The sequence below is a fragment of the Macrobrachium nipponense genome, chromosome 35 (assembly GCF_015104395.2).
Source record: "Macrobrachium nipponense isolate FS-2020 chromosome 35, ASM1510439v2, whole genome shotgun sequence".
Lineage (NCBI taxonomy): Eukaryota > Metazoa > Arthropoda > Malacostraca > Decapoda > Palaemonidae > Macrobrachium > Macrobrachium nipponense.
The window spans coordinates 61,770,767-61,842,855 of NC_061096.1; the positions used below are offsets into that span (position 1 = coordinate 61,770,767).

At 38.0% G+C, this 72,089-nt stretch overlaps 2 protein-coding genes and 1 long non-coding RNA gene across 6 annotated transcripts; all 3 read right to left on the reverse strand.

Annotated features, from left to right (window-relative positions):
- Positions 1–10,469: 10,469 nt before the first annotated feature.
- Positions 10,470–19,858, reverse strand: LOC135208850 (uncharacterized). Of its 4 annotated transcripts, none has more exons than XM_064241427.1 (8): positions 19,675–19,858; positions 18,424–18,516; positions 17,148–17,237; positions 16,772–16,828; positions 16,053–16,136; positions 15,548–15,634; positions 13,572–13,661; positions 10,470–12,975 (listed from the first exon to the last, which is right to left on the reverse strand). In XM_064241427.1, the coding sequence occupies exons 1-8, from the start codon at positions 19,724–19,726 to the stop codon at positions 11,096–11,098; spliced, it is 2,433 nt and encodes an 810-aa protein (XP_064097497.1). In that variant the 5' UTR covers positions 19,727–19,858; the 3' UTR covers positions 10,470–11,095. The 4 variants fall into 4 exon arrangements, with proteins under 4 accessions (XP_064097497.1, XP_064097496.1, XP_064097499.1 ...); XM_064241426.1 differs by having other exon boundaries at positions 15,548–15,637; XM_064241429.1 differs by lacking the exon at positions 16,772–16,828.
- Positions 19,859–22,013: 2,155 nt separating this feature from the next.
- Positions 22,014–24,758, reverse strand: LOC135208260 (uncharacterized). The gene is made up of 3 exons (XM_064240372.1): positions 24,588–24,758; positions 23,482–23,619; positions 22,014–23,092 (listed from the first exon to the last, which is right to left on the reverse strand). The coding sequence occupies exons 1-3, from the start codon at positions 24,646–24,648 to the stop codon at positions 22,566–22,568; spliced, it is 726 nt and encodes a 241-aa protein (XP_064096442.1). The 5' UTR covers positions 24,649–24,758; the 3' UTR covers positions 22,014–22,565.
- A 2,369-nt stretch (positions 24,759–27,127) lies between these two features.
- Positions 27,128–29,788, reverse strand: LOC135208261 (uncharacterized). The gene is made up of 3 exons (XR_010313146.1): positions 29,644–29,788; positions 28,458–28,559; positions 27,128–27,941 (listed from the first exon to the last, which is right to left on the reverse strand). It is a non-coding gene; the product is annotated as an uncharacterized LOC135208261 (long non-coding RNA).
- Positions 29,789–72,089: the final 42,301 nt, after the last annotated feature.

The window sequence follows — 72,089 nt, forward strand, 5'->3', positions numbered from 1 at the left end:
AGCGTCGTAAGAAGGGACTGGCCTAGACATCAGATGCACGGTTGATGTGAATCTACTATAGTACTAAACATGGTGAAACAGGGTAGAAATACGCAAGTAGATCACCAACTATAGTATCGTATTATCGTGGTATGAAAAAACAGCACCAGGAACAATAGTTCTGAAATCAGCATAATAAACACCTAAACATCACTATCGATTTGAAGACAAAATAAAAATAAAAATTACAACCAGTATTTCAGTAGTTCAAATATTGTGGAAGACATGGTATATTGCCCTAAATATAAAATTTTAGTCTAAGTGCCGGGAACTATGAGATCAGTCAGCACTGAAAATGTTGAAGCAATCGTTAGGAGAGGGCGGAAAGTAAGATGGAAGAAAGAGAATATGGAAGGAGGTTTAGTTAAATGAATGAAAGGGGTTGGAGCTGGGGACCGAAGAGACACTACAAAAAAGCTAGAGTAATGCCCACAGTACACCGTGTGAGGTAGACAGCACTAATGATCCCGGGGAAGAGATAATATAAACAATGCTTCCAAAATTGGTGATACTGTCAGGTGGTTGGTGAGCCCTGGAGACGGGCACTACGATAGCTCCTCAGTAACTTCATCAAGAATCAACTGATGGGTCTAACGAATTCAGCTCTTAATTGTTATGCTTTCATCATCGTTAGAGTGATATCGGCAAGCAACTCATGACTTCGTTTCAAGAGGTTCGTAGTGATTAATTCTTCAAAAGCGTACAGTGGATATCCGATTATAGATCTATTTGTTTTTTTTAGATGAAAACAATATCCCCAGATGAAATAATTCTCATCACTATTGAAAAAAAAATAGAAAATAAAAAATAAATTGCCAATGTGAGAGCTAAATAAAAATCAACCCAATGATATTAGTTTGCACAAGCAAGTGCTCTTAATATATGCCTTGATTAGATAAGCTGCTTGATAAAGACAATAAGCAAAATAGATATGCAATGCCATTAGAACTTGAATGTTTAAGGTACCATACAGGATCTTGGACACCACATCTTATGAAGGAAAAAACGAAACGAGAGTGACTTACACAAGTATAGGAAACACATACCAACTGAATCATGATGCAAGGCGCGATTTCAAGCTCGGATCGCTTGAACAAGACTATAATTGTAAACCGACTGGACATGCGAAAGGACTTGTTAAAATCTGGGTCCGATGTGACCAAGAATAACGTGGTGCAGTAACCGGCGCAAACCTGTATAGGTTCGTAGACGCCAATAAAGGAGACGGTTGCATTCGTAAGTAACACAGCAATGGCCGCTATGTTGTTTGGAGCAGTTTGGAGTACCACGAGGCTGACTTCTAGACTCATGTAGTTTGGCTTACTTTTAAAATGAATAAAGTTTGGCTTATTTTGAAAATGAATCAAGTTTGGCTTGCTTTTAAAATGAATAAAGTTTGGCTTATTTTGAAAATGAATAAAGTTTGGCTTACCTTTAAAATGAAAAAAGTTTGTCTTACTTTTAAAATTAATAAAATTTGGCTTATTTTGAAAATGAATAAAGTTTGGCTTGATTTTAAAATTAATAAAATTTGGCTTATCTTTAAAATGAATAAAGTTTGGCTTATCTTTAAAATGAATAAAGTTTGTCCTACTTTTAAAATGAATAAAGTTTGGCTTACCTTTAAAATGAATAAAGTTTGGCTTACCTTTAAAATGAATAAAGTTTGGCTTACTTTTAAAATGAATAAAGTTTGGCTTACTTTTAAAATGAATAAAGTTTGGCTTATTTTGAAAATGAATAAAGTTTGGCTTACTTTTAAAATGAATGAAGTTTGTCTTACTTTTAAAATTAATAAAGTTTGTCTTACTTTTAAAATGAATAAAGTTTGGCTTATTTTTAAAATGAATAAAATTTGTCTTACTTTTAAAATGAATAAAGTTTGGCTTACTTTTAAAATGAATAAAGTTTGGCTTACTTTTAAAATGAATAAAGTTTGGCTTACTTTTAAAAATAAAATAAAGTTTGGCTTTCCTTTACTTTAAAATGAATAAAGTTTGTTTTTATTTTAAAATGAATAAATTTTGGTTTTTCTTTTGTTCCTTACTTTTAAAAATGAATAAAGTTTGTTTACTTTTGATTGAATAAAGTTTGGCTTTTACTTTTAAAATGAATTTAATGTTTGGGCTAATTTTAACTAATTTTTAAAGTTTGTCTTACTTTTAAAATGAATTGTTTCCTTGCTTTTAAAATGAATAAAGTTTGTTTTACTTTTAAAATGAATAAAGTTTGGCTTACTTTTAAAATGAATAATGTTTGGCTTACTTTTAAAATGAATAAAGTTTGTCTTACTTTTAAAATGAAAAAAGTTTGTCCTTGCTTTTAAAATGAATAAAGTTTGTCTTACTTTTAAATGAATAAAGTTTGGCTTACTTTTAAAATGAATAATGTTTGGCTTACTTTTAAAATGAATAAAGTTTGGCTTACCTTTAAAATGAATAAAGTTTGGCTTACTTTTAAAATGAATAACGTTTGTCTTACCTTTAAAATGAATAAAGTTTGGCTTACTTTTAAAATGAATAAAGTTTGGCTTACTTTTAAAACGAAATTAGTTTGTGTTAACTTTAAAAGGAATAAAGTTGGGCTACTTTTAAAAATAATAAAGTTTGGCTTACTTTTAAAATGAATAAAGTTTGACTTACTTTTAAAATGAATAAAGTTTGTGTTACCTTTAAAAGGAATAAAGTTTGGCTACTTTTAAAATGAATAAAGTTTGTGTTACCTTTAAAAGGAATAAAGTTTGGCTACTTTTAAAATGAATAAAGTTTGGCTTACTTTTAAAATGAATAAAGTTTGTCCTACTTTTAAAATTGGAAAAGTTTGTCCTTACTTTTAAAATGAATAAAGTTTGGCTTACTTTTAAAATGAATAAAGTTTGGCTTACCTTTAAAATGAATAAAGTTTGGCTTACTTTTAAAATGAATAAAGTTTGGCTTACTTTTAAACAGAATAAAGTTTAGCTTACCTTTAAAATGAATAAAGTTTGTCTTACTTTTAAAATGAATAAAGTTTGGCTTACCTTTAAAATGAATAAAGTTTGACTTACCTTTAAAATGAATAAAGTTTGGCTTACATTTAAAATGAATAACGCAAGGTTATCTTGTGCATTTGCATTACGGTTAGTCTAAGGGAGTCTTTCGTGCATAATATGGGTCAAAATAATGGCTGTCTCAAGAGCCAATATTTCATAGATTATTAAAACTTACATTGCTTTCTAACCGTCATGCACAGCAAGAATGAAACAGGAGCAAACTCGACGATTACATCTTGAATGTAAACATAATTGGATCCCAATTTTCATGTAGACAGTAGCTATAATGTAAATATGATGGGTCGCAGATTAGATATTCAGAAATGATTAAATGCAGTATCTAGGTTGAAAACAGACATTGGGTGGAACTCGAAGACAACGTATGGGTGTGTCTGGTTTTTCTCCCTGGCTTGTAGTACATCTATCTTTACTGTTATCAGTTATTTTCTTTCTACCTATCTCTCGTAGTACCAACCCCTGTTTTCCTCCTCCAGCCTCTCTCTCTCTCTCTCTGTCTCTCTCTCTCTCTCCTCTCTGTTACGGGTAGCGGAGTCTACGGTTAGCCGAGTCTATCATACTTGATCTCATAATACTATCTGACGTGAATTTCTTATCAGTTTAGACATGAATACCATATGAGCTTTAAATACCCCTTCGGTATAGTTAAAGATAAAGACTACTTTCAGAACAAAAGAACCAAGACTTTATAACAACCGCACACTAATGAAGAAAGCAAATCTAGCTGACAGTACTTCGTTCAATGGCCAAATTCGTTTCCTTCACTATCCCTATACACTTTTGGATGGTGAGTGAAGTCAGGCAGTAATTTTGTCTTGGGGCAACCCAAAGTAATTACCCGAATGGGTGGGAGTTTTTTTTTTTCTTTCTTTCTTTTCAAGTAGGACTAAAGCTAAATAGAAAGCTTGGCCATTACCGGTAGTAGGAGAGGTTTATCTCTAACATCAACGGTCAGCTAAAGACGCTCCGTGGAAGCCTGTCTTTTCTTAAATCTCCACTGGCCAATTAGACCATAACGGTAAAAAGCGTTGTCACTTTTGTGAATTTTGATTTTATTGCAAAGTCAATGTAATTACAAGCTTGAATTCTACTTTGTTTCTTCAGCTGTTGTGATCAGCCTTGATCGTAATAATCTCACGGAGGTTACATTAGGCCTATAGTTTTGCTTCCAGAATACCATAACCGAAAACCTCTGCGTAACTTCCACTGGCAACCTTTAGTGGGCGTAGCAATGTTTTAGCAGATTAGAAACCCATTTCCTTCACTGAAAATATCTCCTCTCCCGTTTTGAAATGCTGTTGTATTTTCCCATTCCTAGATCTCGTATTTATGACGTAGTTAACATTGCTGCCGCCAGCTTTTTTTTATTTTTTTGTCACACATGGAAGAAGCAGAACTAGTCTGTAATGTCAAATAATATGGTTGCATGAAAACGACAGCTCACCAGAAGAGAACATCGTGTATCAGGTACCGAGGAAGGCTGACAAGACGAAAAAGACATGCGCAGATAGTCTAGACTCTAGAGACTAGACTATGGCAGAAGTCTGCTTGGGGATTAAACGAGAAAGATGGTTTTATCTTAATGCAGGGAATTCAGCGTTTATTTCTTGAAAGACAAATATAATTTAATAAAGAATGAAATGGCACTCTTCGTCTCCTTTTGTTACGAAAAAAAGATCGTAAGCATTTATATCTTAGGTACTTTTAACTTTTAAGTTCATCTTTATACAGAAGTACTTCAGAATCATCTTCCTGTATAGCTTCACCATTCAATATTTGCTAAGAATAACCTTCTAAGATTTTTTTTATCAAATTCTTCTAAGGCCCTGTCAACTAAATGGACCACTTTCGTCTTCCCAGAATCATGACAGCAACCGCTTCAAAATGGCAAGTATAAAAAAAGATTGCTCGTGCAAGGGCTACACACATTTTTCTCAATTATGTCTCAGATCATCCTTTTTTCTATCTCATGCAACGCGCCCAAACTTTCATGATAAAGTTTTACATATTACATATATATATATTATATATATATATTATATATCATATATATATATATATAAATGAAAGCTATCATTAATTCATTCCCTTTAGATTTCTCGCAACTATCATTACGAACTTTTAAACAGCAACTGCACATCCTTCCCTTTTTTTTCTCGTAGGTTGCAGTGAAAGGCTCATTGTTGTCTGCAGTTGCATGACAGCGTAACGTGAGAGCACTGCCGGCGTACCAGGATCTAATTGAAAAATGCCGAAATCGTCTGATTAAGTAGTAAGGACATTGCTTAGCCGGAGAGGACATTGATCTGCAGATGTAGAAGGGTAGTTTGCTCTTTGCTTCCGTCGAATTTCCAGAACTTGTCTTGAATCAGTATCTTATAAACGGGTTCCTGATCTACGAGGCGCATAATTTTGTGATCCCAAAATAATTGAAAGTAGCCATGATTCTTTTCCTAACTATCAGATTTAATTTGTTTATTTCTGATATTTAGAAGCAGGAAACATCTCACGCTGATTGTCAAGAATAAAAGAGGCTTCATGTAAAAGAATCATCAAGGAAAACAGACACCACTCATAAGAGGTTAAGACTGGCATAACCAGATAACACCGGAAAGTCAAATGAGCTTCCCCTCGGAGTGGCAAGATATGCAAAAAAAAAATGGAGGGCTAGGCTTTGGAATATCAGGATTGGTCAAAATGCATAGAGCATTACCTAAGAGGCCCAGCAACTTTATAATGATAGCCTAGCCCACTCAGCTATTAGTCATTTTCTTCTTAAAAGTACTCGAGTCTAGCAGAACCGAGCCGGTGGTTTCTCCTAAATGCCAGGATGAGGATGGTATTTATCTCATGACCAAAGGTGCTTGATGAAGGTGCTGGTGAGGATTGCCCAGACCCCTTAGTTGTTAACCACTTAATTGTTAAATTACTCAGTCTTGCAGAATCTGAAGGGCGTTTTCTTCCCCAAGGCCGGGAGGGGGATGGTATAGACCCACTGTCCAAAATTATTGAAGAAAGTGTTGGTTGGTATCTTACATTCTGGTGATATCTTGAAAGTCATAGATACGACTATTGTAGTTAAACCAATTTTGTACTATGATAACGGTCACGCTTAGAATCAATATGCTTAGAATCAATATGCTTAGATGTTAACACCAGAACTTGCACTTCTGAGTATATTTAGAATAAATGTACCAACTGCTGATGGATCTAGCGTATTTAATTTAAATATCAATAATTTTTTCATTTTAGGTAACTCAGTACTTCTCTAGTCCTGCGTTTTTAAAAGGATAACTTTGCTGTGTTTCAGCTTATTTTAAAATAAATCAGTCACCGACACAGCTTCTTACTTGATACTACCAGATAAATAGGTTAGGCCTACTTTAGATCAAACACCCCCCCAATCTAATCCAGTCTAATCTAAACTTATCAGAATTTAATCTTATCACAACCTACCACTAAACTGCAGTCCCTCAATAACACTCTGTTCAGTAAAAGTATCTCACTACGCATTCTGTCCATCCTGTCAGGAGACAGCAACAGAATATAAGCCCCCTTTTAGACAGGAACTGAATACGTATTATGACTATGATTCAGATGAACCCTATTCATATGGAACATGCCCACGAGAGCCACTGACTTGAAATTCAAGCTTACAAAGAATGCGGTGTTTATTTGAAAGAAGCAACAGGTCGAGGGATATAAAGAAAGCGCAGTCCAGTTTTTAATAAGATAAAAATATATAATAAAGAAATAGGTACAAATGTAAGTAATTCTGACATCTCTGCGAAGGGACGAATATCCTGGTACGTAACTTCAGTTCCCAAACCAACTTTACATAATAATAAGTCCTAATTTATTTTTAGGTGAATTTAAATTATATATTCGTCGACAGGCAAGACGCTGTTCATTAATAATTGGTTTTGCAAAGCGTAACGCAGTCCATAAAAGCAGACGATTCTCTCATATTATATTTTGAGAATAACAATGAAAATCCTGCATTCATTGTTTACAAACTCATTCCGGCCAAAGAACCGGATAAAAGAGTGAGCTGAGCTTAGGCTGATCTCCCCGACCGACCTCTTAAATATAAAAGCGCTACATGAAAAAAAAGACTGCAAGCATATTATTTTATTAGAAAACCGCGCACTTTATGAAAGGATTACTCAGTCACTGAAAATGACACGACGAGAATTCTACTCACTGTCCTCCCCGCCCTTTTCAAACAATAAGAAAACGTACACACACAAATGGATACTACGCACGCGCACATCTGGCCTCGCGTTGTATCAGTGAACACATACATATGCACAGGAGCAGCGCAGGTGTCTCCGGTCAGTCTCCAACACATAACCAAACACTTCCCCTACTCTCCTCCCCTCCCTTCCCCATACTCTCTTCCTTTCTACCTCATTCTCCTCCGTCCCCTACCCCCAACACCCGATCCCCACCAGTCCCCGTAAACCTCTCCTTATCCTGTTTTTATCCTCACCCTCATCATCGGATTAATGCTCCCGCCCTTTTCATCCTGTGCATCCCTCTGCTCTCTCTCCTGTAGCGGTATAGGACGGGAACACCTGGCGGAGGCAAGGATACTACGACAGCCACCACCAACCTACCTACCCACCGTAGCCTCGTTCAGAACCTCTGTTTCTCATTCATAGATTTTGTCCCCCCCCTCCCTTTTTTTTTTATTTACTCGTGTATATTTTGCACGTCCCACCATTCCCTTTCATCCTGGACTCCGGCACGTGCTCTGGCATCTGCATTCCTCAGTGGCAGGCTCTTTATAATTCTCGGATTCAAGGTCTGGACGTCCGTGAGGCCCTGATCCTCTCGGCGGAAATGGCGGGAACTGACAGTCCGGGACATTATAGTACTATAGTTTTCAGTTTGCGAAAGCGGGTCATTTCCCCGGAATTAATTGTGACGTATATTCGGAGTTTTCGGTTCGGAAAGTGAGGATTCCCTGGGATAAGTTGCGTATTTACAGACTTTTCAGTTTGAAAAAGTGGATAATAGTCTCTACTCCAAGCCCTATGCCAGCCCCTGCTCCGTCCCGCCAAGCAACAACGCGTGACGTCAATGAGATTCCAATTTGCAAAAATGAGAATTAAAAAAAAATTGTTAATGTCAGCGAGTATTTTGTTTATCTCAAATATGCCAGCCAGTTTTCAGTGGTTTTCACGTCAAATAATTCTAATAATTAATTCATGCGAATAGCTACGTATACTTCCTACTGATTTGTGATGGTAGTACATCTCAACCGACATTGAAAGTTTAAATACCCAAGAGGAAATCACCCAATAGCCATCAAAAACAGGGGCACTAAAACCAAACAAGCAGCACATGCATAGTACGTTTTGGGTATATTTCATTAACGTTTCTGGGCATAAGCATATTTTTTTCTCTTCATTAACGAAGAATCTAAGCAAAAGTTAGGCATTTATAAGTCTCATTTATTACCTCACAACATTCGTAGCTTTGTGTTACGGCAGCCTTTCTGAATTTTTCGCAAAAATAGCAAAAACTGCAGTTCCGAAATGTAGGAAGACAGCCATGGGAAAATAAATACAGTAAGACTTTCAATAACCGAAGAAAAACAACTAACCAGAGTTGAATTTCACCCCTTCAAACTAAGAACAAATGACTCAATCATAATCATAGGACTAAAAAGTTAATAGTTCATATATCAGACCAAGAATTCAAATGTTTCTCGGAGAGCAACGTCCATTTATTCTTGTAAGCAAACAGACAAGTAATCAAACTATATATATAAAAAAATGTTTTAACTAAAACCCGACTAACTTGTCCCACGCGATCAAAATAGGAAACTGCCGGCCATGGAACCAGTGGTTATTCAGCAACGGGACCAACGGCTTTACGGGACTTCCGAACCACGCCGAGAGTGAACTGCTATCACCAGGAATACACATCTCTCACATCTCAACGGAATACCCGAGAATCGAAATCGCGACCACCGAGATGGCAAAGCCAAGACCATACCGAACGCACCACTGAGTTATATCTCTGTAAAAAAAAAATGAAATGGGTTACAGCATTGCTAAAAAGTTATTTGGATTAGAACGTGAAGTAAGCGCCGTAAGCCCAAAATCTCCTGTACAGGAAACAGCAGGAACCGAATGCCGAGGACGAGATGCTTCTGTTACGTGCAGTGCCAGAGACGAGGGGCTAATTGAGAACATTGCAGTACAATACCAACGCCAGCAATCCCAAACGCAGTAGAGTGACATTCATTGGCCACTTAGCGCCGAGCGGCTGCGTGGTTAAGCTATTTATACGGTAATTTGAAAGAGAGTGGGTCCCTTGTGAATTCACTAGACCTTAATCAGAGTTTTAAACAATTGGCTAATGGTGGCAGACATGATTATTCTTACATCTCGGAAAATTTACAAGGGGCAAAATAATTCAGTGATGAGCGCCTCAGTGGCGTCGTCGGTGTGGTGTTGGCATGCTACCTCGGTGGCCGCGAGTTCGATTCTCGGACATTCCATTGAGGAGTGAGAGATGTGTATTTCTGGTGATGGAAGTTCACTCTCGACGTGGGTCGGAAGTCACGTAAAGCCGTTGGTCCCGTTGCTGAATAACCACTGGTTCCGTGCAGCGTAAAAACCCCACACAAACAAACAATAATACAGTGATGACACCCACAAGGAATCGTAGTATACAAGTTTCAGGGTTAATACAAATTTAAATTACGCTTTGGTACACCAGTTAAAAGCATTACTCACTGTGAGAGGATACTCAAACGTTGTAAAGATCAAAACGCTATGAGCACGTCACAGTACCAGTTGAAATGTTGGTCAAAACTATATCGTTTGCACACGAAATAACCACTTAGTAAAAATCCATGGACCTTAAAACATACCTCATCCAAGTGTAAAATTAAATTCTAGTTTTCTACTATATCCAATGACCTTAAAGCACAGGACTTTATCATGAAAAAGTACCCAAATGATCAAGCGTTTTGCTTCGCATAACAGCCATAAAGAAGTTAATCCAGAACCGCCAGTAGTTGCCAGACATTGCCAGAAACCTTTGGATTAGTCGAACTTGATTTATTTTTTCTGCAGTAAATCTTTCATCAACAACAATTTAAGATGAATTCGCTTCTGTTCCATTTATATTGCATTTCAGTCGGTCGTTGAAAGCTTCAATAAAAGTAAATTCTCCTGAGAGCTCAAAAGCTAATTCTATACAACTGTCAATTACGAAAAATTCCACCTGAATTTGGCTTCAAGATCGAAAATGAAGCCTTTAAAAAGTGCATATTTAGTTGTATACTTCAAACATAAACTTTGCACTGGCTATCCAAAAAGGTAACCCATAAAATTCAGTAAGTTACAATAAAACCAAAATCTAAGATTCATGATTTCATTTATTTAAACAGTGAAAAATCTATGAAATCGTACAGACGTGGTTCGCTTTATTAATGAATAATGCAATATCCAACCGTCACTATGAGTTCATGCACACGGAACTCGTGCCAAAAAATGGGAAATGCAACATTACATATAGTTCATATACATGTGTAAAAAAATAACGAAGATACGCGAGTTACAAGATTTAAAATCCATAAAACTTTTGATAAAACCTATAGTAATCAAGACAGATGATGCTGCCTAAATCAAAAGTTAATAAATCAAGGTAATAGTCAGCTTAAAAAATGTCCTATACACCTGTAGAGACTACAGATTGCCAGCATACACCTGTAGACTAAAGACTGCCAGTACACACTTGTAGAGAATAACGAATGCCAACGCATACCTGTAGAGACTAAAGACTGCCAACAAACAACTGTAGAAACCAAAGACTGGCAACTTACACCTGCAGAGACTAAAGACTGCCAACGCATACCTGTAGAGAATAAAGACTGCCCACAAACACCTGTAGAGGCTCAAGACTGGCAACTTACAACTGTAGAGACTAAAGATGGCCAATATACACTTGTAGACACTAAAGACTGCTGATATACACTTGTGGAGACTAAAGACTACTACTAATATACATCTGCAGAGACTCAAGATTACCAACATATGACTTGTGATGAGCATGCACTTTGTGTGTAATCAAGTGACTCAGAAGTGGGTATGAGCAAGTGCACTTATCACACTTCATAGGGTAATCACTAATGTGTGCTTGAAGGTGACTCGTGTATTGACCCCGCTTGTTAAATTTCTCACCACAGTCTTTGCACACGAAATAACTTTGGTGCTCATTCAGCTCTGGTCCTTCAGCGAGTTTATGACCATTGATCAAGTGGCGCCGCAGAGTCTCTGCTCTGATATACAATTTGCCACAAAGCTTGCATCGCAGTTTGATTAGGTTTTTGTGCATCTCATAATGGTCTTTCATGGACTGTACGTCAGCCGTTTTCCATTGACAGATCTGACACGTATACTCTGCCTGAGCTGCTTGAGCTGCCTGGACGTCTTCAGCAGGTGGTGCTGGACTATCACAGTTACTTTGAGTGTCATTCTGAGTATTGTGGAGTGCAGGTAAGCTACCTGGAATATCAACCTGAGTCGCCCTGCTAGTGCGACCTGGGACAGAATTTCCCGGTACTATGACGTCATTCTCTGGAAGACTTGATGTTCCAGGCAAGGCTTCAGGAGTCTCATTTGCCGATCTTCCACGTGAGGAATTCCGAGTCGTTCTAGATCTAGACCGATATGACTCAAGAGTTGCTGTCTGATTTGGTTGCTGGGTTTGTGACGAAGAAAGATATGGCACAAGAGTCAAAGTTTGATTTCTTTTATGGGTTTGTGATGAATGATAGGACACATGACCCACTGTTTGATTTGTTTGCTGGGTTTGGGTTGGAGACAGATATGGCACAAGAGTTACCGTTTCATTTCTTTCCTGGGTTTGAGATGAAAGATATGCCACAAGATTTACTGTGTCATTTGTCTGCTGAGTTTGTGAAGAAGGACATGGCACAAGAGTTATCATTTGATTTGTTTGCAGGGTTTGCAATGAAGGATATGGCACAATTTCTACTGTTCGACTTGCTTGTTGGGTTTGTGATGAAGAAGGATATGGCACAAGATCTACTGTTCGACTTATTTGCTGGGTCTGAGGTGATGGATATGGCACAAGAGTTACAGTTTGATCTGTTTCCTGGGTTTCCAATGAATGATGTGACACAAGAGTTACTGTTTCATTGCTTTGTTGGTGTTTTGATGGAGAAAGATACGACACAAGAGTTACAGTTTGACTTGTTTCCTGATTTTGCGATGAAGAAGGATATGACACAAGATCTACTGTTCGATTTGTTTGCTGAGGTTGCAATGAATGATGTGACACAAGAGTTACTGTTTCATTGGTTTGTTGGTCTTTTGATGGAGAAAGATATGGCACAAGAGTTACGGTTTCATTTGTTTGTTGGGTTTCTGATGAAGAAGGATATGGCACAAGATCTACTGTTCGACTTATTTGCTGGGTCTGAGGTGATGGATATGGCACAAGAGTTACAGTTTGATCTGTTTCCTGGGTTTGCGACGAATGATATGACACAAGAGTTAGAGTTTGATTTCGTTGTTGAGTATACGATGAAAAAGAATGAGCTCCTGTCTGATTTATTTCCTGGTCTTGTGGTGGATAATATGGCACAAGACCCACAGCTTCATTTGTTCGTTGGGTTTCTGGTTTTGGTGAAGGAGGACATGGCACAAGAACTACAGCTTCATTTGTTTGTTGGGTTTCTGACGTTGAAGACTGCAAAGAACTAACGCCTGTGGTTCTTTGCTCGTGACAGAAATCCTCATTTATCCGGAGTGACAGATTTTGCAGTTCTGATGTGATATCTCCAACGGAAGTGAAATGACTCTGTGAACCTTCCTGAACACAGTGGGCCACACCTGTGCCTGCAGATAAAAGTTGTGTTGAGTCTTCATTGACCATTTAATCATTCTTGAGAGGTTTATTAATCTGATGCTTTGCAAACTCATTGTGTTTCAAATTCATGTATAAAAAAAACTAGAAAAAATTGTAAATAAATATAAGAACCACCTCCGTTCCAGAGCCAAATGGCCACTAGCTATAGTAGATTCACATCAACTGTGCATCTTATGTCTAGGCCGGTCCCTTACAACACTCCTGATTGGCTGTTGATAAGCCAATCACGCTGGAAACTCTCAGTCTCTCCCGACAGTTCACATAGGCAGGATGTATGTTCTACCTCTCCTGAGGGATACTTTTGAAAGACTTATCCCTCAGGATAGGTGGAACATACATCCTGCCTATGCGAACTCTCGAGAGAGACAGAGTTTCCAGCCCTGTGATTGGCTTATCAACAGCCAATCAGGAGCGTCGTAAAGGACTGACTGGCCTAGACATCAGATGCACGGTTGATGAGAATCTACTATGGTAAAACATGGTTAAAAATATCGTCCAATGAACTTGCTCTTATGCACCAAGAAAGTAATACGAAAAAATTTTAATCTGTATATACGTGACTTACCTTTCCCACCACGCATTCTTGAACGGGAGACCTGTTCAACTTCCTCGAGTAGTGGCACAGAAGAAAGCCCTTCGGTGAAATCGAAGGATTCTGAAAGTAGTCAGTATTTCTTAGATGTTTGGTTGATGAAAGAGGAGAGAGAAGTGGGTGCTACTTTAGTAAGCGGTCTGTCTACCTGCGTGTTTCTACACTGTTTCGCCGTGTTTAGTACTAGTCCTTCGGGGGTCAAATGTCCCTTAAGTAGCACCAAGGTGGCCTTATGCCAGCCTCGGTGATCAAATGTGGTAAAATGCACTTAGGGACATTTGATCTCCGAGGGACTATAGTAGATTCACATCACCCGTGCATCTGATGTCTAGGCCAGTTCCTTACAACGCTCCTGGTTGGCTGTTGATAAGCCAATCACGCTGGAAACTCTCAGTCTCTCCCGACAGTTCACATAGGCAGGATGTATGTTCCATCTCTCCTGAGGGATACTTTTGAAAGACCTATCCCTCAGGAGAGGTGGAGCATATATCCTTGCCTATGTGAACCCTCGAGAGAGACTGAGAGTTTCCAGCCCTGTGATTGGCTTTTCAACAGCCAATCAGGAGCGTCATAAGGGACGGCCTAGACATCAAATGCACGGTTGATGTGAATCTACTCTAGTACTAAACACGGCGAAATAGGGTCGAAACACGCAGCAGGTAGACCGCCTGCTGAAGTTACGACAGTTGTCATGATAGAAACATAACTATAAAAGGATTTAAAAGCCTGTGAGGTCTACAAAAAGCTTCAGTAAACTATGCAATGATGTTCAGGTTTCAAAGAAAATGAAAGAACTGTCTTCAAAGGGAGAAAATTCGCATCGATGATAAACCTGTTCTCAGTGAAACTAGTAAAAATAAAGGGTAAAATCAGGTCGATTCCAGGTGTGAAACTACGCTTATTATTCAGTTTAATTATACTTAGCTCTATACAAAGCGAAAGGCCGCTTTCTTTCTTCCCTTCGTCTTATTTGCATCGGGCCTGCGCTAGAAGTTGAGTCGACTATAGAATTCCGGCCTAAGGCCAAGCACTGGGACCCATGAGGCCATTCAGCGCTAAAATGGAAATTGACAGTGAAACTTGGTGAAACAGGAAACAGGGTAGAAACTTGGTGAAACAGGGTAGAAACACGGTGAAACGTCATGAAAGAAACATAACTATACAGGATTTAAAAGCCTGTGAGGTCTACAAAAGCTTCAGTAAACTATGCAATGATGTTAGGGTTTCAAAGAAAATGAAAGAACTGTCTTCAAAGGGAGAAAATTCGCATCGATGATAACCTGTTCTCACTGAAACTAGTGAAAATAAAAGGGTAAATCAGGTCGTTTCCAGGTGTGAAACTACACTTATTATTCAGTTTAATTATACTTAGCTCTATACAAACCGAAAGGCCGCTTTCTTTCTTCCCTTCGTCTTATTTGCTTCGGGCCTGCGCTAGAAGTTGAGTCGACTATAGAATTCCGGCCTAAGGCCAAGCACTGGGACCCATGAGGCCATTCAGCGCTAAAATGGAAATTGACAGTAAAAGGTTTGAAAGTTGTAACAGGAGGAAAACCTCAAAGCAGTTGCACTATGAATCAAGTGTTAGGAGAGGGTGGAAAGTAAGATGAAAAAAAAAGAGAATATGAAAGGAGGTACAGTAAAAGGAATGAAAGTGGTTACAGCTGGGGGCCGAAAGCACGCTGCAGAGAACCTAAGTAATGCCTACAGTCCACCCCATGAGGTCCACTGACGACACTACCCCCCAGAAGTTAATAAATTGGTACAAGTCCCATTGCCCTAAAATGACCTACAAGTGTTAGAAGGATTTTCTAAACTAAACTGAATATTCAGGTTATGCTCAAGTACGATCACTAAGGGGCAGGAGATTTCATATCAATAAGAGTACAGGGAGTAAAGTTAAAGGGGCAATAAAGAATAATCAGTAACCAATAACTCCAGAAACTTACCCAGATCGTCATAAGAATCATACTGAGAGACCTTTTCTGGCTCTATCATGGTTAGTGCGTAGTGGTCGTCTTCTTGGTCACGCGAACCTGCTGGAGGGAGCACAATTGTTAGATATTTTGAACATGCATCTGAACTAATTTTTTATCTTCTATCTAAAATATCTAATGTACGCAATACATTATTATATTACATATTATGTTGGGGAAGAAATATGCAGTTTTTTTTTTCATATACAGCACTTAACTTAAATGGCTTGTTTTTTTTATGGCCAACTTAATCTCAAACAACAACAACAACAACATAATCTCCAAAAATGCATCTGGATATTTTATTCTTGAGTCAAGCTACACTTGACAAATTTGTCCTCAAGTTATTACAAGGCATTATGTTATTAGCATATAATATTTATGCCCCAAAAATGTATACTGGTATTCTTTTCTTCATTAAAACTGAAATAAAGAAATGGAAATGCAATTGATATCTGTCTTTTCATTTAAGCCTTACCTTCTTTTTCACAGGTTTCAATAAACCCTTGAACAGCTTCTTTTGTTGTGGACATTGGGGGTGGGCGAATTAGGTCAATATTACCTGAAGAAACAAATGATGAACTTGGTTAAGGATAAAATAAGAAAGTCTAGGATCGCCCTTAAAATATTTGTGTAGTTAGGATGGAATAATTGAAATGTACACATACAAAACGTTTCGGTTAGTGACAGCATTAGTATATATAACATTGAAAAGGGGAGAGAGAGAGAGAGAGAGAGAGAGAGAGAGAGAGAGAGAGAGAGAGCTTCTGAGGGCCGATAGAACCTCAAAAATAAGAAATTTTCTTTCGGGTGTCTTGACTAAAAAGGATTTTGACACTAAAGTCATTTGAATCAATTTAACTTGGCTGACATTGATGTAGAACTAAACTAGAACGTAAACTTGGAAATCAAGCTTCCACGGAACAAAATATCTTCGGGTTACGAAAGAAATCACGCAAATAACTCATGAATAGATATGAATGACAAGTGTTATGCATACACAGACACGTAAGTAGTGGTATGACTTAAACGTAGGAATATTTGCAGTAATAACTCCGTCAAGAAGACAAAACAATTAAAATCATATTGTTCTAGGTTGTAGGATACTGGATACCCTCTACCTCGAGAGAACTGATTCTAATCCTTTGCAGAACTGGTAAAACAAATAACGGAAGCCACGGCAGAGCCAGTACTTACATACTTCAGAGAAAGGTTTACTGACCAACAGCTCCTCATCATCTTCGTCAGATTCTCCTGGGAAGATTTTCATAAAAAATAAGATGTAATTAACAATAAAACACTGAGGAGAACGTTAATACTGACTGGAAATCACTGCCTCATTATGTACCTGGATACACGATTTTCGAATTGACAGACTCAACAGAACCTCAGTATTCCTCACACCTTTATAGGTATAGTTTGAAAAGTAGAATATTTTTGACGTACTTTTACAAGATTCCTTAGCGTAAGCCCTCTGCACCCTTTTAAGTTACGAAGGTAAAGAAAATAGCGAATGCATGGTAATGCTGTACAGGGCCATTGGTAATCAAAGCAAAATTCCAGATAGACTTACCAGTATCTTCTCTAGCTCCAAAAAGCACACGGTTTTCTATCTCCTCAAACTCGGATGAAGTTCCAACATACCCGGTTGGATACTGCGCCTCTGACAAAAATAGAATATGGCAGAGTAATATAGTAGAAAAGATGGAAAAATAAATAAACGAAGACAGAAATTTATAGTTTCCACTTCAATTATGGGTAGTAAAGTTGCTACCAAAAGTGGATCAATAATTTTGGGAAGAATATTTTTCTTGGATGGTTAATATCTGTACTGGATAGAAAAGTGTTTATATATATATATACAATACAAATAATAATATAATAGTATATATTATATTATCTATTATTATATAGATTTATGTATTGTATTAATATATATATAAATAACGCTTATGATATTATATATATAATAATATATATATATATATTATATATATATATATATATGTATATATATATCTATATATATCTATATTATATATAATAATTACAACGTAGAAATATATATAGATCATATATATCTAATATCTATAGAATTATCTCTATATATCGATATATATATATATAATAGATCTATAAGCTATATATATAGAATTATATATATTATATTAAATGAATGATATATATCTATATGATATGTATATAATATAATATCTATATCTATCTATCTATAGATATATCAATATTATATATATATAATATATATATTATCAGACTATGATCTATATATATAGATAATATATATATATATGAGATCATATAGAGAGTATAGATATATATATATTATAGATATAGCTATATCTATAGACTATATAGAAATATTATATATATAGATAATTAGATTGAGAGTAGAGATATTGAGATTATTAAATATTATATATAGAGATATATCTACGTAGAGAGATAGATAATCTATATATATCTGTACGTGCTATATATATATATATATATATATATATATATATATTATACCCTATATATATCTATATACATATATCACTATATTTTTTTTTTTGTTTTTTTTTTTTTTTTTTTTTTTTTTTTTTTTTTTTTTTTTATATATAAAAGTAGACGGAGGTCCTAATCTTTACCGATTGACTGATTAAAGTTTTCCAAATATACATTATAAGAACTATACGATATGTAACAGTAATATTCACATCGCAAGGTAGTTATTCTCTAGGGTTAAATCCCTTCTACGTTAAATATCCACACTAATAATAATAATAATAATAATGAACCTTTAAGTACTGATTGAACAAATAAGTTCCGTTTTTAATAAAGATTACCTTCTTCTTCATGCAGCGGTTCGGCAACTGACTGAGGATCACTTTCTCCAAGGACAGATAATGCATCAATTCCCCACTCGTGCTTCAGCAAATCTAGGGGAGAAGAGAAAGTTAATATTCTTTCAGGCTTTGTGAATAGAAATGAACCAGCTCTGATCATTCACGTCAGTTTTGGTATATGCTTTAATTCGCTATCAAGCTACGACTATACAATCTTCATAGGGTAGACCTTGTGATAAACACGGTGATTTATGGTTATTATAAAGTTCTGTGCTAATATTCACTATTACGCTACGACTATACCTTCATAAGGTAGAACTTGTATTGTAGTACAGATAAACGCGGTGTTTTATGGTTATTATAAAGTTGTGTGCTTACGTTCACTATTACGTTACGACTTTACCTTCATAAGGTAGAACTTGTATTGTAGCACTGATAAACACGGTGTTTTATGGTTATTATAAAGTTCTTTGCTTATGTTTACTATTACGATACGACTAGACAATCTTCATAAGGTAATTCTCGTACTGTAGTACAGATAAACACGGTGTTTTATGGTCATTATGATAGCTAATGAAGCACATGGTACATTCGTCAAAGTTTGAAATTAATGTCTTAGTACTTCTGGGAAGGCTTAATACTGCTTTTTTTTTTTTTTTTTTTTTTTTTTAGGTTACTGAGCACGCGCAATCTCATCTATGAGTTCCAATACTACTTAAATTCATTCCGATGTCCTCCACATTTAAGATTAAGAAAAAAATTAAAAACTGTGGAAAAAAAATTGTTAAAAAAATTGAAAACTGCGGGAAAAAAATTGTTAAAAAAAATTGAAAACTGCGGAAAAAAATTGTTAAAAAAAATTGAAAACTGCGGAAATAATTGAAAACTGCGGAAAAAATGGTTAAAAAAATTGAAAACTGCGGAAAAAAATTGTTAAAAAAAATTGAAAACTGCGGAAAAAAATTGTTAAAAAAAAAAACTGTTAAAACTGGAAAAAAAATGTTAAAAAAATTCTGGAAAAAAATTGTTAAAAAAAAATTGAAAACTGCAAAAAGAAAACTGTACTGCGACTTAAAATGATCTTTCCCACTAGGTACCCTACATTTTTATTTATTAGTCAAGACCCGGTTTTTGCAATTCACTAAGGCTACCTGGCATTCCCTTTTTGGGGCATCAGGTAGAGATAGGGTAGTACAATAAATAAGGGAAACACAGTAAAACTGAGATTACAGCAACTAACGTGTAACTTACCCCGAAACAACGTGGTGAACTCACAACTGTCATCGGAAGGATCTTCCGCCATAATTAAAACCAATTAAATCTTGCACTAACAACGATAAAACCTAAAACTCGAAAGCATCAAACAGATGCCGATTAAATATTGCTATTTACAGAGACTTTTTAAAAAACACTCCTACAGGAATCTCGCCTCCTACTGATTTGGGACCTTGAATGGAACTTTGAGCAAATTTTTGTTATTGTTTGTTTGGACCTAACGACTCTCAACGATCATGGAAATATTCACTTCCACAAGAAACAACCATCGCTTTGTTCGTTCTTTGGGTAGAGAATAGAATTACTTAACCATTGTATATATATGTATAAGCAGGTCATATAGCTTTAAGGTTCGTACTAGCTATCAAGGGGACATCCAGGAAAAGGCAGCACGTATTAAAACAACAGTTTATTCTGCCGATGAAGTTCCGCAGTATCTCATTGCATCTTCAAGGCTGCTATTCAACAAAAACACTTAAAATCTCATAAAATTGCGTAAAAAATAATATAAAATTCACTACAATGACGGACATACCCTACCTGAACTGAGTTAACAAAGAAACTAAAACGTGTTAAAAAAGAAAGAGGGCAAGTCAAAGTTGCAGTGTAGACCAAAATATAAACAAACTATACTCTGTTTTTTCCATGTCCATCTGCCTGTGGTGCTTCCGCATGGTAACACTGCGTCTCGGGCTTTAAATACTTACGCTATGTGTAAGTTTTAGGTAAATAAAAGGATATCTGGGTGTACATTTGGAACTGAAAAGTGTTTTAATAATCTACTGCATGCGAATTACACCGTTAATATTCGAAATAATTTGTTATTTAAAGCCCAGGACGCAGTGTTACCACGCGCAAACACCACAGGCTGGACAGACGGAAAAAAACAAGAGTATAGTTATGCTGTGGATAACTGTTAGGATGCCGTTTGGGTGTTTGGACGATGAACAATAATATACCCGGAGTCTAACCAAGCAGTGCATTCCTTAGTGATAGCAACATAATCAGGGTGTCCAAACAAAAAAGCTAGTTATTTCTATGGATAACTGTTAGGATGCCGTTTGGGTGTTTGGACGATGAACAATAATTTACCCGGAGTCTAACCAAGTAGTTTCATTCCTTAGTGATTAGCAACATCTTCAGGGTGTCCAAACAAAAACGCCTATTTCCTATTTGCCATTGTTATTTCATAGACGAACAATCTCATCACACGTACGAGCAACAGCCAAGGTCACGTAAAAGATTTGTTGTTGTAGGACATTCGAAGGCCCTATGCACCGCCCCATGGCTCTCCAGAACGCTACACTACCCTCGAATTGAAAATTTTCGTTACCATCATCATTAGTAGTGACTAAAGGTAAGTCCACACGGTCGAACAATGTCCGACGGACATACATTGTTACCAATTAACAATTGTCTGCCGGTATTTGCCTTGTGAACAGAGTAAAAGCAGTGGTTTACAACCTCATCTGGTACCACTGTTTGTTGCCATATCTACTTCCATCGTTTCCACGCTTATGACGTCATCCTACTTCGCCTATGATGGTAACAATGATTGTCCGTCGGACACTGTTCGATCGTGTGGACGCACCTTGGGGCTCATGGTACTCCCCTAGCAAGGGCATCAACAACCACATCTGCATTGATGCCAAATCACTCAACATCTAGTCCCCAAAGTCATACGCAAATTTAGCGAGGAATCCTACGTCACTAAAATTGATACCGATGTTCAAAGTTGAATAGAGCCTGTTGTATTACTTTTAAGAACTACACGGATTTCTAGACTGTTTTAGCCATATTTGTATTTCAGTAATTTTTTAATATATTTTTTTCCATTTGGCAAATTTTTTTTTGTCCATTATCAACACTTACTGCTTTCAGCAATTCAAACGATTATACTCAAACTTCTTAAGTCCTGCAATGTCTTTATCTCTAAGAAGTCGAAGAATTCTAAATGTTTTTTCTATCCATTATCGACACTTGCTTCTTTCAATAATTCAAACGATTATACTCCAATAAACCTGTTTAGTCTCTAGATATATATCACTAGGAGGTCGAAGCAGCCTTTTCCTCATAAAAAACGATGTCTTTAAAAGCTTCACAATGTAATGAAAGGTCGCCACATACCGCATTTGCCCTTTATCTTTGATATGGTTAAGTTTTGTTTCTAAAAGTATTATCAAAAGGTGATGACACTTTCTGTCTAATGGTATTACTCAAACAACAACCATTACCTTTGAAACAAAGATACTAAAGTACTTTATTGTATCTTTGCTTTGAACACAAATGTCATGCTTAGAATAAAACAAAATACGGTTGAGACACTGGTTATATTCATCAAGGTCATTAATATGTGCAACAGTGCAAAACATCCGAGAGGTCGCCTTCCATTGTTCAAATCGAATACCTACGGTTACCATAAAAAAAATTATTATAACAAAAATATTGTACTTCAAAAAGATTTTAGTCTTTCATGCAAAGGTTAAAACTAATAAATCACAAGAAACGTTTGCCATCTAAAAAGATTATAAAATAAAGGTTACAAATATATATAAGCACCCACGTTTGAAGAAATCGAAAATAGGGCCCTTCTACTTGTCCGATAAGGTAAAAATGCCCTAATAATAACAACATTACGTTGAGCAAACATATACAAATACAAAGCCCAACTTTAAATGTTAACTGTCAAAAACAAATAAAAAAAATGGGTAGAAAATACGTAAACTTGAGAATAAAGTTGACCAAAAATAAAAAAAAAACTAGAATCGACATCTAAAATGTTTCGGACAGCGTAAAATCAGTCGCTGTAGCCAATCTTTGTACTCTGATACGAAGGCAGTGAAATTCACTGCCTCCGAAACGATCACCTAATGCCAAGGCACTGTCATCGACGAGACGCCGCCCCCTTCACTGGAATCAGGATTCAGGTCCTTGTATGGAGAGCTTCCTGGACGGTTCATTTTCCTCTTCTTTTTGGCGCCTTTGGCTCCCTCGCATGCCCGGAGAAGGTCCGTTTCTTCCTCAAGTTCAGAGGACGCGGTCAGTGGCGGATCAACAGGAGGAGGGGTTCGCGATAGCCAGCGGACAGGCCGATCCACGCTCTTATCTTTCTTCGGCGATTCAGATTTTCTGCAGTGCTTGATGAACCGCATCGCCGGAGTAGCATCCGCCGCGGAAAACTGGGAAGACGCAGGTGCGACTAGACCTCCTGCTCCCTGCAGACTCGCTGAAGGGGTTTCGTCAGCAAAAATAGGCCTAGATGCCCCTCTATCAGAATGGAGAGAAGAGTGTCGAGATCTTACCGGTATTGAGGATGCTGCTGAGGGCGAGGTGGACAAGGAGCGTAATCTGCTTTCAGTATCTTGCATCGGGGTATTAGCAGAGCTGTGGCGTGCTGAGAGAGAACAGAAAAAATAAAAACTCTTTATAAAAGTTTGGATGCTTTGACATGGGAGGAGTTATATCTGTTATGAAATAAAAAATTAGCATTTAGGAGACAAAACTAAGTCACAGTAACGAGTTTTGAAGTTTTGACGTCCAAACTTCACAGAAGTTTTTGAACTAAACACGACCATATGGAAGAAAACTAACTTAAATAAGGAAGGGTTGAATCAGTCCACTGCAGAGCCAAAAATGATTTCACCACTGCAACAAAGTGGGCAAGCTAAAGTTGCATTCCCATAAAACCGATAGGCAAATTTTCTAATTTAACTGGATGCCATCCAGTAACACTATGCACCAGAAATGACCTGCTACTACGAATGAAGTATTCGTTTAACTTACTCCTGGATTTTTCCCGAAGAATGACCTTTGGCCTGGCATAGGATCTTGCTTGGCTCCCTGCTGTCTGGTCCTTCCCGTCAGTGCTGCAACTTCGAGTAGACTCTGTAGACTCGGTCGTTTCAGGGGCTAGTGGAGTTCCTGCGAATTAATAGATAAAAGTATTTTCGTAAAATCCCACTAATAATGATTGACAGTTAATTTTTTCTTTGAAAATTGAAAATTACAGTTTCCTATAGTATTTGGGTTGCTTATTAAGAATTTGCAGTTATTTTTAGGGAGTCGACCGTAATTAACCCACAGGGGATGGTACTAAACATTGCGAAGTACATCTGACACCCCAATCCCTAGTGGCTATCGTATTCGCGGGCACAGTGACCGTATTCGCGGGAACGTTCCTTGCAGTCCGTGCGGAGTTATTGCTTAGAATTACCGCGGTTTATTAAAGCCAAGCCCCCTGGAGTATACAAAAAAACATGCTTTCGGCCCTTTATAACTCAAGAAATGAATATTTAACCGACCGGGATGAAACTTTGGCTTTCTAGGTCCCACAGAGATTTTTGGAATAAGAGGCAAGGTAAGGTAAAGGTAAAAGCCCAATAATATTGATACACATTTAAATTCATTATAGATAATGATTTGAAGGAGTAGAATGAAGTTAGTTCTGTGGTTTCATAGGAGGTAAGGTTAGATCAGGCTGGCAGGCGGAAGGTGATGTGTACTGTACAATAAGAGTTCTTCGCTACTGCAAATATAAAAAAATGTGATCTCGGCACTTTGAAAACTACGTCTTTATGCCGGCTCATATAATCAAACTGAATATCCAGTTTAATGAAGGGTAAGGTTAGGATATATATAAAAAACAAATGGAGTAGAACGTGCTGCATATATTTTTTTCTTCAAGGGTCTTCAAAATAAAAAAAAAAGTAATTGTCCCTCCGCTGAGGACTTAAGAGAATTATTAAGTAAAATTCTATCAGAATATAAAATTATGTATACTCTAAAGATGGCGGCAAGCAAAAACTATAAAACACCAACAAAAGAAGAACATCAAACGCAAGAGGCAAGTAAGAGCTATAGACAATAACGAAACTCCAGCAAGAACTCACCTTCAGCTTCACCTGTCTTATCGACAGTACTGACTTTCTGGTAACCAGGCTTGTTGCCCATGGCTAACACGTCGTTATACTTAGCGCGTAAGTAAGTAACTGAAAATCTTCATAAGATACAGTGCCCATTTTCACTTCTCCGCCTTTTCTCCAGAATACAAGGAAATATGTTTCAAGAGAGCAACTGCCGTTTAAGTGCGGAGAGATTTCCTAACTGGATTGTCGAACAGTATCTTGTTTCTACCTTTCTCGTCTGCTGTTTGGTGTTTCGTCACGTAAAGGGTACTTTGGCGTTTTCCCTGCCATACCCATTGTATTCGTGAAGGTGCTGGGAAGCTCAAAATACTTTGTTAACGCGTTTTATAATTCGAAAATGTTGGAGGACGTTGTTTTTATAATTTCCTTAAATACCTCGTAGACATTTTGACGGGCACAGATTTCTTGAAGTATACAATCCCGGTGGCATATGAGAACTCCATCCACACGCCATGCAGTCGCTCTCTCTCTCTCTCTCTCTCTCTCTCCTCCTCTCTCTCTCTCTCTCTCTCTCTCTCTTCGTCCTTTTGTCTTGACACGTGTGTGTGTCAGTTTTTTTTAAATATCTTTAATAATATAAAAAAAATACAGTTTGGCCGTGAATAGTTCTTAAGCAGTTTCTACAGAGAAATATACCTTTTTATACCCTAATTTGAATTGTTTTCATTTATGTTCGGTACTGTTCTTTTTAAATTATAGAACATTTACATAGTGAAAATTGTACATAAACAAAGTGAAAATTATTTACAATTAGAAACTTTTATAAGCTATTCATTTTTTCAGAAAAAAAATATAATTAAAATAGATGTTCTCATCTTTCAAAAAAACTAATTTTTCCAAAAAGGAACCGTAATTATTCTTTATTCTATTGTCATGTATTAAATATAATTTTCCTCTTTGCATTTGTCGACTGCGGCGTTGTACGGGGGGGGGGGGGGGGGGGGGGGCGGGTGGTTGTCTGGAAGGGGGCGTCAACCCCCTCTTTCTCCTTCCACGCCCAAATAAAATAGAAATAAGTTAAAAATGCGCTAAACACTCTTGTCTGTAAACTGGGACATTGAAGCACGCAGCCGACTATAGAGGATGCGAGAGCAGCAACAGGCCAAAAATTCCCTAAAATTAATTTTTGGAACGAAGAGGCGAAGGAGAAAGGAATGTTGGGGGGGTTGGGGCGGGGGGGGGGGACATTGTTTACGTACTTTGAAATAGAATATTTATTGACGCTGAGATGATTGTGGTGGAAGGAAGTGTAAAATTACACGCAATTCGGTTTCATACCACGTAATCTTGAGCAATGAGTACTTACTTAACAGGACTAATTTCCTTATGGTTCCCTTAAATCAAAAAGGGGCGGAAGTGAGAATTTGAGAGCCAACGAGGGGCATGGAGTTAAGGGCACTTCCTTGCCAATGCCTCTTGGCACACAGGGAGCAGCAAAGACAACAATGGAATCCTTCTGATACACTCTTATAAAGGGTAAAAAACCGCATGGTACAGGGGTGGACCATGTACGATCAATGTGTACAACCCCAAGAAAAGTACATTATAACGCGTCCTGACACCGGAGTAGAGGTCTTTAGCTCCGTTTCTCACCAACAACAACAAGCCGCGTCTGATGCCCATCTCCGATGTCAGGACGCGTTATAATGTACTTTTTTTGGGGTTGTACACATTGATCGTAAATGGTCCATCCCTGTACCATGCGGTTTTTTACCCTAATATTTCTATCGATTACGCGAAATGGAGACCCAGAGCTCTTCTGCAACTGGGAATAATTTATTGCATTGTTGAGTTGAGTTCAGTATAGAATTTAGGCCATAGGCCAACAAGCACTAGGACCTATGAGGTCATTCAGCACTGAAATGGAAATTGACAGTAAAAGGTTTAAAAGGTGTAACAGGAGGAAAACCTCAAAGCAGTTGCACTATGAATCAAGTGTTAGGAGAGGGTGGAAAGAGAATATGAAAGGAGGTACGGTAAAAAGAACGGAAGTGGTTACAGCTAGGGGCCGAAGGCACGCTGCAAAGAACCTTAAGTAATGCCTACAGTGCACCGCATGAGGTTCACTGACGGCAAACAAGGTGATTTTAAAGGCAGGTATTGAAGCATGAAATGATTCGTTTTACCATTACCGTAAAGTTGGTTTGTTTGCCTGGTGTTTTTACGTTGCATGGAATCAGTGGTTATTCAGCAACGGGACCGTAAAGTTGGAAAATATTTCTATCTACTGTTATACGTTTTCGAGTAGACACTTCTCAGCTTTCTTCAAGTTTTTTCCTTACTCATTTCTAAGAGCCTTAACTCAAAATTCATCCTCGCCAATAGTCACGAATTCAACAATATTTTATCCTTGGTCCTTTATTAAATTTTTCAGAAACGAGGTTTAGACGATGAAGGATACAACAGGTACATTGGTTAAGTTTCTTATGGCCAAAATATAGCAGTTAGGACGGAAGAAGTCTTTCAAGTTGAAACTCTTTTAGTGTCTCAGATAAAAGAAAACCTAAAATCTGTCATTTATTGCACATATACAATACAAAATGCCACAGAAAATGAATATCAACTAAGTCTCAAAACATACAAAGAAATCGTTTAATATTGAAAAAAAAACAAGTTAACAAATTCTTGCGTTTCACCTAATCGTATACATATGTTGGTAAACAATCACTACTAGTTGAAAAGTGGGTTTCTTTCATACATCCTAGCGTGCACAGTACTGGTACAGAGATGGTACATGACTGGCTTAGGAGTGAAGATGAATGCATTCTGCTTATGCTGACCGTTGGAACATAAATAGGGCTGCTATGTAGGACTTGCATACTTTTATCTGGCATGATATTCTAATGTTTCAATATTTTAAGGAATATTAGGAAGATCCTGGTTCCCATTTCCAAAGGAACTGCTTCCAAGTTGGCTGGTTGTAAGTACAGTCCTTGGGAGTTATTCTTTATTCATCTTCTTCTTTACCATTACAACCTGTAGGGCTTGACTGTAAATCTAGACCAAGTCTTGTTGGCATCCGAGTTTCATTCCCTTTTGGTGGCACCTCATGAATCAGATTAGGGTCCCGGCACGTTTCGGGTACAGCCAAACATATGTCTAGTGCCCCGAAGAGTCCAGGGTTCGGTTGGGAACATTTCTCGGAGCTCAGCGGAATGAGAAACGGATTCATTAATTCCCTGTCGCAGGTTTGATTTTCCTGGACTGTCCTCTCTTCGTCTGGAGTCAAGAGGGTCGTCCTCGGAGGCGAAGGCAAAGATCGACTTGTGTCGCGCTGTTGGTCGATCAAGAAAAGCTTCCTAACAGCTATAGCATCCCCTATGTCGTCAATCACAGGAAAAAATATAAAAAAATGTTAATGATTTTTATTGAAAAATATTTTATCTAATGCATGATGATATAAATACATCTGCCAAAAATATTGGGTTTTATAATAAGATATCTGCTTTGGTTCAACTTCTGATTTAAAACCCTTAACTAAACTTGACTGATTATTCTATTGAGACGACGAACTGCTGCAGATTATATATCATTACAACCTCTGACTAAAGTATTTGCAATTGGACGCAAAATCAAGTCGGATTATTAAGGCCAAGGTTTATAATACAGCACTTCGTTATCACGTGTTGAAGCCACCAACAACATCTGATGAATAAAGAATAAGATTCTTTGAAGAAGAGCCAAGGAAAATCGCCCTTCTCACAAATCAAGCAAGCTATAGAATATCATAGGAACTGAGGAAGATATAACAAGATGGTAAATTCATTTCATATCACTTTAGCCCCTTTCATTCTTGAATTTAAAAAAAAATCAAAATATGCAGAACATACTCACGTATTGTATTTTGCACGTATGGTACAGTATCAAACTTTGGCTCACATGACTCAAGAATGGCCAGCTGGTCGCCACTCAAGTAAAACTGCGCCTCATCATTCTCTTTACCACATGAAAATAAAAAAAAATAAAAATGGTTTTTCTCATTGAATATAAAATGACTTTGACGCACGGTATGCGTTGGATTACTTCCACCCAACATAAACAAAAACAGAAGATGCGTACTTGAGGTCTTTAAAGAAAAAAATTGTAAAAAAATTTATTATTTATCTATTGAATCTGACACACTTGCTTTTCATATTCAGTCATTTTTTATGCAAAGTAGCTATTAACTGACATATTTTACTTCCCAAGTACATTATCACGAGAACATTTTGCTATACGAATGTCCCAGCATTAGTGGTCCCCCGCCCAACCCCCCCCCCTTTTTTTTTTACTTTATCTGTGGTAGAATCTTGCATACACAGGCCTTAACATAGGCTATATATTTTTTTCTTAAATCGATGAATGATTTTGGAAACTATCTAACCTCCACCTTAAGCGATCTATTGACACGGTTATTTTTCACTTAATTGTTGGCACCCTATGGAATAAATCAAAAGTTTATGAAATTGAAATTCGATATAAACAACCAATCTTGAAGAGAAAACCTACGATATGAACTATATCTATTGCTACATAAACACAACGATAACCAACCTTCGTTTTTATCCCATTCAAAGTTCACTGTATATAAAATGTACAAGGTGTCCATAAAGTCCCAGTACCATTACAAGTATTTATTCCTCAGAAACCATATAACATAGAGCAATGCAGTTTTTTGTAGAATGTTCTACATTTCCTCAAGTTTACATTAAGAGCAGTTCATGCAGTGCATTCTACATGTGCACCTCGCAACGTGGAGACGATATTCCATCTCCCTCCAGCATATCAACGTCAACCGCTTGGACAACCCTTAACAATGCGTCTAAGAAGTGTGGTACGATCACGAAGTGCTGTGAATGTGAACTTGAGGAAATGCAGAACATCTACAAAAAAAACTGCATTACTCTATGTTAAATGGTTTCTGAGCGATGAATACTTGTAATGGTACTGGGACTTTATGGACACCTTATAAGACACGACACTTTCTAGAGTCACACTTGTAAATACTGTCAAATACAGGCGCTCAGAATCTGTCACTTACCCTTGCGGACCCTTCGTATTTTACCAACGTTTCTGCGCTTGGGCCTACGCTTGCTTAGTACCCCAACCATCGTCATATGCTGTACTAATAGACTAATAGATTTTGCATTTCCTTGGCCGTCTCGGCTATACTATATCTACTACGCCGATTGTCATTCTTGGGAAATTGGGTAGTTCACCTTTACACAGCCATTAGGAGCTATGGCAGCTTTTCTTCGAGTGAAGTTCGCTTAAAATTTCAAGTGGCATTGCTTTGACTTTTCTCTGTAGTTATAAAATCTGAAAGACGAAGCATCTTGCAGGATTTGCACTTTTCTGCATAATTGTGGCCACTCGGATATTTGATTTCATCGCCAGTTCATTAGTTTCTTACCTACGACTCCATTGTACGAAGGTGTTTCATTTTAGCTATTAATATTGGCAACACAAGGGTGCGATGAATTCTTACCTCGTAGAGAGAGAGAGAGAGAGAGAGAGAGAGAGAGAGAGAGAGAGAGAGAGAGAGAGAGTCTTCAACATTAGAGAGAGGAAGGGAGACGAGTAGACATCAGACGTTGAGAGAGAGAGAGAGAGAGAGAGAGAGAGAGAGAGAGAGAGAGAGAGAGAGAGGGTGTGTGGGGTTAGAGTTGGCTAATTTAAATCCCGTCGTCTTTATTCCCATCCCCCATAAACTGCTTTGCGCACAGACACCAAAGTATCCCTTTTATTGGGTGTCGTAAATCCGTTCTAGCCTTTTTGTGAAGGATTTTAATTTTTTTTTTTCTTATCTGTTGTGTGATGGTATTAAAAAAAATAATGAGCAAGAATTGTACGGAAACAAAACTATGCAAGCGCCGCCTGATTACGATTATTTGTCCAGTGCGTTTTTTTTTATGTAACGTAGTGAACATTTAATTTGAACTTTGCATTTGCACTCAAACTCATGCATACAAGACATAATATATATATATATATATATATATATATATATATATATATATATATATATATATATATATATATATATATATATATATATATGGGAAGATATTTTGGCCAGAGTTACGCATATTCGTTACTATTTTTAATGATAAAAAATTTTAGACATTGCGTATTTCTTTAGTGAGAGAGAAAAGCCATAATTAACATAGATCAGCATCCCTAAAATATCCTGGTCAAAGATGTTTTATGGCACACATTGGAATTAACAGGTTCGTTAATATCTAAATGTTAAAGCAGTTATTCTAAGATGAGTAGGGTTAGCAAAAGGTATTGACACGTTACTTTATTGCTGCTGTTTCAACAATGCTACAGCAATATTACAACATCAAATTCCCACTCAGAATTAGATAAACTCAAAATACTAGTAAGAATTTGACTCCGTTGTGGTTATTTCATTTCATGTTTAAACCCACTTTCAACTCCGTCTTCCTTTTCACTTTCATATCGAAACTTCCGCCATTACGTATCTCTCACCCTTCTCCCCCCCTACACCTATAGACTCCACTCCAAACGACCCCCTCACTCCTCCCAGGAATCCCCCTTGTCCTTTCCCCGTACGCCGGAAGTCGTCAATCAATACTCCGTTTCCGGTTGTCCTTTCGGTGGGTACTTTTTCCAGCCTCAACGGGAAACCCCTTCGGAGCCTTTTCGAAAGCAAGCTCGTCATGATTTTGTATTGGGAGTGTGATGTCATTCGTCGCCTTGTGTTTTCCTATTTTCTTTATATGTTTTTTTTAATGTAATTCCTTATGTTAGTTTTTAAACGAACGATCCCATTTTTAGTTTTCTATAAAATAGAAAACTACTGAGATGGCTTTGTCTTTCCGTCTGCACTTTTTTTTTTGTCCGCCCTCAGAGCTTTAAACCTACTAAGCCTAGAGGGCTGCAACTTGGTATAGTGATTACCCACCCTCCAATCATCAAGCATACCGAATTGCAACCCTCTAGCGTCTGTAATATTGATTTTATTTATGGTTAAATTTAGTAGCCATGATCTTGCGTCTGCCACCTCAACAACTCAGGCCACCACCGCCAGCGGAGCAAACCTATTCACATACATAAAACAAACGCACGCACACATACATACTCTCTCTATATATATACATATTTCTGTGTGTGTATATATGTGTACGTACAGAGTCCATATAAAGACTACCAGCAGAAGTATGGCTGACCCATAATAAGCTCCTTTGTGTACAAATGGACCACTTGCCACTTGCAACAAGGTGCCATGCTGGACCACTTCGTTAAGGGCCCTAACTTTAGGCGGCATCCTAGGTCACTAGATAAAGACTAGTTACGACACAAGGGTGGTATTTCTTAGGGGTTGAACATTATCACATCCAGTAGAATCATTGCGTTGCTGCAACATTTGATTGACAGTATTCTGACTTGTAAGTTGCCTGTTTTAGTGATGAAACTCTTGTGTCTGAGACAAAAGCAATTGGAAGCACTGATATATATATATATATATATATATATATATATATATATATATATATATTATATATATATATATATTATATAGTGCGTGTGTGTCTCCTGTGATGGTACCAATTATCAACAATGATGACACGCTATGTAAATAACGGCTATTACCAGCAATAAATCTTACAGATATTTAATATCCCCTTACATACTTTCAAAGAAAATCATCTGCTATTTGTCTCATTTTCTCTCTCTATCTTAGTCTGAACATCTTTTTTTTTTTATCTCTCTGTCGTATTTTACAGTTTATGTAAATTACACACCTTATCTTTTCATTAGCGCTCCCGCCACTTAATAACATAATGAGGAAACCCTATAATGACAATGTCTGTCATGTTGTTACGTATTGTTTATAAGCGGTAATGTTATTTTTGTAAGTGATACGAAACTGGACTCATTATGAGATACGTAGCGTGCTTTTGTGACAGATATACTACATATAACTGAAATTAATATAAATATAGAAAGATATTTATTTTTTAATGTACTTTCTCCTTGTAAGCCTTATAGGGATTATTTAATAAGAAAAGGGCGATTTGCTGAGACAGGAGGATCGTATAGTGAGAATTGTGAACTCGTCTTAGCCCCCAATTCCAAATTAAAAAGGATGTTGCTACAAAGCTCAGGTATCTGCTGCAAGTGAGAACGGGTCATAAAATTGAGAGCTGAAAGCCAAAAGAGTAAAATGAAATTGCGCGCCGAGGTCGTAAAGAAAGTACTACTTAATTTCCTATATATAACAATAACGAAAGATCGCGAAGCGCAGGGTCGCCTTCAGACCCAAACGATAAGTGGGAAAGTGATTTTTTTTTTTTTTTTATCGGGGTTTTGTTACAGCAATTTGAAGCAATCGTCGCTCGGGAATACGAGGTCTTACGCATTTTTTTTCGCTCCGGCGTATAAAATTCTAGCGTATGAGGACGGCGGCCTCATTAGAAGGGTAATTGTAGAGAAGAAGGAAAGAACTGTGACCTCTTCTGATGGAAGGAGAAAGTCTCGCGTTGACATATGTAAATACCATCATTCAAGCAAACCCAGATTTCGTGTCATTCTTTATTGCTTGTTTAGCTATTCAATGGCATTTGTCTTTTCTTTTTTATATATGCTGTTGTCTTTTGCATATGCATGCCTTGCTCTCTCTCTCTCTCTGTTGCACACATACACACACACACACACACACACACATATATATATATATACATACATATATATATATATATATATATGATATATATATATATATTATATAATATAAATGAAAATGTATATTCATGCACACACACACACACACACACACACACACACACACACACATATATATATATATATAGTATTATATATATATATATATAAGGTATATATTATATATATATGTGTGTGTGTGTGCATGAATATACATTTTCATTTACAATTACAAAGCCATAGGCAAAAACCTTGACAAGGACTGTACTCAAACACCATCCCTCGATATAGGAGTATTGTCTAAGTTTATTTTATTTTTGCGCGCGGGGGGCGGGGTGTTGGGGTCGTGGGGCTAGTGCTGAAGCGACATATGTGGAACTATGGGCTTTCGTTTATCACATTGATTCTAAGGTTTTGTAAGTTTTGAAACACTGCCATCGAAATGGTCGGATTTTATTTATTCATTTTTTTTTTTTACGATCAATGTCCGAATATGACATATAGTACAAGAATGTAAACAATCGCTTGACACCAATATAATAATAATAATAATAATAATAATAATAATAATAATAATAATAATAATAATAATAATAATAAAAATAATAATAATAATAATAATTTCAACCATCAGCATCTAAGGGAAGATGAGAAGACTGCGATCAATGATGCGTCATTTGAAGAGAGAGAGAGAGAGAGAGATAGATAGATGATAGATAGAGAGAGAGAGAGAGAGAGAGAGAGAGAGAGAGAGAGTCTGATGGTGGCATCGCCATAGTCTCATCTCCCAGAGCGGCGTTCTCACGCGATTATCTAATTGACCGCTTCTCTTTCTTTCTTTCTTCTTCTCTCCTTTTAACCCTAAGTGAACACTTGCAACCTCTCTTTCTGTTGTGCCTTGTCACTTAAAGTCCATGAGGCTGATTGCTTAAGAGCGTGCATGCTTTCTTTGCGTGCACTTCGAGCGCTATAGTGTCGGTGTGGGCTACGCAAGAATGTTTGGGGGATTTCACACTCACACGCACACACTCTCTCTCTCTCTCTCTCTCCTCTCTCTCTCTCTCTCTCTCTAAGTGTGAGAATTCTGCTTGAAGCTCTGTCTCTGTCTCTCTCTTTGTACTAGGTTCTAAGTTTGACATTTCTGTCTGTTTGTCGCTCTCTCTTTCTAAGTCTATAAGTGTGCAAGGTTCTTTTTGAAGTTCTCTCTCTCTCTCGCTAATTGTACGAGGTTCTGTTTGAAGTTTCTGTCTCTTTAAGTGTACGAGGTTCTGTTTGAAGTTTTTTTCTCTCTCTCTCTAACTGTACGAAGTTCTGATCGAAGTTCTCTGTCTCTCTCTAAGTGTACGAGGTTCTGTTTGAAGTTTTTTTTCTCTCTCTAGCTGTACGAAGTTCTGATCGAAGTTCTCTCTCTCTAAGTGTACGAGGTTCTGTTTGAAGTTTTTTTCTCTCTAACTGTACGAACTTCTGTTTGAAGTTCTCTGTTTCTAAGTGTACGAGGTTCTGTATGAATGTTTTTCTCTTTCTAACTGTACGAAGTTCTGATTGAAGCTTCTCTCTCTCTCTCTCTCTCTCTCTCTCTCTCTCTCTCTCTCTCTCTCTCTCTCTCTCTCTAACTGTAAGAGGTTCTGTTTGAAGTTCCCCTCTCTCTCTCTCTCTCTCCAAGTGTATGTGGTTCTTTTGGTTGGAAGGTCTCTCTCTTTCTAAGTCTACGAGGTTCTGTTTGAAGTTCTTTCTCTCTCTCTATAATTGTATGAAGTTCTGTTTGAAGTTTCTTCTCTCTCTCTATAATTGTACGTGATTCTGTTTGAAGGTTTGTTATCTCTCTGCTTTCTCTCTTCTTCCTTCTCTCTCTAAAGTTGTGCGGAGGTTCTGTTTTAACCTTCTCTCTCTCTGTCTCAAACACGAGGTTCTGTTAAGAAGTTTTCCTCTCTCTAAGTGTATGAAGTTCTGTTTGAACTTTCTCTTTCTCACTGTAAGTCTAAGAGAACGAGGTTCTGTTAGTTTGGGTTCTTTCTCTCTCTCTCTCTCTCTCTCTCTCTCTCTCTCTCTCTCTCTAAGTGTACCAGGTTCCTGGTACATATTTCAGTGAATTACAATGAGGGTGAGGGTAGCCATGTCATTACGCATACTCTTTATACCCACAACACACACACAGACACACACACACACACACACACACACACACACACATATATATATATATATATATATATATATATATATATATATATATATGTTTAAGGAATCATAGTAGATACACGTGACTTCACTTTGTAAGCGAATACAGGAAAAGGTCCGCCAGAAGGTCGGTACCGACGTTGCCTGAATAAGCAGGAGAAATTATATATATATATATATATATATATATATATATATATATATATATATATATATATATATATATAGAGAGAGAGAGAGAGAGAGAGAGAGAGAGAGAGAGAGGTATCAGCAGCAGTTTTCATCTTCGGCATGTTATTCTTCACTGCGTTGAAGATCATCACAACCATCTTTTTGGGTTCTCGTCTCAAAATTTAAGCATTATATATAAAACAAAAAAAAGGCCCACTATGGCACCTCAGTGTTTGCGTTTCCTCGCATCCCGGATGGCATAAAATACAGACATTCTGATCTGAGTGGGACCTGGATCTTACGAACAGCCGCCCACTTAACGCAAATGGGCAGGGTTCGGGTCTTAAGAACCGTAGTCGTATATCGACCGTCGAAGCCACTTTTCTCTCTGGGTAATTTGAGTCGCGACCTAAACGTCTTTGGCTCGGGGGGAGGGTGGGAGGGGGGGGGGTGTGTGTGTGGAAAGGGTTGGGTGGTGGTTAAGGTAAGGGGGAGGGCACATGCTCATTATTCACTCATTTAGGATAACCTCTAAACGCTCAATGATTGCAGTTTCCGCCTTCTGCTCACAGGTGGGTAAACTCATGCCTTGTTTGCGTAAGTACGAATAATACGTAATTAGTTCGTGATTGTCGGTACAAGTGCCGGTTTTACAGTCGGAGTCCCATTGTGCATAGGCAAGCAGGAAGAATCTCAAGAGCCTCGAACAATTGCATCTAATTTCTTCGACATTTCTTACGAGGTAGCATTTATCATAGGTCTTTTCCCTTTATAGTTTTCTGCAAAAGAAAACTACTGCGCCGGCTTTGTCTGTCCGTCAGTCCTCAGATCCAGAAACCTACGGAGGCTAGAGGGCTGCAAATTGGTATTTTTATCATCCACCTTCCAATCATCAAACATACAGAATTGCAACCCCCTAGCCTCAGTAGTTTTTATTTTATCTAAGGTTAAAGTTAGACACGGATCATGCATCCGTCACCGCTTTCCGGAGCCATGGGACGCACCATCACTCTACCGCATCTAGTGAGTAACTGCCGAGCTGCCGGTCATAGTTGATGGTTTTATACAGCATTTTTTTTATACGTTGTACAGAAAACTCTTTTGTCGAAAGGTACCACTTAACACGAATCTCTTCCTTTTTCTTTCTTCCCCTCTCCTGAAAAAAGGACGCTTGGAGGACGAGAGGGAAATCCAGTAGGAAACTTTAGGATCCCGGTGTACGACAAAAAGGATTATTACAAGAACTTCAGAATCGCCGTGGGAGTCTGAAATGCCATCCGTAATTGATGGTGATAACCGTAATTCTTTAGCCTTGAAGTTTATTTAAGAACCGTTATTGCAGAGGTCCCGCCGAACAAGAGGGCTTACTGAAAGGTAAAATTGTAATTACTCTATCATATGATTTAGTGAAACATTCATTGTTCTTTCAGGTTTGTATCTGGTTTTCCTTGGTAGGTTAGTTAAATGTGTTTCATATTGAAAACTCGCTTTCTCTCTCTACACCTCTTCTGAAAATTATATTATTTGGTTACATTTACTCTAAAAATGTGGTTCATACTGAAAACTCTCTCTCTCTCTCTTTTCTTAAAGTCATATTATGTAACTTAGATCAAGTTCTTTACTAAATGTTTTAAAAGTTCCACAGGGTCTGCTGATTGGTACATGTAATGGCTGTCATCTCACTTAGTAAGGTATTCATTGCTCTTTATGGAGCAATTTCTTAAACAATTTTGCATTTATAAATACAATTAATTGATTTTCCTGGATGGTGTAGTTGTATTCACTCAAATGTGGTCAGTAATTGTCATAACTCTCTCTCTTTCCGCCTATGCTTTTCAGATACTGATATATTATGTCGTACAACTAGATCAAATTCTTTGCCGTAAGTTTTTCAATACCAGTCCACGAAATCCTATAGATACCACGTATCCTCATAAAATGGTGATAAAACTTAATGTAAGATCAAGCCATATACGCCAGCGCAGGCTCTTGCTTCCATGAACAGCCTATATCCGGTAACAAAACGGAATGGCCTTCGAGGGACCGGAGTGTCCTCTTTAACCGTAGCATCAAGAATCATACTTACACGAGCATTTTATCATATGTTCGTCCGGAGTCCTTGATTTTTTGACCTTGAAAAATGTTGTCCTTTATACATAAAACACTGCATATATAGATTCTTCAAGCACTGCCTTACAAGTGAATCATTTTCAAAATAGCCTTCATACAGCTAAGTTATTCACTAATTAGCCTTACAAGTGAATCATTTTCAAAATAAGACTTCATACAGCTAAGTTATTCACTAATTAGCCTTAAAAGTTAATCATTTTCAAAATAGACTTCATACAGCTAAGTTATTCACTAATTAGCCTTACAAGTGAATCATTTTCAAAATAAGACTTCATACAGCTAAGTTATTCACTAATTAGCCTTAAAAGTGAATCATTTTCAAGATAGACTTCATACAGCTAAGTTATTCACTAATTAGCCTTAAAATTAAATCATTTTCAAAATTGACTTCATACAGCTAAGTTATTCACTAATTAGCCTTACAAGTGAATCATTTTCAAAATAAGACTTCATACAGCTAAGTTATTCACTAATTAGCCTTACAAGTGAATCATTTTCAAGATAGACTTCATACAGCTAAGTTATTCACTAATTAGCCTTACAAGTGAGTCATTTTCAAAATAAGACTTCATACAGCTAAGTTATTCACTAATTAGCCTTACAAGTGAATCATTTTCCAAATAAGACTTCATATAGCTAAGTTATTCACTAATTAGCCTTAAAAGTGAATCATTTTCAAAATAGACTTCATACAGTTAAGTTAGTCACTAATTAGCCTTACAAGTGAATCATTTTCAAAACAGACTTCATACAGCTAAGTTATTCACTAATTAGCCTTACAAGTGAATCATTTTCAAAATAGACTTCATACAGCTAAGTTATTCACTAATTAAAACCCCATATTCCCTTTTGATTTCTTTCAGCAATCCACGTTTAGATTCCTGTCGAGCTAACTTGGCGCAGTCATCTGTTATAGGTACGTTTGGCTTTGAACACGCACAAGCGCAAGAAGCACGAAGTCAGACTTTATAGAGCATAAAGCTAAAGCTAATGGAGTGTGAGTTGAAGCAAATGGCAATCGGAAATTAAAAAAAAGAGTTACATCAAAACCACACAAAGCAAGTCTCATTAGCACGCGGAGGTATAGTTACAGTGGTGAAGTTAGTGCAATACAGAAAAAGTTTGGATGTGCGTCAAACGTGTAGGTCATATGTCAGCTATTATTGTCAATATCATACCAATTACTGAGACTACTACTACTACTACTACTACTAGCACTACTGCTACAAGGGTAATGATTTCGACTTCAGCCTTGAACGTAACTAAAGGCTCCCAGTCTCGATGACTCTCCTATTTTCTCTTTCCTGCCGAGATTAATGGCTAGATTCAGTTTCATTTCCTTCACGCAGCAGCAGCAGCGGCGGCGAAGAAGAACCGACCCAAACCAGTTTCCTTTTGTACAAAGATAAGAATGGAAGGGAAGGACTTCGTTGCGAAAGAGCCTTCGACAAGGAAGGGCAAGAGCCGCCGACCCTGAGGAACGCCAAACCAACCACCATCACCCGAAGAAGAAAGGAACTCGAAATTGATCCTCGGAATACCGTCCTGTTCTTTCCGCCTACCTCGATCACAGAGAAGCATAAAAAAAAAAAAAGAATTGGAGTAAAGGCTCAAGAAAAGTTCAATTTCGAAATGTTTTATGCGGGGAAGATGGGAAAATGAGGCGTCTGTTCCCTAAATGACTTAATCTCTGTTTTTTTCGAAATGTCAGCTGCATAATCTGTCATTATTGTTGTATTGCTACTGGTATTTTCCTTTCATTATTACTGTGATTATAATCAATATAGTTTTGTTACGTTCAAGTTTTTAACTATTCTTAATTTTATTACGGTTATTACCATTTTTTTGATCACCAGTAAGTGTGGATATTGCCGATTAATCATTCTTTTTATCATGTTATCTTATGTATCTAGACTGTATGTTATTGTCTATTCTTTGTATATTCCATGTATATGGCCTTGAGCTGCTAATAAAAACTATTATTATTATTATTATTATTATTATTATATTATTATTATTATTATTATTATTATGCACTCGGAAGACCGTAGCAATGACTATGTGTACATAGGACAAAGGTAGTTGAAATATCAAAGAAAATACAGGAGGGAAGTCTTCGATGGTATGGACACCTGTTACGAAGAGAGGAACATCATATTGGAAGACATACGATGAAAATGGAAGTGCGGGGTAGAAGGAAGAAGGGAAGACCAAGAAATGGATGGCGTGATTGTGTAGGGGAAGATATGGTATTAAAAGGTATGAACGAGAACGATGCGCAGGACAGAAATCGAAGGAGACGACTCATTCACAACGGCAATAAAGATATGAATGGCTTTAGTGCCGCCATTGCCAACTATGACTGAATCCTTTGGCCACCTGTAATTTTACATGCTGTAAATAGCGTTGAACTCCCCCCCCCCCCCCCTTCTCTCTCTCTTTAATTAACTGCAACGGCAGTACTACACTTTGTTATAGAATTATTCGACTGCTAACATAGCTCGTGTCACTCTTCTTTCTTTATTTCATATATTCTGCACAGCACCTGCTTCCTCTCTCACCAAACTTTTTCTCTGCTTTTCTACTCAACTTATCAAAAACATTTTAAGTCACAATTTAAAACACTGTTAAAAAGACATAATAGGTTTGCGCGTACCCTCAAGCAAGTGAACTCAAGCCTAGATTAAGCAGGTTCTTAGTACGGAGGCTATATGGCCCGGCCTAAAATTTGAGTCCAAGACGCAGAAATGTGATGCGATTGATCCATAAGCTACAAATAGCAGCTATCGCGAATCTGTTAATCATTTAAACAAAGTAACAGAAGGAATTAACTTGAGCCATTAAATTCTATCGGGGGTTGGGCTGGATTCGGCGCGCGTTTTTAAGTCTACTAAACTGTCTTGAACAATCCATAAGATTCTAACTTGACATTCACATATAAAAGCAAGAGAAGTGTCCGCTTGTACCTGTACAAACACACATACACACACATAAATATAAATATATAAATACATTTTCTTATTTTGCATGTAATTACAGAAACATTTACAGGAGTTCTATGCAACAGAAGAGCTATTTGCATACGCCGCACCTGTCTCTGAATCATTTTTACTTATGCTGAATATAACTGTAGAAACATTCAAGATGGAAAACACAATACAAAGCATAACAGAGGAAAGCAAACTTCATGCAAGCGACGTAGACGTACATACGTCTCCCTTGGTATCTTTGAATCTACGTTTCTTTCAACTTCTAACGTTCGCCGTTAGACTTAAGATTTCGCGATTAAGCGCGCATCGCGCGCCATTGCGCTTCTATTTGAACAGATCCGTGGAATCGCCGTCTTTCAGCTCGAGTGGTTTCGTACGTGAAACGAATAACAACTGCCCGTGCCGTTTTTTACCCTTTTTTTTAACTGGTGAAGAAGAACGCATGCGCACATAAAGACACGCGTGTAGCTTAGAATAGGTAGCCTCAGACAAAGAAAGGTGTGTAGCTTTCCGGTCCTTTGCAAGAATATTTTATTTTAGGAAATAAGCTCTTAGTTCTATTATGATATATATATATATATATATATATATATATATGTATTATATATATATATATATACATGTATACATGATATATATATATATATATAATATATATATATATACATATATATAATAAAAGGTTCCAGATGAAGCCTTCCAGTCCTTTGCAAGAAAAAAAATGGGGAATTAGGTATTAGTTCATTATATATATATAATATTATATATATATATATATATATATATATATATATATATATGTATATATATATATATATATATATATATATATATATATATATATTGTTACGTTTTAAGCCCTGGGCCTGAAGAGGTTCAAATACGTAAACAAAAATAGTTGAGGGAAAATGCAGAATAAATTAATTGAACTTACCTTAAAAGGATTTATATAGTGTTAATTTTTAGGTCTAGGGAGGAGGTCGCCAGAAAACTCAGCTAGTTACTTTACATACATTTATTTACAGGAGGCTGCTTAATAGCCTGGGAAAGTAAATGCAACTGGTCCACACGTGGGACCAATATTATCTCTCACAAGGGGATGGATAATTGGCTAAAAACAAATGCAGGTTCACGTAAAAGCTGGCTTTCAAAATTGTTCATATGTCTTGCGGTAAAGCATCACTTGCGGGCTGCGAAGACTTGGACACGTGACTCAGGAGATCTGGAAGAACTCCCAGATTAGACACAAAATAATCAGAGTTCTTGCACAAGTTACAGTTACTCACTTTGTCTAACACACTGGGGAGGAACTCTTAGCGTTAAATGAAATATTCCAATGACTTCATTTGTCTGGGATGATCACACAAGGGAAGCATGCGGCCACGAGGCAGTGAGAGGAACAAAGGGATGTTCATTTGAGAGTTAGAAGTTTGAATTTTGAAAATGGGGAGTAAATATGACACTAGGAGGTAAGGAACTAGCAATATAACTGTTTCACAAGACGTACCTGGTTGCCATGATCAGTGGACCTTTGTAGAAATGCGGCGTCGGCTTTTTCTCAGGTCTGGGGCTCTGAGCGCGCCAGTAGCGCCGTGGTAGGCCTAAAATGGAAGGCTGGTGGCTGGGACATCCGTCCGAGGTCACGATTGGAGCTGACTGAGGTCGAAGGCAGGTGTGTAGCATGGGTGTTGGGGGTCAGCTTTACCCCCCAAGAGCAGGGCATCCTGGAAACAGAACATACAGCCAGCAGAGGGTTCACAGGAAAAAGGAGCTTAAGACGTAGGCCTAATAAGTACCTGGCTACCTACACACTTCCCTTTGGGATACGTCCTTAAGGCTGAGAAGTCTTTATTTCCCCTTCTAACAGGAAATTCCTATCTCTGGCTGGTGGTGTGCTTTTGGGTTCCTGCCTAAAACAGTTGATAGGGGTTTGGGTGAATATGGCTGCTCTTTTAGAAATAAAATACATTAAATACTGCTGGGAAGACGAGGCGGTCAATAAATGTAACAATATATATATATCAAAGGTTCCAGATGAGCTATCATATCAACAAACAGCAGGGTCCATAAAAAAGACATCATAAAATCAATGGTTTATGTACAAGAAGAAACGTTTCTCGCATAATCTCAGTGGTGCATCATCAGTCTGTAAAATTAAAGCAAATTGTCATTTATTTATAATATTTTTAATGAGTATGTTTTAATTTTACAGGCTGCTGATACACTGGGATTATGTGCGAAACGTTTCTTTCCTTGTTGAATAAACCCATTGATTTTATGATATGGACCGGCCCAGTTGTTTATTGATATATATACCCTATATGATTTATATAATATAGATATATATATATATATATATATATATCTATATATATATATAATAGATATATATATATATAATATATATATATATATACAATATATAGATAATCTATATAATCTATCTACTACTATATATAAGATAATATTATATATTAATATAATAATAATTATATATATATAGATTATGAGAGAGAGGAGAGAGAGAGAGAGAGAGAGAGACCCTCATTGAAACTAGCTTTGTCTTTGGCGGAAGGACGACTTCGTCAGCATAAATCAAGTGCTCAAAATTGCAATTTCGCACTCGGAGTTGTCATAAACAATGACGCAATTTTCCATCGAGTGATTCAGCTCCTTTCCATATCATAGTGGATTTTTTTGCAAAGCCGATTTTCTGTATCTTGTTCATGGTTTTGCCAACTTTAATGGAAGGTTATGGAAGGTCAGTCCTTCAGTGTCTTAAAAGTCTTTCCTCCCCTTTTTCAAGGATTACGATTTCTCGTTTTTTTCCTTCGATCTCTACTCCTTCCTCCTTTTAATTCTACTTTTGACCTCTCTTATGTTTGTTGTTCTGTTCAAGGAAACCTCTGTCTCTTACCTCTCCAGATATCTAATGGTGGGACAATATAATAGATGTGTTATTGTTGACTCCAGCACATACATACAAGCACATACATATAACTTATTTGTTTACAGTTGAACATATGAGTACAATGAAATTCCTAAACTTTAGTTGAAGGTAAAAACCAACAGATTCTGGAATTCTAAGAATAACGTAAACACGGAGAGAAAAAAGGAAATAAGCTAATGAACCTCTTTTTTTCCTCCATGTTGACATTGCTTGCATAGCTTCAGAATCTTGATTTTCGATCGTTGCTCTTACGTCATGTATGACTTCCACTGTACTGATCTGTGCAAATCTGGACACAGATAAACTTTATTATATGTGTGCGAGTGTTGACTTCAACTATAGCTCATTTATATAATACGCTTCTTCTGTTCCATGGACGAAGAGAGCTAACTTACATTGGAGTCTACCCAAAATCCTTACTTGGCGTTGGTAGGTGGAGAGAATTTGTCAGTACGAGTCATGGGTTGGTAACCTTTCCCCTGTATAATAATGCCTGGAATTGGACTAACACCTTCGGGTGTTGACCTTCAGTCTAAAAGGGCTAGAGAGAGAGAGAGAGAGAGAGAGAGAGAGAGAGAGAGAGAGAAGCCACTTTGGTCTGTTTCCTGAGAAGCACACCGTGCCTTAACTGAGTGGGGCAACGAATTAGAGACATTATGCCAAGTCGATGGTTGTGGGTCGCACCTCGAGGTGAGGACAAGGGTCAGTAACTCCCCTCGAAGGGGGGTGGGGGCTTGGGGGAGCTGTTAAGTACAGACTCATTATGACAAGCATTACAGACCAGCTCTGTTCTCTAAACACTATCGTCTTTGTAAAAGCAAGTTGTACGCAGTCTCTCTTTTCGACTGGTAGTCCTCGCAAGCACACAATTCAAAGCCCTTTGTCATTCAGGAATGGAAAATAAGTTTCTCGCTATAACAGTCGTGCTTCCTCTGTAATAAATGACATGACTCGACAGAGAACCAGTGAATTACGGTGTCATGAATGTAATGGCAGTCTTCGAATAATGACGACATTTTAGGTATATGACTTTCCTTTGGGACCCGAAGGCTGACATATATACTTTAAAGGATCTCGTCGTTCCGCTATGACGGTTTGAGTCAGAGCAAAACCGTTAAGAACTGGAAACTTACGTTAAAACTGAAATAAAGACGAGGGCATGCAAAGTGATTTCATTAGCTATGTGGTAAATGAACATTTACCTTAGTAACCTATTTGAATGTTGAGTTACATTATGATTGTCGTCAGCGAATGGTAGTTTTCTTTCTGTTGTTTGTGTTGCATTTGTATGCTGGGCGGTTATGATTTAGTTGGCTTTGTGCCAGCACGGGCTCTTGCTCATAGAGCAGCCCGTAATTTTTGTTTACTTTCGACGTTCCCAATGTAATCTTACTCTGAGACTCTTTGTGTCGGGATTTTTAGCCGAGTAAAGCCTTGAATATGAATTGAGTTTTTCTTCTTGTGGTTTTATTACAACTTGTGAAACAGGTGTCGCATCGTCTGATTGATTTTTTGAATATCTTGGAATCTGAACCATTTTACTATAGCTATTGTTGTTAGATTCGACAGGCATTATACGCCATAGCAGCCTCTTATACTTTCGAGTAGTATAGATGGGATTCTGCAAGAGCTTGGATCTCAAAGAGCATCTATTGTTCGAGGTTCTGTCATAAGAATCGAATCGCAACCGTCGTGAAACAATGGGACATACACAAAGATTTTATTGAGGAAAAGAATCAAAATACAACTGGACGCGCTCAGAATAATCTCTCGTTTGTCGATATGTGCCCAGTGACCCCAAATCCCTGCCCTGAGGTATGTTGGAATTCATGAAAAACAACACCCTTTCATTTTGCATTTTGCAGCTTTATCTTGTTGAAATTAGTCATCCCAGATTTTGATTTTTAATATGGAAGTCTTATATTACAGATGCCCAATCTTGTAACTTGACTCATGTTGTTGCAAATTTTTGCAGTAACTAAATTAATAAACGATCAAACCACCTGGTGTATTCGACGGTGTAAAACGATCTGTGTAACAAGAACGTGGTGGGACCAATGCTTGTATCATTCTAGCCTTGAATCAACAGATACGGTCGTAATTCGAGAGAATAGAAGAGTAATCGTTGTCTCTAAAAATTTGTTCAGATTATTTTGACAAAAACTCTCACTTCACTAACAAGAAACGTTGATATTTTGAACGGAATCCGCTCTTTCTTTTACTAATTCAGCGAGTTTGAAACAATAGCCACTCGTGTATTACATGTTTCTAAAAGTTAAGTATATCTTAGTTTTACCAGACCACCGAGCTGATTAACAGCTCTCCTAGGGCTGGCCCGAAGGATTAGATATTTTTACGTGGCTAGGAACCAATTGGTCACCTAGCAACGGGACCTACAGTTTATTGTGGGATCCGAACCACATTATATCGAGAAATGAATTGCTATCACCAGAAATAAATTCCTCTGCTTCCGCGTTGGCAGAGCGGGGAATCGAACTTTGGACCACCGGATTGGCAGCCGAGCGCGAAAACCACTCGTCCAAAGAGGAACTACATGTTTCTAAAACATTGGCTTCCCTCGCTAGACATATTTTAGTGGAAAATCGGCGAGTTTGAAAAAAGTCACGTCACCTGTGTATTACACATTTCCTAAACACTGGATTTTACAGCTTTAATTAGCCACCTTCAGTGGAATTTCGGGGCAGCATTTCCGACCTAGAAGTCGATTCTTCGAAGGAATGACTCAGAGATACTATTAATTATTCTCTCCCTTGTCTGCAATACGTACCTAAGGCGAAGCCGGTTTTTAGGCCAGGAGCCATTCTGTGGCGCCACGTCGTGGCGACGGTGCGTGGCTTCCCATAGGTTTCCATTGTTTATAAGCTATGCAGAGCACACGAGCGACTGTGGCGAGCTGTCGCTGATTCCCGCCACAGCTTATAAACAATGGTAACTTACTGGGGAGCCACCGCATCCCCGCCACACACCGACGCCACGACGCGGCGCCACAGAGTGGCTCGTGTATTGCTGGCCTTACGCCCAGCGACAGATGATACCTCTGGGCAACTTTCACACGTACGAAGTTGCCATAACCTAACCGCACGCCCTCGTTAATCACTTGTGTATATGGTTGATAAGGAAAACAAAATGGCATCGCAGGGGCAGAGGTCAACGATGCCGAAGGCGACTCACGTTTACCAACCAAGTTTTCGAAGGCCAAGAGAGAACTTGAGGACTTTCTAGCATGAATTTTAGTCGAAAATACCCGCCAACTACTTCCCCTTGCTTCGAGCTGTATTGCAAGGTCATAATAGTCTTTTGCACAATAGGTAATTCACAGAAAGACCAACCTTGGTGACTTGACAGCTCGAAGCCCCGCCCACAAGTGACGTCTGTCTGTCACTATGCCCAGGCACAGCGTCGCATTGTCTTCTTGTAGCCTGTTTGTTTGTTTGTTTGTATGGTGCTTTTACGTTGCATGGAACTAGTGGTTATTCAGCAACGGGACCAACGGTTTTACGTGACTTCCGAACCACGTCGAGAGTGAACTTCTATCACCAGAAATACACATCTCTCGCTCCTCAATGAAATGGCCGAGAATCGAACCGGCGACCACCCAGGTAGGACGCCAACACCATACCAACCACACCACTGAGGCGCTTACTTCTTGTAGCCTGTGGTAGCGTTAATGCGAATTGAATGTCTGTTATTTTCTTGATACAATAAAAAAAAAAATACTACTTTAAATTACCTGAGCTACCATTACTTCTGACCAGGATACGGTTTTCGAAGCCTGCAAAAACTGTTTTCTCATTTGGTGGTGAAAATGAAATGAGCAGAGGTTAATGTATAAAGAAATGAACTAATGAATATAGAGCCATTGGAGTTAAATAAGACTGAATTCAATTTAAAAAAATCCGAAAATACGGGTAGTTATGAAAGTAACTGCTCTCGCTTTCTACTGCACTCACATATATATTATATAATACGCACACACAAATACACACACACACACACACACACACACATATATATTTATATATATATAGTATATATATATATATATATATATTATATATATGTATATATATATATCTATATATATATATATATATATGTAATATATTATATTATGTCATTATAAGATATATATATATATATATATACACGAGTATGGCGTGGCATCATATTCACCCTTAAACATTTGCCGACAATTATGCTAACATTGAAAAATTAACCAGGTTCGTTAAGTGCTCATATTTTCAGTTTTTAAAGGCAAGGGAAAAAACTAAACTGTAATTATAACAGCGTAAGTTCATTGCCAAGTCTTATAGGTCAAAAATTACTTTCTAAAGTTAATTCCTTTAGTTTTTTTGGGGTTATTATGCAGTCTCATTATTTCTGGATTTGCGCTACAATGTTGAGGTCTTTACCTATATTCTTGTAAGTCAAACATGAAGCTTATGTACTGATTTCTTTCACGTTTTTAAGATGAAAACGTTATCAGTTATTTTCAAGCCTTCCCACCTCAATTTATAAACAATGAATCTAGTATGTTCACTGCTAACCCACGGACTATCGTAACAAATCCTGCCTTGAGAGTTTATAAACTATAATGGGACCGAAGACCGGATAAAAGAGAAGGAACTAACTTGTATTTCTGGTGATAGAAGTTCAGGCTTTCCCTCCTCGATTTGTAAACATTAAATCTAGTAATTTATAAGCTCAAGTGGGTCCCAGGACCGGATAAAAGAGAAGGAACTAATGACACGTCTCTGGAGCTTTTAACAAACCTTAGTAGCCTATAGTAAACACCATCTAAAAGTCTATGTTTGTTTGTATGGTGTTTTTACGTTGCATGGAACCAGTGGTTATTCAGCAACGGGACCAACGGCTTTACGTGACTTCCGAACCACGTCGAGAGTGAACTTCTATCACCAGAAATACACATCTCTCACTCCTCAATGGAATGGCCGAGAATCGAACCCGCGCCCACCGAGGTACTAGCAGTCTATATGGTAAACAACTAGCAGCCTATAGTAAACACCGACTAACAGCCTATGGTAATCACCAACTAGCAGTCTATAGTAAACACCTACCAGCAGCTATGGTAAACACCAACTAGCAGCCTATAGTAAACACCGACTAACAGCCTATGGTAATCACCAACTAGCAGTCTATAGTAAACACCTACTGGCAGCCTATGGTAAACACCAACTGATATAATGTAAGTCAAACCCACAGCGATCTACAACGAGGCGGTTCAGTTATAATAGCACAGGGGTTTAAAAGGTGCGTACTCGTGTGAACGGCGAAATGGAGCGAGTTACAGGTGGTGTCTGCTGTACCTGCACTTTTTATTACAGTTACAGGTCGGCCCCATCCCGGGCTTACCTGTATATATAGGTGAGATGTATGACAACACCTCAAGCCAGACTTTCGATCTCATTTTATTTGTTTTTAATTATTTCCATTTTTAAAGAGTCACTTTGTACCTTTTGTACTTTATTCTTGCAGAGGATAGCGAGAACAGCTGCCACGATTTCTGCGTTTTTATGAGGAATTTCGTAAAATTGACCTCAATTATAGACGTATATTTCTTTCATCAACGCTGTGGAATTTGTCAAGAGACGATAAAGCTTTCATTATCTTCATTTCAAGGCTTACGGGAAGAGAAACAAATTGGAAGGTAATAATTAAACAATAATCAAAGGGGAATACAGGCAAAAGAAATAAAGTAAAATAAGGAAATAATAAACAATAAACAAGAGGGAATACGGGAGGAGTAATAAATTGAAATAAGGAAATAAAATAGCAATAGTCATGTCCCCGAGGGCGTCGCATTACATAAAGCCATCGTGTATTTATTGCTCCCATTTTTTATGATTATTGCTGTGACAACGACCGAACTCACTGGAAAATGGCGGAGCTTTGTCGGCTTTTTTTTCGTGTCACGGTAGAAAGTGTCACCTCCCAATAAAGAGAGAGAGAGAGAGAGAGAGAGAGAGAGAGAGAGAGAGAGAGAGAGAGAGCAGGAGGAAAATGTCATCTCCCAATTTGCCGATCATGAAAAGGAGATAGAGGAAAAGGGGAACGTCACCTCCCAATCATAGAAAGAGAGAGAGAGAGAGAGAGAGAGAGAGAGAAGGAGGAAAATGTCACCTCCCAATTTGCCGATCATGAAAAGGAGATAGAGAAAAGAGGGGGCGATGTCACCTTTAAATCATGAGAGAGAGAGAGAGAGAGAGAGAGAGAGAGAGAGAGATTCATCTCTCAATTAGCCGATCATGAAAAGAAGATAAAGAAAAGAGGGGCGGGGGATGGCACTTCCCAATCACGAGAGAGAGAGAGAGAGAGAGAGAGAGAGAGAGAGAGATCATGAAAAGGCGATAGAGAATATATATGATTATCCTATTGTATAGAACAATAAATATTATATATAATTTATATATGCATTTACTACAAATATTCACGGACTTGATGAATTTCTGAGTCTTTGTAGCAGGAAACTTGCGAGCATAGTATCTTACAGACGTCAGCATTAGCTATTGTTTTGCGTTTTGCACTGGTGTGACCTTGAACAGGTTATGCGTCCTTCCTTCGTCTGAAGCTTTTCAGAAAATAAGCGAAATGTCAAGCTACTACCAGGCGCTTGATAAATAAATAAATAAATAAATAAATAAATGCGTGTATCGAGAAATTATAAATTCATATAGTTTTCTAAGTTCTTTAATAATTCCTAAAGTAACACAACGTTTATCAGAATTTCTTCCGGACGCAATCATATACAGAGAACAAAAGAACTTCAAACCTATAAAAAAAAGAAGTTTCCATTATTCAATAGATTTAGCAACTTCAATGTCCTCTGGGTAGCCATAGGTGGAATCCACACGACGTCCCCCATCACGGCCGCCCCCTCCCCCTAATTATCCCACTCTCTCTGTCGAGATCTCTAGGGGAAAAACTGCTACAAGAAAACGGAGAGAGAGAGAGAGAGAGAGAGAGAGAGAGAGAGAGAGAGAGAGAGAGAGAGAGAGAGAGAATGCTGACTAAAATCTGTTTGGCCTCTCATTATTGGCAATTTCCTTCGATATTATGGAAGTCACTTCCTGCGCAGGACCTGCAGGATTCTGCAAGAATCCCAGGTTTATTGCAACATGGAAGCTTATACTATTGTTGTTGTTAGAGTAAAATCAACCTTGCCAACACGTGTTTTTATTCCTTCAGTAATCTATGTTCTCCCTTTTTAGTGAGTGTGTGTACGTTTGTACGTCCATTAGGGCGCACGGATTATTATAGAATCCCGGGCAATTAGAAGACAGACTTTTGTTTGTTTGTCTGGTGTTTTTACGTTGCACGGAACCAGTGGTTATTCAGCAACGGGACAAACGGCTTTACGTGACTTCCGAACCACGTCGAGAGTGAACTTCTATCACCAGAAATACACATCTCTCACACCTTAATGGAATGCCCGAGAATCGAAATCGCGGCCACCGAGGTGGTGCGCCAACACCATACCAACCACGCCATTGAGGCGCTAACAGACTTTTGTGGTGGTCGCCAGAGACTTTGAAAGCATGGATTAAACTTTGTATATAAGTTTTTCCCTTAAAACAGCAACGGAAAACTCAAGATTAGACGAGTGTCAATAAAAATTTAACATGGAAAAGTAATAACACAACATTAAAAATAAAACTTACCCAGGTTGTCTTAACAATTCCTGTCAACTTATTTTTGGCTTGTTTTTCCTAAATCCAGCCAAGAAATACTAAAATTAGATGACTCAATAAAAACGAGACGGAGGAAAAGTTATCGATAGGCGTGTAATAAAATATATAAACTTTGTAAAGGGAGATTTTAAATCCTGTAATTATAAAATGGGGTAAATAAAACCGCACGTTAGCCACTACTATAAAAACCCGATTATAATTGATGCCCGAGCAGAAAAAAAAATATATATATAAAAAAATAAAGAACCTGATGATAACAATAATGACGGAGATGCTTACATATGTTTTCTTGATGCTTGCGCAAATAATAATAATAATAATAATAATAATAATAATAATAATAATAATAATAATAATAATAATAATAATAACAATAATAATAATAATAATAATGATAATAATAATAATAATAATAACAGCAATGCGAGAGATGGTTAGAGATATGTTTCCTTGATGCCTGAACGGAGAAAAAAAAACCAAAAAACTTAACAGTAATGCACGAGATGCTTAGATATGTTTCCTTGATGGCTGCGCATATAACACAAAAAATAATAAAAAATAACCCAAGGCCAAACGATCAAAACAAACTTTCGCCTCAGTGTAGTAGGAGTTGCTGCCACTCCCTTCTGCCAGTTTTCAATGCTTTCCCAGTAAATCTCTCGTCTCCCATCCGTGTCGGATCTGGCACACACCGCCCTTAAACCACCTCATATCCAACAGTAACCGACTTCCGACTTTCGAGATTTCTTCTTCTTCTTCTTCTTTTTTTTCCTGTTTAATGGGTAAATTTTTAGGTTCATCCTCGCACACGCACACACGAGCGCGCAGAGAGAGAGAGAGAGAGAGAGAGAGAGAGAGAGAGAGAGAGAATGTTGTCTAAAGACTGCTGATTAAGTTCTTAATCTATCTGCATACCTTTTCTACACAATTGAGAGAGAGAGAGAGAGAGAGAGAGAGAGAGAGAGAATGTTGTCTAAAGACTCCTGATTAAGTTCTAAATCTATCTGCATACCTTTCCTACACAATTGTGAGAGAGAGAGAGAGAGAGAGAGAGAGAGAGAGAGAGAGAGAGAGAGAATGCTGTCTAAAGACTACATACCTTTTCTACACAATTGAGAGAGAGAAAAAAAATTATGACTAAAGATATTGTTGATAAAGTTTTATAATCTACTTTCATACCTGCACATATAAAGAAAGTTTACCAAGTCTGCTTTTCTACACAATAGCTAGTGTTCCATGTGACTAATTCTGTCAGTACTACGGAATTTGACGGTTTACTTTTTACACTATAAAGGAAATTATGATTCATGGGGGAATTCCTCCTGTGACTCTCTACTCAACCATTTGACTACTAGTTTTATCTAGAAACAGATCTCCTGGGATGGTGAGATTTGCTACTCTAGCTTTGATAATTTTTTTTTTCACGGGCTCTTGCTCCTTGACGAGTTCGCTTAATGCTGAGACCCGTGACAAGACTACGAATTAGATTATGTTGATTTCTAATAACGATAAAGAATAATTCGATAGTCAAAAAGTTATGGGGTTGTAAGCCAGTAGAGTGGTCCCGGAGATTGAACTGGGCACTATACCTGTCTTAACTGAACTGGGCACTATACCTGTCTTAATTGAACTGGGCACTGTCTGAACGGGTATACCTGCTTATTAACTGTCCCTATTGAATGGACTATACCTGTCTTAATTGAACTGGGCCCTATACCTGTCTTAATTGAACTGGGCCCTATACCTGTCTTAATTGAACTGGGCCCTATACCTGTCTTAATTGAACTGGGCACTATACCTGTCTTAATTGAACTGAGCACTATACCTGTCTTAATTGAACTGAGCACTATACTTGTCTTAATTGAAATGGGCACTATACCTGTCTTAATTGAACTGAGCACTATACCTGTCTTAATTGAACTGAGCACTATACCTGTCTTAATTGAACTGGGCACTATACCTGTCTTAATTGAACTGGGCACTATAACGGTCTTAAGACGAAATCATTCATTTGAACTCCTCAGTAAAATACGAAAAAAAAAAAAAAAAATCATACGATCACATACATATCCTAAAGACTTTCGCATCAGTGTATACGCAGTGATAATATATGTATTATCAATACAACGATTGTCCAAAATTGTTCTAGAACCAATTGCGAATAAAAATGGACCATATTCTCTTTCGAACAGCGGGGTGTTTGTCTAAGAAGTTCATGATCCCAGAACCCATAAGTAATCTCTGATGACCACTATAAATCTACAGGTAAGGCAATGCGCAGGTACAGTGATAAGACGACGTTTACTTATTACCCATTGATGCCATATGACAAGCTTTCCATTTCAGAATATAAAAGTATCACCTTTTAATATATTTTGTTTCTGTAAGTCTTTCTTTGCTTGACTTATTTATATTTTGTATTTTAAGCCTTTTAAATCCTTACACGGACAAATATATATATATATACACACACGCATACACAAATTCCAACATCCCTTGGGAAGGCGACGAAAAATCCTCCAGGAATGTCGGAAGAGAGAGAAGCCTCCCTCTGAGTTACTGCCAGGATTCCCTTTCTTTTTCTCGGCTCTTTGTCTGAACGCCTCTCTCTCCGGAGACACTTTTTCGGCTCCAGGATCTCTTCTTCTCACCTCTTTCTACCACAGCCTCCTTTTCTTTAGTTACGCCTCTCCTAGTCCCTCTTGTGTGGTCTAGAGGAAAGAAAAAATGTCTTCATAAATCTGGAAGGCCCACTTGCCTCTGTCTCACATTACCTATTTATTTTCAGCTGTGGATTTTCGTTAATATTTTTATCATTATTATTTATTATCATTCAAAATGAGCTCACATTAGTATGGCACTAATTAAGTTCAATAATTTAATATTCAATGTTTTAAAGGACACCATTATGAGGTAAATAAAAAAAACACAGCCATTATATACATAAAAAGCAAACCAGATGTCGAAATAAATAAATGTAAACAATAACTGAATATGCAGTCTTTTAAAGAACACCCTTATAGGGATAGAAAAAACAGCAGCCATTGTATATTTGTTTGTATGGTGTTTTTACGTTGCATGGAACCAGCGGTTATTCAGCAACGGGACCAACGGCTTTACGTGACTTCCGAACCACGTCGAGAGTGAACTTCTATCACACCAGAAATACACATCTCTAACCCCTCAGTGGAATGCCCGAGAATCGGCCATTGTATAAAAAAGCAAACCAGATGTCGAAATAAATAAAGGTAAACAAATACATCTTATCACTAAACCTTGCAACACCTTGTGCCTGCCGATTTGAGGACAGCAATCGCGCGCGTCCTCATAAAATCTGTTTGAAGTTACGTATAAGTATCGGTTGGTACGCCTGTATGTTGTACACAGGGATCACGACGGCGATTTTTAGCCGCTGTCGCACCTGGTTGACCGCAAAGCGATTGGTTCAACATACAGACGGGTCCACCCCCCCCACCTCCTAAATCCCGTCCTCCCTCTACACTCCTCCTCCTTTGGTCTATTGCTCCGTCCCTTCTTTCACAATCGCCGTCACTCTAACAATCCTTCTCGTCTTGTTTCTACATTCATTCTCTCTCTCTCTCTCTTTCACACACAATCTTTCTCCGTCTGTCTATCTGTCTCTCTTTCCAAGATCCTTCTATAACATCATCAATCTTCCCTTTCACAAATATCATAACTCCACCATTCTCACCGTCGCTATATCTACCCCCAACCTTTCTCTCTCCCTCTCTTACTCTAAGAGCTTTCCTTTTGTATAACATCATCCCCCATTTCCCTTTCACAAACATCGTAGGTCTCCCCATTCTTACATGTCCTTATATCCACCCCCAACCTCTCTCTCTCTCTCTCTCTCTCTCTCTCTCAGATCTCTTGTTGGTACTACACCTGGTTCCAGTCCGAGAACTTGAGTACCGTTCCACTGGCTGCTCTCCTGTTTCGGCTAAGTGGTTGTTCGTGTTATTAGACAGAGACCGTAAATTTCAGTCGTGTTATTGTGTTATAAATTTCAGTTATGTGACTTTGTTCTTGTACGGAAATCTTATTTGGGAATATTTCTGGCTTTTCCTGATATTTGATAAATCAAAATGAATAATATTAAGTAGAAAAGAGATGAATAAGAATACATGAATTAAAATTGAATAAAACAAAAATCACAAATAAAATACCAATAAAAGAAAAAAGGAGGACGAAATAACAATTAACGTAATTCTTAATAATAACAATAACAATGACGATGAATTACTTCATTACATGCGACCTATACGACTAGTAGTGTATTGGAGACGCGTGACTTTTTGTATACGACTATTTTCTAGATACATTATATACGAAAAAAAACCCAAAATATTATAAATGACATTTTATCATTCAATATATCCCACGATATATAAAAAAAAACCAATGACAGGAATTGAAAGCAGACAATGGGATGAAGTACACGTGATCCTTATTTTTACAATTGTAAAATGAATGCCATCTTTCAATTCATAATACAAAAGATCTTTGAAAGGGAGTCTCCCGGCACCAGATGCTCCTAAGATATACTTATTCCTTAATTCTGCAAATAAGGAGTAGCTTCTCATCCCAGGTAGGGACGTGGACTAGCGTGGGAGAATATTAGTCTAGGCTTTGTGTAATTATTTTGAGAAACGTATGATTATCACCCTATTACGAGTAGGCCATATCCAGTAGAAACTATAGAACAGACGCGTAATTAGTGAGCAGACGTTTGTTTGGAACCCAACCTCTCAATTAGCCAAATAAATTCTGAAGGCGCTTTGGCAGTATAGGCCCTTCAGAAGGTGATGATTTGAAGTTGAAGTTAAATAAACCTCCCTCCCAATGTATGTTTGTTTCTTTGCATGGTGTTTTTACGTTGCATGGAACCAGTGGTTATTCAGCAATGGGACCAACGGCTTTACGTGACTTCCGAACCACGTCGAGAGTGAACTTCTATCACCAGAATCCCTCCCAGTGCGTCCTGCGCTTTAAAGGCAAACAGAATTTAGGCCAAAAGGCGAAGCACTTGGACCTATGAGGTCATTCAGCGCTGACATGGAAATTGACGGTAAAAGGTTTGAAAGGTGTAACAGGAGGAAAAGCTTCGCAGTTGCATTTGAATCAAATGTTAGGAGAGGGTGGACAAAATTTAAGTATATCTTAGTTTTACCAGACCACTGAGCTGATTAACAGCTCTCCTAGGGCTGGCCCGAAGGATTGGATATTTTTACGTGGCTAGGAACCAACTGGTTACCTAGCAACGAGACCTACGGCTTATTGTGGAATCCGAACCACATCGAGGAATGAATTTCTATCACCAGAAATAAATTCCTCTGATTTCGCGTTGGCAGAGCGGGGAATCGAACCGGAGAGGGTGGAAAGTAAGATGAAGAAAGAATATATGAAAGAAGCTGATAATTTGCCCATGAATACCTGCTGATATTGTGATTCATAAAGGACGTGAGGGTGTTGTCCAATATAGCGCCTTCTGGTAGACAAACAATAATAATGATGATTTCCATATTTGTCTCCATCTGAAAGAGCGGAGGACGAGCGCGTCCTGACATAGGCCGAACTATTTATAGTGTGTTGGGCTTAACCAGAATTTAGGCCTAACGCTAATTAATCCATGACCGGTGTCGCTTTCAGAATTCCTCTCTCTCTCTCTCTTCTGGGACGCCATTGTCTGGCTTATCTTTCTCTGTGTGGCTTTCTCTCACTGAAAAGTGAAGGTGGGCTTATGTGTGTGTGTGCGTGGGTTGTAGGTTATGGTAAGTTTTGTTGTGGTTGTTGGTACTAGGGGTTATCCGTGAGGTGTATCTTGGAGATAGGAAAGGGGCGGAAAGGATAATTTTTAAGATCTTATATGTTTTGAAGAGAGGGGCGGGGGTAGTAGTTGTTCTGGAACTATTGTCCCCTCTCTCTCAACAGATAACTGTAAAGCTTATCTTATTTTCTAATTTGCTGACGATTCTCGATTTTCTATTTTATCTGACTCGCTGGAAAACCAGGAATAGTTTAAAAGTGATCTACACATTCAATAGTTTTTACCCTTGGCCGCAGGGGAGCAAAGTGGTCTTCAGTAAGGGAGATATTTGAACAAAACAATATTTTGGGGAAAAATTCGCGGTGTTTCGTTCGAGGTCTTAATCCAAATGGAACCACGGTCTAGGTATGGCAAACAACAGTCATCACGATCAAGGTTTTCTGAATACTGCCTTCGACCAATCTTTAAGACCAAAGACCCTGGAGCCGTCATCATCTCTGATGATGACCTCCTCGCATGGTCAGCTCACTCGGCGGAAAGCACATCTACTGAAACCGGAAAAATTTGCTTAGATCTCGTGTTGTTAGTTCTCCAACCCCAACAAGACCTTGCACTCCAAGAGTGTCTCGTAATCCAGCTGAGATTACTCGTGCTCCGTCACTCGCAAACGCGACCTTGCGACTATGTAACTATCACCTACATTGCATATTATCATCACCAATTATTAACGTATATATATATTCACGAATAAATTCTGACAAGACCTTGGATACCCTGCCTTATGAACATAGACGTGATGTCACTGTTCATTTCGCCATTCCCAGTACAGGTTACCACTCTAATCCTAATTCCAAAACAATTCCTTACAGTTCCCGTTACAAATAATAACCGAATCTACACTGATAAAAAAAATATGACTATATATTTGTTGATTTTGTACATAAATTACATATATTGTATATGTATGGAATTGTAAAATCATCTTTAAAAAATGTATTTCTCTAAATAAAAGCGAGAGAGAAAAATCTACACTGATAAAAGCAGCGACGAGGTAACCCTGTATCCTTGATAAAGGTAGAATCATTTTACAAACAATTCTGCAGATTATTTTTTTTCTCTCTCTTTCTGAACACAACCATCTTAAGACATCAATCAATCACGTCATTGTTGCTTCTTACGGTATGATGTTTTTTAAAGAGATTAGCAATTTATCTATGAATGAAAAAAATAAACACACACAATATATATATATATATATATATATATATATATATATATATATATAATGTGTGTGCATGCACATACGAATTAAACTGGGGAATTAATAAGTAATTGTGCTAACTGGGCTCCTGCAAAAATTTAATGTTTTTTCGATGGCAAAAGATTGGCAGTTTGAATACAAAGAGAGAGAGAGAGAGAGAGAGAGAGAGAGAGAGAGAGAGAGAGAGAGAGAGAGAAACCACTGATTCCTCAACATTGTGTTCAATGAGCCTAGGCGTCCCTGCACGCAGCATTCAATACGTTTCTGGTCAATTTGTATTTTCTAAACTTCCTTTTTGGAGGTCACTGCTCAGTCCCAGATGCTTTCACCTTGTAAGATTTATCTTAGAGAATGAATTAACCCCACTGAGCACTGGATGGCTAATTCGCTTCTCTAACGGATACCTAACCCGTTTCAATGAAAAATATTTCATCTCATTACCGTTTATGCCGTCATTTATGTAGAAATCTTACTGCAACTTTTGGAATATTATATTTCGTATATCATATATTGCTTAAATGTTTAATTTAAAAAATATATGGGGACAGTGTGGGGCAGAGAGAAAACGTACTGGCCATGGAGTGATATCTCGAAATCAATATTACTGAAGACAAGACCAGATGGGAGGACTTGCTGAACAAACTTTCTAAGATGCTCAAGGGAAGGTTGATTGTTGAAAAGATTCCATCATTAAAAAGTTAACATCATCATTAACTGAAGCCATGCTGCTTTAAAGTCGTCAATGCATTCATTCCTTTTTAAGTCATGAACATAGACATTGATAACACAGCAAAAGGACTGTGGTCCTTTTCGTTTTACAATCTGCTTCAAAAATAGAAAATGTCCTAACTGGGGGAAAAAATAACATCGGCTTTTCGTCAATCATCCTCGCGACATTTACACTTGGTCAACATCCTTTGATTTCCGTCAGCCTAGAGGAGTCGCCCACTCAAAACCTCTCTCCCAGTGTTTGTTTGTTTGTTTGTATGGTGTTTTTTTGCATGGAACCAGTGGTTATTCAGCAATGGGACCAACGGCTTTACGTGACTTCCGAACCACGTCGAGAGTGAACTTCTATCACCAGAATCCCTCCCAGTGTGTCCTGCGCTTTAAAGGCAAACAGAAACCGATATGGATTCTTTTCTGTCCAACCTTTCGAGGTGATGAATAGATTTCCTACTCGTGAACGAAAATATGGTTTGTTTTCAGGAGAGAGAAGAGCGAGCGGTGGAGGGAAGGGGGAGGAGAACTTGGGAGGGAGGGGGGGGGAGTTGCTGTTTGGTTAGTAAGAGGTGCCATGAAGTGCCTTGGTGAAATGTTGAGCAGATGCTCTCCAGGGTTGCCGCTAATGTTATTTTTTAATTTGACGAGAGGTCCTCGAAGCAAAAGCCTTTTGACAGTGGCACTGTTCAAGTGTGCCACTTTATATTGTAGGTAGATGTGGCGATAAGTAGCCACGTTAGGTACAGTGATGAGTGAAATCGTCAACAAATGTTGAGAATGTGCTACGGAGATGGCTTCGGTAACTATCGTAAGCAAGTACATCGATACCCAATCCATTCAAGAGCTTCCTCACTATAAGAAGATTCACTCTGGCTGCTTGAGCAACTATATAATGCTCTATATACTGGCTCCGTAGGAGCAAAAGCCCGGGCTATCATATAGGCACCTTAGTCTAGATTCAATGCTCTATATACTGGCTCCCTAGGAGCAAAAGCCCGGGCTAGCATATAGGCACCTTAGTCTAGATTCAATGCTCTATAACACTGGTTTGCCATGAATATTCTTGTTTATATATGGGCTCTAGATCTTTTTATCCTTTTTTATCATTTCACTATTTCATAATTATTTTGATTCTTACATCAGATTTTTCAGGATAACTAATGAATACGTGAGCTGACCACTTGATTACTCAATTGGGAACGACTGAGGTAAACCGGCGCGTACCACTTGGCACCAGAGATTTCATCAAAGATAAACATTTATGCACCAACGCGAGCCTAGTTTCGCCTTTTCAGTCTCGTAGAATCGATCGATCTAATTCGAGAGGTTCCATCATCTGCAATAAGAGTGTATAAGTCAAGGGTTACCGAAAGGCGATCCCTTGTATGCTTGAACATGTGATGGATTAGTCGTTGTGTTAAGAAGATGTTGTATGAATGTGGTCAGTGTTCGTGCTATATTTATTCTGCGCTGAGCGAGGGAATCTTCATTAGGCTATACTGGTTTATATTCTTGCTTCATTTAATTTTGTGTTAAAGAATGATCCTGATGTCCAGCAAAAACTGAGAGTGTGGTGTATAGGTCTAATACCCAAAAATAGGTTTAAAAACATTTGTGGCTATATCTAGTCTACATAGATGCAAGGGAAACTTCATTAGGCTATACTGTACTGGTTTATAAACCTGCTCAATTTAATTTTGTGCTAAAGAATGATCCTGCTATCCAGCAAAGACCGGCAGCTTCGGTGTATAGTCTAATACAAATGCCTTTCATTCAATCGTGTTTTTAATTTCGTTTTGTTTCCTTCGCTAAAAAGCCCGTAAAATTCGGTTTAAAAACATTTCCTGCTTAGTTTAATCCCAAATTTAAATTGATGCAGGCCACCTACTAGCAGCAACTAATATTACGACTGATTTGCGAGATGTTCCTCTGATGATAGCAACAAGCAATACTATTCCATTTTGGACGTATCCCTCGATGAACATTGAGCAATCCGTCTAATATAAGAATTCTTATTTTTTATTTATCTTATTTTTGCCATGACTCATAGCAGTATCGCGTGCAGCAATGTTCCGTAATAAAGATGATACCCAGAATATATCGGTTTACCAAATGCATACGATCCTATCAACGCAAAGTTACACCGTAGGGTTCATCGTATTTTTCAGTCCCGTGGTAAAAACCAGGACAGCTAAGATAGCGGTGCGGTACCAAGATCATATTTCCTCTTCCCTGTGCTAAAAATTGGAGACTGTGATCCTGAATAAGAGAGAGAGAGAGAGAGAGAGAGAGAGAGAGAGAGAGAGAGAGAGAGAGAGAGAAATTTCCTCTTCCCTGTGCTAAAAATTGGAGACTGATCCCGAATAGGAGAGAGAGAGAGAAGAGAAAATTGAGGAGAGGGAGAGAGGAGAGAGAGAGACGAGAGAGGATCGAGAGAGACGAGAGAGAGATGAGAGAGAGAGGAGAGAGAGATTTTCTTGCTAAAAAATTGGAGGACTGATCCTGAAGAGAGAGAGAGAGAGAGAGAGAGAGAGAGAGAGAGAGAGAGAGAGAGTTTATATTCTTGGATGTTGTTGGCAAATTCACGTTAGTTTGTTGGACGACAATTATTATAAGTTCAAGGGAAGGTAAACAAACTTCTGGTTTAAGGTTGATTGCCCTTATATAGCTGCCCAAATCCACACGTGCAAAGTGAACTTAAAACTCTTGCCAAAAGGTAAATGTAACACAGACAAGCTAGTACGTCTAGGTACGGCCATTACACCAACGTCAACTGAAATGCGCCCTTGGAGATACGATCGCCTTCTGTTCCACTCACCGCATCATGCTCAGGTTACGCTCTCGACTTTTCACCGCTTGTGAGGTCTCTCTGTCCTGAGGGCATCAGCCGCGTAGCCTTCTGAAGAAGAAGAAGAAGAATAAGAAGAAGAAGAAGAAGATACAGGACGACAATCGAGGTGTCTGATCAGGACGTGCACGATGGGGGACGGGGCACGGTCATCGTCGTCATTCTATATCGATGGGGGAAGCCCTCGAAGCGAGATAACCCCCCTTCCCCTGTTTGATCGAAAAGAAGGAGTTTCTTGTTACTGTGATGGGGAATAACGTCGTCCTATCCTTCTGCCATCGATACTTTCGCATGAGGGAAGAGACGGACAGATCTGATGAGTTGTTGTAGCGCGGCAGTAGTTTTTTTTAAGATTACATCTAACTTTGCGGTTTGTTTTTCGAACTGGGCAGCGAAAAAGAGAGAAATATGTAAGGTGGGAACGAGCGGGATGCGAACGAAGAAGAGCGAACAGGTTCAAGACCATTCAGGTAGAATTGATTAGGAGAGGCTTTTATCTTTCGACGCCGGTTTGGTTGCTAGAAAATCCAACCTTTTCTCCGCTACAAAGTTCCTTTATTTGTTCCCTAAACATCAACAATGATTTAGAGTATCACCTTAACAACAAATTTCATGAATGAAAGTAATCATAAACTATTTTGTATCATTATTTTAAAGAAAATATACTGCTTTTACTATCGGCTTTGCTTACAAGAGCTGCTGATCGTAAACCGACGCTACCTCCTTCATAAGAGAAAATGAAATTTTCTTTATTCCTCCATGTATATGCAGTGGCTGAGGTGCTTTGGATAGCTGTGAACCTTATTGTCTCTTAAATTGAAAATGGGGGTATTTATTTCCAAATACGCAGTGTTGTTACACTGACAAAGTCTAGGCCTACGTGTTTGTGAAATATGTGAACTTTTCAGGTATCTACAGATCACCAAATATTCGTTATAATAATAATAATAATAATGTTTACAAAAACTAATTTTATTCACGGGTTATATCGACTAAAAAGATTCCTGGCATAAAGCCACCCTTAATTTAACAACGATAAGTTTCATTAACCAAACATGAGACTAGTGTTTTGTGTGTCTATAACAATCACCTTTCTGTAGCCTCGTCACTGTCCTTTGTGTTGCCGGGGCTTCCGAAACCATATAAGCAAGATTAAAAGCTTAATGAAGGCGCAAGCTGAATTAGTTTCAAAATAACCTATAACAAATTAAATTTGAGTTGATATGCTTAAGCCGGTTGAGATAACCACCTTCCATTTTTTTTAGATGACCCGGATCTTCGAGTCTGAGGAGAGAGAGAGAGAGAGTAATAACGAACCCAGACCGCTGGTATATCTTGAATAACCGAAACAGCACTTGATGTACTTTAGATCTAAAGTGTTGGTTGAGTGTGTGACGTCGCCACAAGAGGGGAAAGAAGAACAGACGCACCATTCCCCCCGCCCCCCAACCTTTTTTCAATCCTACCCACTAGTGCATAAAGATAAAGATAAAAGGGTTAGTGAGATTCTGTGCCTAATGAAAAACTTCCTTGTATTTGCAAGGGTTTACCTTCCATGATGGATAATCAAGTATATAAAATCCGGTTCTTAATAAAACCACTAAGTAAAATAAATCCTTCGCCAGTTTACGCTTGTACTTTGATTAATCTGCTCATTAACGCATTACGAACGAATTAGTTTCTTATATAGAACGTTTTTACGAACGAATTGCTGCATTAAAAACCAGTTTTACGAACCGAAGGAGTTTCAAGTCTAATTAAGCATTTCCTGGTGACCCAAATCGCCAGTTAACCAAACAAAAAGGTTATCCATTTTGGACGCATATCCGGTAAACGTGTGCGCAAGTACTTGACGAAAAATGTACAAATTATCATACCTGTCCATAAGTCTTACGAGAGGCTCTTCTCACTGTAAACCCCCTGTCCACCCCTAATAGAGGAAGAACAACCCAAGATCTTTTAAAAACTCAAAAACGCTACTTCTATCATATATCTCGGCGTTGGCACGGTAAATCATACAGCAAGCTTTCAGAAATCTGAGCCGTAAGGCTTCGAACTTCCTATATTCCATTACTCTAGTGTAAACAAAATAATTAGCAATCTCTGCTATGATACTCGGTTACCGAAAGTTGTATTTTTATGTAAACAATATAATAGTTAGCAATCTCTACTTTGATAGTCGGTTACTGAAAATTGTCAACAGCCCTAACTGTTCCAGTGATTTCCCACCTTTAACATATTGGCGACAAGATGGACTAAGAAGATTTGCGCAGAAGTGGAGACATACGTAACATGTATAGTATTATTTTTAAATACACAAATAAAAAAAAATCAATATTCTTCTGTGATACTCCGTAACTGAAACTTGTCGCAAACCTTAACTGTCTTATTTTGTCGGAAAGATGGAATAAGCAGACATGCGCAGAGGTCAAGAGTCATGCTTCTGCGCATGGTGACATTTCGTACCCAAAAGTATTAGGGTAGTTTGGTGACGAGTGTAATGTTTTAGCGGGCCATTACGTAACTGCAATGGTAATACGTGATGTTGATGGTTTCCCTGTGAATCCCAGACCGAGTCCGAAGTGGGTGACCATAGGGAGGAGTTGACGTCAACTTCCAGACGCCATACTTATCCAATATTAACACCCTTTATAATGGCGCTTCAATTGATTCGGGTATCTGTAACATTTATTTTTTTTAACTTAAGTTTGGTTTACCTGTTGTGCCCAGCGTTTTTCATTTCCTTAGAATAGGCCTAGTAATTGTGCTTGGGAAGGGTGCTGAAGAAGGGAAAGTGGTAGCCTATCAACCGCCATGTGTAAAATTTTACCAAAAGGTTCCGCAGGCATTTGCATTTGAAAATGCGTACTGATTCTTTTATTGTGAGGAAAGAAAGGGACAATGTCTGTCACCACAGAGACTAAAGGGAGAGTAACTTTTATTAGATGGTTTTCATGTGTTTGAATAGGCCATAGTATCCCGTAGGGGGTAAGTGCCGTCACTACAGGCGTTACTTAAGTTCTTTGCAGTGATCCTTCGGCCCCTAGCTGCAACCTCTTTTGTTCCTGTTACTGTACCTCATTCCATCTTCCCTTTCTTCCATCTGTTACTCTCCACCTCTCCTCTCAATTGATGCAGTACAACTGGGAGATTTCCTTCCTGTTATACCTTTCAAACATTTTACTGTCGATTTGCGTTCTATATTCAATTCAAAAGGCGTAGTATTTGTGAGGGGGTGGGTAAGGCAGGGGGAAAATGATACCAACTTATGAGATGAAAATTTACAAAAGTTGTCATGCAAATGAGTGGGCTTATTGTATTTTTTGTTGGTGAAGAAAGGGACAGTGAGTAACGTGATTTGTGTGAGAGGGAGGCTTGGTTGGGGGCGTTGGGGAAGGTGAGACTGAGAGATGATACAAGAACGTTTCTCTTGCATATGACATTGATTTTGGCTTTCATTTTCATTAATGTATTTTCCTGCTGAGTTCGTGATGAAAAACGCAACATTCATAATTACGATACTTGAAATCAAAGAGGCGCCAGCGCTCTACCAAAGTGACTTGACTTGAGCCCAACCAACCGTCGCGTCGTCTCGGAAAGCTGGTTTGAACGAACAAGATTGAAAATATCTTTTGTAAAACATTCGTCGCTACCAAACAGCTTTTGTTACCGCAATATTTGTTTCCAGTATTTACGCATACAGATCATGGAGTCTGGGGGGCTCAGTTCATACTTTTTATTTCATCGTTTTACTTGACTGATTCAGTACTATGTCTGCTGCTGTTTGTGACGGCTGTGTTGGTGCTTCATTCAGCTTATCTTCTTACCTTGCTGGTAACAATGTAATCGATGTTCTCAAAAACTCTGCCTAAGCAGTTGGCTTTGTTCCACGGCCTGCCACAAGTTATGGATTTAGGTTTCCTTGTTAAAGGATGCACTCCAGCGCACTTTTCTTGATTTATTTGCTAAATTTTTTATTGATGCCCGTTAATAATTACACATATTTACTTTCTTGATATCGTTTATTGGTAATATATTCCAGTCTATTCATTATTTATTATAAGTATTCATTCATACTCCTTTCTTATCAATTTTGTTCCTTTTTTTCTACTTACAGGAATTGTTTCGGCAGAGCTTGCTATTCTAGTGCTTTGTGGTGGTTACACGAGTACCAGTATCAGTAGCATTAGTGTCCTTTATCCCTTAAGGAACAAGAAATGAGACAGCAAATATTTCAACCCTCTATCGTAATCATCATAATCCTATGTCATGACTTAGATGTAGTATCAGGGCGAGGTTCCTTAGTTTAAGTAGACCCGACGGTAAGAGATCCGAAGGTTAACAGCGTCCACATTTTTTCATTAGCCGGTTTAGAATGTTGCTTCTCATCCTCCTGTGCCCTCACTCTCTCTGGTTCTGGGTTTCCATCGGTCTAGCTCACGTCCGTTGTTGCCTATCACCTGGATCTTTTTCACCTGCTAATTCCCTTACTTTCCCCCGATCGTCTGTCTTCTATTTTCCTACTTTTCATTCCATCTTATGTCATTTTACCTGATCTCTGTCAATAGGTGCAAGAGAAGGGCTGGAGGGTAATAGGAAGAGAAATTAAATGATAACGAAAAATTAACGTTTACTTTTGGGCAGAACTTAAGAATAATCAGGACACACACACACACACACACACACATTTACTTCAAATTGATTCAACGGTAAATGCAGAAGTGGCATATGTGTTATGGGTAAAAGAGACTGCCAATATTAATTCATACTGGTTCCCCACGTCTCAGCTGACCGACCACGAGTGACGGGAAATAACGTCAGTCAGTATTTTTGAACGGTTAAGAAAATACGTTTCATTTCTGGGTTTTCCTTTCAGGTTTCTCTGGAGTACATTAATAACTTGGCTCCGAGATAACATTAATATTCAAGCAGCAAATCACTGAGTACTTCGCTAAGAAATTAGTTAAATGATCGTACAATACTGCGAAAAAAATCACATTTAGAACTCTGTAGCTTGTTGCAGTACACCATTGTGTAGACTCAGTACTACGAAACAAAATCACACACACCACGGAAACCTATTTCAGTACATCATTGTGTTGACTGATGTGCAAACCGGTAAACCGTCATGTTAATATGAACATTTGTACGCGCGCATGCGCGCCAACTTGCAACTAAGTAAACTAATATGCGTACTGTTTAACACATGTATTCCGATTATAAACGATTGTATATTGATATAAACAGGTACGCGCATACAACAAATGAACATCTTGCACTACTATGCCGGTTAGCATACTGACGTACGTTAATAGTTGCATCTAGGCCTAGTTGGTACGTTGCACAGACATATATTACCCTCCATTTATTACTGTGAAGAGAAGATGATAACATCAAACCGTGATTTCACCAACACACATGTCAAGGAAATACAAAGGAATTCAGAACAGTGCAGTAAGGTCATTTTGGGTTTGGAATGCATTGGGAAAGTGCAGTCTATTGTGGAACAATGTTCGATTGATTTTCCTCCCAACTGCTCGTTCCATTTTTGTCGATGCAATATTGACAATTGAATCTGCAGTTTGCCAGTACCGAGGTCGCAAGCTTTCTCTACACACTACCCGCCAACGAAGTTGGGAGAAGGGAATGTGTTTTTCATGTCATTGTGTGTGTGTGTGTGTGTGTGTGTGCGCAGACTCTCGTGCGTATTTAGATTTATATTTTGAACTGAGCCAACAGATATGTCCGAGAAAGTTTTTGATGATTAATACGTATAACGCGTGAATTTATAATATATATATATATATATATATATATATATATATGTATGTATATATATATTATAAATATATACATTATATATATATATATGTATATATGTATATAAATATATATATATATATATATATATATATATATATATATATATATATATATAGTGTGTGTGTGTGTGTGTGTAATATATAGATATACCATCATATACTATTCACTTCAAGTAAACTAACTAATGCAATTAAAGGATAAGGCTTTAAATTAGTTAAATAAACAAATGTATGAATCCATATCAACATACACAAACACGTATTAACGTTAAAAAAAACATGCTAAAAAATCGCTTTTATATCATTAGTTTGTAAGGAGTGTCAACGATTTTTAGCTACAACATAACTTTTTTTTTTTTTTTTGGGAGGAGCGGTTGTCAAACAAGTCAATGGGAGATAATTTTTTATGTAATTGCTTTTAGTATTACAGCAGGCAAAAATATTCGCTAGGTAATTCAGAGGTAACTGAAATGACTAAAAGTGAAACAAGTATATCCAGGTTTTGCACTCGATTGCTGAAATATTAAACGAGAAAATAGTGAAATCAAAATGCTGCCTCGGTAAATATTGTTATAAGAACAGCCTTGTGTTCATCTAAGTATATGATACAGAGCTACTTGGCCCATCAATCAGTCGATGATTAGAGTTAATCGTAGAAAAAAAACCCTGAAAATTACGCGAGTGAATTTTTCCAAAGTTCAAGGAAGCATTGAGTAAACAATAGTCCTTGAAGTGACTGGATAATTTACTTCGATATTTTCTAGACTGACTTCGTTGCTTTTGGAGGGATGACTGACGTTTGTTTGTTTGTTTGTATGGTGTTTTTACGTTGCATGGAACAATGGTTATTCAGCAACGGGACCAACGGGTTTACGTGACTTCCGAACCACGCCGAGAGTGAACTTCTATCACCAGAAATATACATCTCTCACTCCTCAATGGAATGGCCGAGAATCGAACCCGCGACCACCAAGGTGAGAAGCAAACACCAAACCAACCACGCCACTGAGGCGCTTATGACTGACGTCTCAAACCATATGGCGTTAGTCTTTGTAGTGGGCTCTGTAATCATCTGCTGTAATTGTTTGTTAGCTGTCTTGTGGAATTTGTAGACTGATCCGCAGTCGTAGCGAACACTACTTTTTGCGGTACATCGCGCCATTTTCGTCACAAGCTGGTAAAGGAGCCGTTGTAGGGTCGGTTAAAAAAAAAAAAAAAATTGGGTGGCCACCTAAACAGAATCTCCTCTGATGCACGCACCAAGTTTGTTCTTGGTCTTAATGAAGACTCATTAAGAACATGATATGCCTCCTTCTTATCCGTTACTCCTACTTATTTATTTTTTTAAGCATTTAACTTTTCGCTCAGTCATTTAGAAGGTTACTCTAAATAAACACACTTGATAAGACTGTCTGTTTGAGCGCTGACACAGCAGACCATACGAAGGACGTACTTATACACGCTTCATTATATCTTCCGCTTTCTCTTTTGGAAGGTTATTCTAGATGGTAATATCGGCTTTCTTCTCGTGCATTATGTGATGTCATTAATGAATAGGTTTAGGCATAGTACCTAGTATGGAATGCAGTGTATTTGGAAATGAGCGTGAATTGTCTATTTGAATTGTATAGTCTTGATTTCCATAGTTGTCACTACATAGATTTTCATGCCCCTGTCTTAGTAACTGTATATCCCCATGGTCAAAAATTTGTATGCACCAAAGTATTGTGAGTACAAAGTTATATAACTATAGATATATATATATATATTATATAGTATTATAATATTACAATAACTTGTACATACACACGCACCTACATACAAAAACCTGCTTGAAAACATGCAGCGCTACAAGAAATGGGCGCGAAAGAAACAAGTATATTCGCGCATATCAGCATCAGTAACCATCTGAAGTCCCTTGATTAAAGATACTTCAGGGAACATCCTCATCATCATGACAATTGGGAAGTCAAGTTGTGGCCTCAGTTACTGACGTCATAATGATTTAACAGGTGTCATTATGTCAGACTCTATCTCCGGTTTGACGCACGGATTGCGTCTTTCTTTTTTCTGTTCTTTCTTTCTTTCTGGAGAAGTAGACTTCTCGTCTGTCGGTGTCTTTCAAGTACTTTTATTTCTCTAAATTAGGTCATACGTCTTGGGCAGTGCCGTCAGTGTACCTCATACGGTGCACTGTAAGCATTACTTGAGGCTCTATGCAGCTTCCCTTGGGCCTCTAGCTGCAACCCGCTTCATTTATTTTATTGTACCTTCATTCATATTCTTTCTTCCATACTTCCCCCACCCCCTACCCTCTTCTAACAATTGTTGCATAGTGCAACTGCAAGGTTTTCCTCCTGTTAAGCCTTTTAAACCTCTTAGTCTCAATTTTCGTCTCAGCGCTGAATGATCTCATAGGTCCCAGAGCTTGGCCTTCAGCCTTAATTGTATATTATATTTGTATTCCCAATACTTTTATGTTATTCTCTTTCGACTGCATTTCTGCATTTTATTGTTCTTTTATTTCTGCTTTTCTTGTCTGTGTTTTTGGTCTTTTCTGATTTTCGTCTCGACTGAATTCATTACTTCATCCTTACCATTCCCGTCGTTGTTTTTCTCGTTAGTCTCTTCATTTACCATTCCTTTTTGCTTTTATGTACATTCGTGACTCGTCAAATTACCACATTTTCCTCCTTAAAGAGTGACGATGTATTTTCTCTTTCCTACAATGATGTCATTTACACAGTGCATGTCCTGATATCTCTAACTGAATGTATAATGCTTTGGCATTATTTCATACATAGACACACAGCGCAATTACACTTGTATGGTTATGTATATGCGCACTCATATATGTACAAACAGATGAGGCATAAGCAGGTAAAAAGATTTCATGCACTTACATTTATCAAAAATGGCCCTTAACTTCATCTAATGGTACATATCAGTCTCGATTTTCATCCGCAGCTTAGATATCACCCTGTCGCTCTCTATTCCAGCCTGTAGTTATGGGAGAGTCCTTTCATTGTTCTTTATGCAGAAATGTTTTAGACAATGGCGCGCGGCAAACATTCTTCGCAATGGAGACCTTTTGTGTTTGCAATCCACCTACGTCACTGTTATACAGTAGTAGTAATAGTAGTAGTAGTAGTAGTATAGTAGCCCAGTAACGCTGTGCCACCTGTTAGATGAATTTGCATCCTGGCTCTTCCATACTGTCGTTATCAAGAGTCGTCTCTGTAACAAAGATTGTGCGTCATCCTATTCCAGTGTCATGTTTTTTCATGTATATCAAAGGTTATCTATTTCTGTCCGGTGGCTTTGTACCCACAGGCATCCATCTATTTCTGGTCGGTGTCCCTGTACCCATAATTACCTGGTTCTGGAAGTTGTCTTTTTATTCAAAATGATCTATTCCGGTCCAGTTCTTTGTAGGAATCATTATCTATTCATATCCAGTTTCTTTGTACCTTGACTCTTCTCATCCAGAGAACGTCAGATTACTCCGCTTTATAGAGCAACATTTCCTCCCAGTAGTTGTTTTTGTTTAAAAAGATGTCTTGGCAAGATATGTAACTTAAGAATACGTCGTATATATAAGTTTTATCGGAGAAATAAATCCCCTGTTGAGTGTACATGCATTTCAAGATATATATGTGTGCAGAGAGCTTTCGGGAATCTGTTCTATTGCCCTTGGAATTCAACAGATTCCCGAAAGCTCTTTGCATATATTTACCCGTATCCTTAGATATATGTACATGTACATAACTGTGGATTTGTTTCTCCAGTTCAAGACTCATAATATTATGAGTATTTTTTTAAATCAGGTTTATTGTACCTAATAGAAGTGGTTTTCGTTGTGGTTCATTAATAGCTGGTGGTGAAATGAAATCTTTTCTAGTTTCATTGAAGGTAGTGAAAAGAGGGACTGATAGTATTGTTTTCAAGCCGTAAAACTTGAGCGTCAAAATTCTTCAAAACCAGGAGGAGAAAGTAAGAAAATAGGGATGTGTGTGTGTGTCTGTCTGTGTTAAGAGAGAGAGAGGCAAGCAGGCAGGCAGGCGAGAGGATAAGCCAACCAGAAAAGGAGAGATTAAATGATGTCAGAAAACAGAGAGAGAGAGAGAGAGAGAGAGAGAGAGAGAGAGAGAGAGAGAGAGAGAGGAGATAGCGATACAAGAGACATGATGGAAAATGAAGAGAGA

What these genes read in the sequence shown, in the direction of transcription:
- LOC135208850 (XM_064241426.1), bottom strand. Translation starts at nt 19,726, where the DNA reads ATGGCGGAAGATCCTTCCGATGACAGTTGTGAGTTCACCACGTTGTTT. An exon ending in GTTCACCACGTTGTTTCGGG is followed by an intron (nt 18,517 to 19,674) that starts GTAAGTTACACG and finishes CTTCTCCCCTAG; the next exon opens with ATTTGCTGAAGCACGAGTGG. An exon ending in TGATTCTTATGACGATCTGG is followed by an intron (nt 13,662 to 15,547) that starts GTAAGTTTCTGG and finishes GACTACTTTCAG; the next exon opens with AATCCTTCGATTTCACCGAA.
- LOC135208260 (XM_064240372.1), bottom strand. Translation starts at nt 24,648, where the DNA reads ATGGGCAACAAGCCTGGTTACCAGAAAGTCAGTACTGTCGATAAGACA. An exon ending in TAAGACAGGTGAAGCTGAAG is followed by an intron (nt 23,620 to 24,587) that starts GTGAGTTCTTGC and finishes ATTAATTCGCAG; the next exon opens with GAACTCCACTAGCCCCTGAA. An exon ending in TCTTCGGGAAAAATCCAGGA is followed by an intron (nt 23,093 to 23,481) that starts GTAAGTTAAACG and finishes GTTCTCTCTCAG; the next exon opens with CACGCCACAGCTCTGCTAAT.